The 72,089-nt window shown below is 46.3% G+C and overlaps 1 long non-coding RNA gene across 1 annotated transcript; it reads left to right on the plus strand.

Moving 5' to 3' along the window:
- Window positions 1–9,209: 9,209 nt before the first annotated feature.
- LOC147960478 (uncharacterized) lies at window positions 9,210–26,659 on the plus strand. Its single transcript, XR_015611467.1, has 3 exons — window positions 9,210–9,510; window positions 13,428–13,532; window positions 25,683–26,659. It is a non-coding gene; the product is annotated as an uncharacterized LOC147960478 (long non-coding RNA).
- The last annotated feature ends 45,430 nt before the right edge of the window (window positions 26,660–72,089 follow it).

Consider the following 72,089-nt stretch of genomic DNA (forward strand, 5'->3'; position numbering starts at 1 on the left):
TTCGAGTTCATACTCTTCGGGCGCAAGGACTTCAGTCCATCTGTCAACTAGCAAATCTTGATCAGCTCTAAGATGCTGTTGTTTTTTCTTGAGGCTGCTCGCCGTGGCCATAAGACTGCGTTTGAAACGCTCTTGTTTGACGGGATCCTCCGGCACGACAAATTCGTTGTCGTCGAGGCTTGCCTCGTCTTCGGAGGGAGGCATATAATTATTGTCCTCGACCTCTCTGTCTGCCGCTCTCTCATGAGGGGTGGCTTCTCTATCCTCCTGTGCTGAATCTTGCTGGAGGTGGTTGTCTTCGGCACTGTCCGGGGTGTTATTATCCCTGTGCCGGAATCACCGTTTTTGTTCTGGCGGGATTTAGAGCGGCGCCGCTGACGCCGGCGCTTAGGCTGCTTCTTGGAGGGGTCATACTCCGCTGTTCCATCGCCATTGCCTTCTTTTGGGGTGTCCACCATGTATATATCATACGACGAGGTGGCTTTCCAGTGCCCTATAGGCGCTGGTTCTTGATCATCTCCTGCATCGGCGTCCATACCGTCGATGTCTTCAGAGTCGAAGTCGAGCATGTCGGTTAAATCATCGATAGTGGCTACGAAGTGGGTGGTGGGTGGGCTTTGAATTTCTTCATCATCCGCATCCCAACCTTGCCGACCATAGTCCGGCCAGGGCTCTCCTGACAAAGAGAGAGACTTTAGTGAATTCAGAATATCACCGAAGGGCGAGTGCTGAAAGATGTCTACGGCGGTGAACTCCATGATCGGCGCCCAAGCGGGTTCGATCGGTCGGGGAGCGGAGGGCTTGGAGTCTGGAGAGGAGTCCGGCTCTTTGGAGTCACGGGCTTCGCAGATAATAGGGCTGGTGTTCGGCTCGATCGCCGTAGAGATTGCAGCCCCCGAGGCGGTGTCTAACCACCCATCCTCGGTTGGTGTGATCGGCTCTAAGCTAGGGGTCGGAGCGGACACAGGTGCGGCCTCCACGGCATTGTTCGACGGCAGAGCTAAATCATGCCCATCGTGACAGTGCGGCGCGCTCGGCTGTGGCTCGAATCCGTCGAAGATCAAGTCTCCGCGGATGTCGGCCGTGTAGTTCAAACTTCCAAATCTGACCTGATGGCCAGGGGCGTAGCTTTCGATCTGCTCCAGATGACCAAGTGAATTGGCCCGCAGTGCAAAGCGCCGAATACGAAGATCTGTCCGGGGAGAAAAGTCTCACCCTGGATCGCATCGCTGTTGATGATCGGAGAAGCCATCGGGCCTAAAAGTGATGACACAGAGTGTGACGCCCGGATAATTAAGCTATAGTAATCCTCCGCTAATGATGCCACATCATCACATTACTGTTGCTAATCCTCACTTGATCCAAATCATGATTCAAATTCAAATTCAAAATTTAAAGTCAAAAATCCAAGTTTGTCAAGCATGAAAACTAAAATGTTCAAAAGGTGGCAAATAATCCTTGGATATTTATCAAGTTGGAACCAACCTCATTTGAGTTCCCAAAATGCCCCTGGGATTTTATCTTGTGGTCCAACAATAATTAAATTGGCCTTTCCAATTTCTAAAAATGGTTAGCCAACTCCTTTTGACCCCAAACTTTTTATGCAACTTCACTTTGTTCCTATCTATTTTTGTGCAAAGTGCCACATTTAACAAAAATAATTCAGTAGCTCTTTTAAATAGAAAAGCAAAAGTTAAAACAAAAGCAAAAAAGGGCCAAAGCCCCTGGCCTCCCATTGGGCCTCGGCCCACTTCAGCCAGGCCAGCCCACCGCTCCACCTACTTACCCCTCCCACCAGGAACCCTAGCCCACTACCCCTGCCGCACCCACTCCCCATGATCCCCTCCTTCCTCTCGTTCCCCTCCTAAACCGGATCGGGATCGGGTGGACTGCCCAGACCCCATCATCACCGCCCGACCCTGCCGTCGCTCCAAGCCCTCCTCGCCGGACCGCCGCGGTCCTCCTTGCGGCCCCGTCCCCTCTCCCTCGTGGCCCGACGCCTGCTTGACGCCGTGGACGTTGCCGCAACCTCGTGCCGTCGCTGGTTCTCACCGCACTCCGTCCCTGTCGTCCTCCCCAACGGCTCCAACGAGCCCGCTGCCACCCCCCCTACAGCTCCGCTGTGAGCCCCTCGCCATTTCCCCCTCCCCCCTCGTATCCGTCGTCGAGCGTGGCCGCCGCTCCCCATTGCAGATGCTGCCCGGCCCGTGCTCCCGTGCATCCCTGTACCGTCCCGCGGTCACCGCGCCCTGGTCCATCATGGCTGCGCCGCCCACGCCCTCTCACACTGCACAGCCGCCTGCTGCTCCGCCCCACACACCGCGTCGCGCGCGTGCTCATCACCGGCTACGCCCTTTCACCGTTTGCCCCGCGCTGATGACCGACCTCGCTCAGCGCCGCCGCCCTCTTCCGTGGCCGCTACCGCACCCCTGGGCGTGTTCCCAAGCGAGCTGGTGCCCAAGCGCCCGCACCCGACGCCCCGTACCTGCGGCCCCCTCGTTGGTCGCCGCCCCAGCCATCGCGGCTCCGGCCGGCCGCGCCGTGGCCGCCGGCGCGCGCCCTCCTGGGCCCCCGAGTGCTCCCCGCCCCCTGGTGGCCTCGGGCACGCACGCCCGCACCCGTGCGCCCGCTAAGCCACTAAGGGCTATAACACCGGGGCCCCACGCCCCTGGAACGTTTTTTTAAGAAAAATAAATAATTAAAGTTAATAATTAATTAATTAGTAATTTATTTAATTAACTTAATTAACCTTGCTTATTAACCTAATTACATAATTAGTCTTAACTAAACTGTTAGGTTAGCTGAGGTGACAATGACAGATGGGCCCCACTGCCCCATTGACCAGTCAACCTAGTCAGAGTTGACTGTTGACTCTGCTGACATCAGAATGACGTCATGCTGGCGCAATAAGTCCTTTTTTGAGTTAAAGATAATCCCAGAAATTGTTTAAATATTTGAAAATTCATAGAAAATAATCTGTAACTCAGATGAAAATGTTTTCTACATGAAAGTTGCTCAGAACGACGAGACGAATCCGAATACACAGTCTGTTCATCTGTCACATGCCCCTAGCATGCTGAACATGGGAAATTCCCCCTCCGGTCATCTGTCTAACACAGGTCCGGAACCGGGAATACATTCCCGGTTGAATTCCCCCTTCACCTATATCGTGTAGCCTTACGTTAGGTCACACCCGGCACAGCATATTGCCACGTTATGCTTTGTGATGCTATGTTTGCTTTATATTTACTGTTTATTCCCCCTCTTCTCTCCGGTAGACCCCGAGACTGATGATGCCCCTGTGATCGACTACATCACCGACGACCCCTCCTTCTTGTCTGAGCAACCAGGCAAGCAAACCCCCCTTGAGCATTCCGATATTGCCCATTTCTTTCCCTCTCATGCTTGCATTAGACCTGCTACTGTTTTCTGTATGATCCTACTCTGATGCATAGCCTGTTGTTGTTACCTGCTTTCATACCTTACATGCTTATCCTAAACTGCTTAGTATAGGATGGTTAGTGATCCATCAGTGACCCCCACCTTGTCCCAGTTGCCCCGCTTTAGGTTCGATGACTCGATCAACGTGATCGACGCCCAGGCGCCGACACCGCACATCACCCCCCTAGTTGTACGACTCTACAGAGTTACCATCGAGTGTCGAGGGTGGAACCTCTTGCATCACTCCTGATGAGATCTCCGTAGTGTAGCTTTACGGTCGAGGTCATCGAGGATGATTTCCTCCTTAACCACTTCCGTTACGGCTCTCTCGTGCAACCCATCAAACGTGAACCTCGAGGGTGGATCCTCTTACGTTCACCTTGATGACAATATCGAGTGGAATTCACCGGGGGTGATTCCTTGGGTTTTTCCCTTGGTGTTAGACACACAGTTACTATGCTTACTATGACTTTGCACTGAACCATGTGACTAAAGACGGGTTGACCATGAGTGGTACCCGCGCGAGCTTAATTGCGAGTGATGTGGAGTCGGGTTGACCTGGAAGGTGCCCGCGAGATACTTACGAGGCGTGGCCGGGCATTCTTAGCCCTTGCCGCAAGTACTCGAGACGGGGCGACGGGGTCACATCGATCGTGAGTCTCTGCTCGTTACCGCGCGTTCCTAATCCACTACGATTTGGATATTTGATCCGAGGGGCCTCTGGCCTGATGGCACTAACCATCACGTGGGCATAGTATGGGCGTTCTGTGTCGTATACATCAGCCGAAGCTTAATAGACGTCAGCGACTGAACGGCGCGCGCCGGGTTGGACTGGAAAGCACCTACCTTGTTGAAGGAGGTAGCTAGGTCTGCTCACCGGCCGCGTTCACAACGTGCAGGAGTTCCCGGGGAGATGGCCCATGACCCCTGGGGGCATAGGTTTAGTCCGGCGTGCTGGCCTCTCTATTAAGCCTAGGTCGGGTTGCGGCGTATTGTTTGGCCGAGGTCGGGCATGACCCAGGAAAGTGTGTCCGGTCGGAGTTAATCGAGCGTGGTGGGTAAGTTGGTGCACCCCTGCAGGGAAGAAAACATCTATCGATAGCCTGTCCTACGGTAAAGGACACTTGGAGTTGTATCTCGATCGATACAACTACAACTGGATACTTGAGACGAGACATGGAGATGAGACTTGGATATGAGATGATAACTGGATAGTATGGCTCTGGGATTGCTTTCTCGCAGGGAGTCGAGAAAGGATCTCTGGCCGAGGTTGATAACACTACTACTTTACATTATGTTGATATGTACTCTTCTATGTGCTGCAAGATGCTTGAAGATGCTTGAAGATGCTAGTCTTCGATATGCTAGGCCTTTCCCCTTCTTTCTGGCACTCTGCAGTTTAGTCCACAGATACAGCCCCTTTCCTTTGATACAGATGCATACTTAGTTTAGATCTGATGTAAGTCTTGCGAGTACTTTGGATGAGTACTCACGGCTGCTTTGCTATCTCTTTTCCCCCATACCCGTTTGTTGCGACCAGATGACGGATCCCAGGAGCCATACGACACCACTGATGACTACTGCTACCCCGAGGGTGCCTACTACTACGTGACGTCCGCTGATGACTTGGAGTAGTTAGGAGGCTCCCAGGCAGGAGGCCTTGCCTTTTCGTTCAATGTTGCTTTTGTGCTAGCCTTCTTAAGGCAAAACTTGTTTAACTTATGTCTGTACTCAGATATTGTTGCTTCCGCTGACTCCTGTGTTTTCAAGCTTATGTATTCGAGCCCTCGAGGCCCTGGCTTGTAATATAAAGCTTGTATTATTTTAATTTGTGTCTAGAGTTGTGTTGTGATAGCTTCCCGTGAGTCCTTGATCTTGATCGTACACATTTATGTGTATGATTAGTGTGCGGTCAAATTGAGGGCGTCACAAGTTGGTATCAGAGCCGACTGCCTGTAGGTAGCCCCCTTCCTACTCCTTGGCCGAAGTTGAGTCTAGTCACTGAAAAACTTTTGCTAACTTTGGCTGTGTGTCTTACGGGCCCACGTCGCCATTGGGTGGTATTAGGATCTTTTATTCCTCGTCTTTACTCTGGCACTCTGATCTCTCTTCTATTCGGGTTAAATTATTTTTACTAACGCTGACTCTAGGTTCCCGTAACTACTTCCACCCGGAGGGCCCCTTACTCCAGACGATTACTTGATGCACTGAAGGATTTCGAAGATACTCTCCGATGTTCTCTCGAGACTTTGTGCCCATTTCTTTTTCAATTCCCTACCATCGAAATACCCCTATGGATAAATACATGCACTTGTCGTTCCTACTTTTATTCCCAGTTGATCTTGTTATTACTAGATACCCCGAAATACTCGCCGTTGTTCCGAGAATCCTTTGTGCCTACTGCCTTGCAGTTCCTTGTCGCCTGAATACACCTACAAATTAATCCTCACACTTATCAAGGATTTGTTTCTCCCTAGTTGTTCAGGTGTTTAACAAAATTCTTCGAAATGTTATCCGATCTTTTGAGAATCCTCTGCAGCCTATGGCTCTTGAAATTCTTGTCTCCTTGCATTATGGATACTTTCCATATGTCTGGCAATATTCAGTACTATCCTTTGTCATCTTTATTTTGAACACTTGATTCGATATGTTTGTGAATGCTTGCAATCATCAATCACAGTTATAATTCTTCCCTTCGGCTCAGACGTCACCCCGGACATGAGCTGGTTCTCGGCAAAACAAACCTTGAATGATTGTCGATCTATGTCTTTTCAACTTGCTTATCTTTTGATTAGAGCATCTGCTTTTGATCCCCCGAATTGGAAATCATAATTCCTTTGCATTTAAGCTTTGGAATTATCAGATGTTTCCAAAATGCGATGCCTTTGCATTATGTCTTCTTCTGATTGAATATCGATACTCACATCAGCTCCGTTGTGGATCGCCGGATCCATTATTGGATTATCATCCAACAGTGTCCTTCATATTCAAAGAACCTCGTGAAGTTCTTTCCCAGATACATAATACCTTTGGTAAATTGTATCCTCTCCTTTTGTCAAGCATACTCTCCTTTCGAGCTTGTGTTGTTTACTTCTGAAGTTTGTGGAATAGGTTCCTAAGATGCCCCTATGCGTTGAACCTATGCCTCACCTAATCCTTTTGAACCCAAGAGTTTTAATGAGTCTTACTCTTCTGGTGTTTTGACAGATAACATTTCAACACTACAACTTCATCGAAAGCGAGAAGTAAATGAAATGATATGCATTGAAGAAGTGGGAGTCGACCTTGAACTTTGTGTTCATGCCCATGGACACGACGTAGATCTTATCATGGAAGCTTCTCTTAAAATTAATTATCCCTTGGTATAAGATCATCTTATATCTAGGGTTTGATCCTTTGCAACCGTGGTTCTGACCATAATTGTTCCCCTTTGATTCTATTTCTCGGACAAGTTAAAGCACTTGTCTTCTGTAGAAAATGCATCTTCGCAACCTCTATTTTGATCTTCCATCGAGTATTTCCCTCCGGTATCTTAAAAAAAAGAACCATGTTGCTTCCTACGAGTCTTCTTCTGGTATTGCTTCTCATCGGTTTCAGATTTCCCTGGGTTTTGAGTTGTTAGTCACTCGAGAATGCCGATAAGTGAATCGATTCCACACTCTGATTCTATAACTCTAAGTAATTTTGTTGCTTACGAGTTTAATAATCCTTCAAGTCATTCCCACCCTGATCGGCTATATCATTATCGTGCTAAATTTTAACTGTGCTACCTGGTCCTTCTTCCCAGAGCACAATTTTCGACGATGAGCTAAGCTTATGTTGATCTTCCTCGTCATATTTTTCGCCTTGAACAACAAGCTTGATTTCGAGTTTGCGTTGTACCCATGGTTCCAATAACCTTTCGCTTCATCATTCCTTTGACTTGATGTCGTCGTCGATTGATTACATCTTCATGAAATCTCTCGACAAATGTGTCGTGATCATCATCAACATTCTTAGCTCTTCCAGGATATCGATTGAATTCATGATGAGAAATACCATCCTTGCCCCTCAATGATTTGTGTTATCATCGACAGCATTCTTGCCTCCCCCAACATGTTTTTGTTCATATAAATTTCGGAAATACATCCTTTTTGACATGTCGATGGATTTTTGCTGAAACCATCGGCCACCTCCTCATCTTTCCTGATAAAATTGCATGAGGTGTTCAAGTAATTCCCGGTGGATCCTTTGTGTTCCCAAGGTCCGGTCTTTACCTGATGACCATGTCAATGCTATCCAAAAGTATGACTGTGTTACTCCGAACATCATTAAGAACATTGGAGGCGCAGTGCTAAATGTTTCTTGATCAATTATCCAAACACCGTTGTATGGGTAAGCATCATGATTCTCCTTGCCCCATTAACTAAATGGATAAGTACTTGATGTCCTGTCTTGTATATGATGCTCTATTTGTTCTTGGGAAGTATATACTCTAATACTTTTGTATAAGCACCTTTTTCCTTTCCATTGTTTTGTTTAACCTTTCTTGCGATCTATATGATCTAAGCAGTAATAGTTCCCTGCTTATGTAACACCTTGGTGTACAAGCTCTGTCTGTAAGCCCTTGTTACTATTGTTGATGACATTCTGGTAGCCGCCGATGGACGAGAACTTTGCCTATTGGTCCACCTCGTCTTAATGAGCAGGAAATGGTTCTCTTTGTCCCTCGCCCTTGGTACCAACATTGTTACCAACATAACTGACAAACTATCCTCTGACCTACCTTGCTATCATGACCGTACATATGTTAGCGCCCTTCCTACCTTTAACCCACATGGTGGGCCCATAACCCACAGCTCCACAGGATCGAAACCTGACTCTCGTGTACATCTTTGTCCTCCAAAATTATTCCTCACGCTTGGCTTCGTATGTAATTCACGGGCCACCTTCTTGTGATCTGTTTTGCTATCAGATGCAATACTTATTTTCGATGCACTGAACCCCTTTCACACTCTGTTTCAGACATCAAACGATTGTCCATCCACTTGAAGCTTCTTATTGCTCCTCCTTACCTTGCTCTCGATGACTTTCTTGAATTTCAACTTGAGAGATGCCTCGATGCCACGTCGCGAGATAGCCCCTAGGTACCTATCTTATGTTGAGCCCCATCCTTTTCGAGTATTTCCTCCTGCTACACCCCTTAAATCTCGGAACGAGATTTCTTGTAGTGGAGGAGAATTGTGACGCCCGGATAATTAAGCTACAGTAATCCTCCGCTAATGATGCCACGTCATCACATTACTGTTGCTAATCCTCAGTTGATCCAAATCATGATTCAAATTCAAATTCAAAATTTAAAGTCAAATATCCAAGTTTGTCAAGCATGAAAACTAAAATGTTCAAAAGGTGGAAAATAATCCTTGGATATTTATCAAGTTGGAACCAACCTCATTTGAGTTCCCAAAATGCCCCTGGGATTTTATCTTGTGGTCCAACAATAATTAAATTGGCCTTTCCAATTTCTAAAAATGGTTAGCCAACTCCTTTTGACCCCAAACTTTTTATGCAACTTCACTTTGTTCCTATCTATTTTTGTGCAAAGTGCCACATTTGACAAAAATAATTCAGTAGCTCTTTTAAATAGAAAAGCAAAAGTTAAAACAAAAGCAAAAAAAGGGCCAAAGCCCCTGGCCTCCCATTGGGCTTCGGCCCACTTCAGCTAGGCCGGCCCACCCCTCGACCTACTTACCCCTCCCACCAGGAACCCTAGCCCACTACCCCTGCCGCACCCACTCTCCCCATGATCCCCTCCTTCCTCTCGTTCCCCTCCTAAACCGGATCGGGATCGGGCGGACTGCCCAGACCCCATCGTCACCGCCCGACTCTGCCGTCGCTCCAAGCCCTCCTCGCCGGACCGCCGCGGTCCTCCTTGCGGCCCCGTCCCCTCTCCCTTGTGGCCCGACGCCTGCTTGACGCCGTGGACGTTGTCGCAACCTCGCGCTGTCGCTGGTTCTCACCGGACTCCGTCCTTGTCGTCCTCCCCAACGGCACCAACGAGCCCGCTGCCACCCCCCCTACAGATCCGTTGTGAGCCCCTCGCCATTTCCCCCTCCCCTCTCGTCTCCGTCGTCGAGCGTGGCCGCCGCTCCCCGTTGCAGATGCTGCCCGGCCCGTGCTCCCGTGCATCCCCGTGCCGTCCCGTGGTCACCCCGCCCTGGTCTGCCGTGGCCGCGCCGCCCACGCCCTCTCACACTGCACAGCCGCCTGCTACTCCGCCCCACACACCGCGTCGCGTGCGTGCTCATCACCGGCTACGCCCTTTCGCCGTTTGCCCCGCACCGACGACCATCCTCGCTCAGCGCCGCCGCCCTCTACCGTGGCCGCTACCGCGCCCCTGGGCGTGTTCCCAAGCGAGCTGGCGCCCAAGCGCCCGCACCCGACGCCCCGTACCCGCGGCCCCCTCGTTGGTCGCCGCCCCAGCCCTCGCGGCTCCGGCCGGCCGCGCCGTGGCCGCCGGCGCGCGCCCTCCTGGGCGCCCGAGTGGTCCCCGCCCCCTGGTGGCCTCGGGCACGCACGCCCGCACCCGTGCGCCCGCTAAGCCACTAGGGTCTATGACACAGGGGCCCCACGCCCCTGGAACGTTTTTTTAAGAAAAATAAATAATTAAATTTAATAACTAATCAATTAGTAATTTATTTAATTAACTTAATTAACCTTGCTTATTAACCTAATTACATAATTAGTCTTAACTAAACTGTTAGGTTAGCTGAGGTGACAATGACAAATGGGCCCCACTGCCCCATTGACCAGTCAACCTAGTCAGAGTTGACTGTTGACTCTGTTGACATCAGAATGACGTCATGCTGGCGCAATAAGTCCTTTTTTGAGTTAAAGATAATCCCAGAAATTGTTTAAATATTTGAAAATTCATAGAAAATAATCCGTAACTCAGATGAAAATGTTTTCTACATGAAAGTTGCTCAGAACGACGAGACGAATTTGAATACGCGGTCCGTTCATCTGTCACATGCCCCTAGCATGCTGAACATGGGACATTCCCCCAGATCACAGGTCCGGAACCGGGAATACATTCCCGGTTGAATTCCTCCTTCACCTATATCGTGTAGCCTTACGTTAGGTCACACCCGGCATAACATATTGCCTCGTTATGCTTTGTGATGCTATGTTTGCTTTATATTTACTGTTTCTTCCCCCTCTTTTCTCCGGTAGACCCCGAGACCGATGCTGCCCCTGTGATCGACTACGTCACCGACGACCCCTCCTTCTTGTCTGAGCAACCAGGCAAGCAAACCCCCCTTGAGCATTCCGATATCGCCCATTTCTTTCCCTCTCATGCTTGCATTAGACCTGCTACTGTTTTCTGTATGATCCTACTCTGATGCATAGCCTGTTGTTGTTACCTGCTTTCATACCCTACATGCTTATCCTAAAGTGCTTAGTATAGGATGGTTAGTAATCCATCAGTGACCCCCACCTTGTCCCAGTTGCCCCGCTTTATGTTCGATGACTCGATCAACGTGATCGACGCCCAGGCCCCGACATCGCACATCACCTCCCTAGTTGTACGACTCTACAGAGTTACCATCGAGTGTCGAGGGTGGAACCTCTTGCATCACTCCTGATGAGATCTCCGTAGTGTAGCTTTACGGTCGAGGTCATCGAGGGTGATTTCCTCCTTAACCACTTCTGTTATGGCTCTGTCATGCAACCCATCAAACGTGAACCTCGAGGGTGGATCCTCTTACATTCACCTTGATGACAATATCGAGTGGAATTCACCGGGGGTGATTCCTCGGGTTTTTCCCTTGGTGTTAGACACACAGTTACTATGGTTACTATGACTTTGCACTGAACCATGTGACTAAAGACGGGTTGACCCTGAGTGGTACCCGCGCGAGCTTAATTGCGAGTGATGTGGAGTCGGGTTGACCTGGAAGGTGCCCGCGAGATACTTACGAGGCATGGCCGGGCATTCTTAGCCCTTGCCGCAAGTAATCGAGACGGGGCGACGGGGTCACATCGATCGTGAGTCTCTACTCGTTACCGCGCGTTCCTAATCCACTATGATTTGGATATTTGATCCGAGGGGCCTCTGTCCTGATAGCACTAACCATCACATGGGCATAGTATGGGCGTTCTGCATCGTATACATCAGCCGAAGCTTAATAGATGTCAGCGACTGAGCGGCGCGCGTCGGGTTGGACTGGAAAGCACCTACCTTGTTGAAGGAGGTAGCTAGGTCTGCTCACCGGCCGCGTTCGCAACGTGCAGGAGTTCCCGGGGAGATGGCCCATGACCCCTGGGGGCATAGGTTTAATCCGGCGTGCTGGCCTCTCTATTAAGCCTAGGTCGGGTTGCGGCGTATCGTTTGGTCGAGGTCGGGCATGAACCAGGAAAGTGTGTCCGGCCGGAGTTAATCAAGCGTGGTGGGTAAGTTGGTGCACCCCTGCAGGGAAGAAAACATCTATCGATAGCCTGTCCTACGGTAACGGACACTTGGAGTTGTATCCCGATCGATACAACTAGAACTAGATACTTGAGACGAGACATGGAGATGAGACTTGGATATGAGATGATAACTGGATAGTATGGCTCTGGGATTGCTTTCTCGCAGGGAGTTGAGAAAGGATCTCTGTCCGAGGTTGATAACACTACTACTTTACATTATGTTGATATGTACTCTTCTATGTGATGCAAGATGCTTGAAGATGCTAGTCTTTGATATGCTAGGCCTTTCCCCTTCTTTCTGGCATTCTGCAGTTTAGTCCACAGATACAGCCCCTTTCCTTTGATACAGATGCATACTTAGTTTAGATCTGATGTAAGTCTTGCGAGTACTTTGGATGAGTACTCACGGCTGCTTTGCTATCTCTTTTCCCCCATACCCGTTTGTTGCGACCAGATGACGGATCCCAGGAGCCAGACGACACCACTGATGACTACTGCTACCCCGAGGGTGCCTACTACTACGTGACGACCGCATATCAAGCATAAGAGATCCTCCAATTTGCGGACAATGCCCTTGAGTGTGATGATATGCTCCTTCAACAAAATATTTTTCACTTGTGAGATACTTGTTTTGAATACGAGCTAACTCAATCATCTTGAAAGCCTCAATCTCTGTTGGGGTGAAGAGATTGTGGTGAGGTTGAAGGATGTCTTCTTCTACTACTGCCAGAACTTGATCCCCCATGGCCTTGTTGATCCCACCATCCTTGTTGATCTCTCCGGGTTCTTCTCTCTTCAGCTCTATCTTCATTAGAGAAGCATCGTTGCCCTCATTATTGGAGGAGTAGGGAGACGACATGATGCTTGGACTTTACAATCCCGGCAGAAAACAGCTCGAAACAAGAACATGAGATTTTTGCGTGATACGGTGGTCAAAACCTTCGGGAGATTATATAATGAATTTTAACCGACCAAAAGAAGTATTGTACAAGAAAACGGAGTCCGGAGAGCACATGAGGTGCCCACGAGGCAGGGGGCGCGCCCAGGGGTAGGGCGCGCCCTCCACCCTCATGGAAGCCCCGTGTCCTTTCCGGTCTGCTTCTTATTTTCCTAATTTTTTTATATTCCAAAACGGAGAAATATTGCCATTAGAACTGTTTTGGAGTCGGTTTACTTACCGTACCACATACCTATTACCTTTCGGAGTCTGAAACTTTCCGGAAAGTGTCCCTTATGTATTCCTCCGGGGTTACGGTTTCAATAACATTAGTTTCAACATTTATGGGATTACCTAAGATATAATGTTTGATTCTTTGACCGTTTACTAGCCTCGGATTTGTGCCTTCGAAGTTGTTGATTTTTATGGCACCGGAACGATAGACCTCCTCGATAACATAAGGACCTTCCCATTTAGAGAGAAGTTTGCCTGCAAAAAATCTTAAATGAGAGTTGTATAGCAATACATAATCACCTACATTAAACTCACGCTTTTGTATCCTTTTGTCATGTCATCTTTTAACTTTTTCTTTGAACAGTTTGGCATTCTCATAGGCCTGGGTTCTCCATTCATCAACTGAGCTAATGTCAAATAACCTCTTCTCACCGGCAAGTTTGAAGTCATAATTGAGCTCTTTAAAGAGGTAATGTTCTAGCTCAAGAGGTAAGTGACATGCTTTGCCATAAACCATTTTATACGGAGACATACCCATAGGATTTTTATATGCAGTTCTATAAGCCCATAATGCATCATCAAGTTTCTTGGACCAATTCTTTCTAGATCTATTAACAGTCTTTTGCAAAACTAATTTGAGCTCTCTATTACTTAATTCTACTTGACCACTAGACTGTGGGTGATATGGAGAAGCAATTCTTTTATTAACATCATACTTAGCAAGCATTTTACGAAAGGCACCATGAATAAAATGTGAACCACCATCAGTCATTAAATATCTAGGTACTCCAAACCTCGGGAAAATAACTTTTTTAAGCATCTTAATAGAGGTGTTATGATCAGCACTACTAGTTTGAATAGCCTCTACCCACATAGTAACGTAATCAACAACAACTAAAATATGTGTATACCCATTAGAGGAAGGAAAAGGTCCCATATAATCAAAGCCCCAAACATCGAATGGTTCAATAACAAGTGAATAATTCATAGGCATTTCTTGACGTCTGCTAATATTACCAATTCTTTGACATTCATCACAAGACAAGACAAACTTACGGGCATCCTTGAAGAGAGTAGGCCAATAAAAATTGGATTGCAATACCTTGTGTGCAGTTCTATCTCCAGCATGGTGTCCTCCATAAGCTTTGGAGTGACACTTGCGTAGGATCTATTCCTGTTCATGCTCAGGTACACAAAGTCTAATAACATCATCTACTCCTTCTTTATAAATATGTGGATCATCCCAAAAGTAATGTCTTAAATCATAGAAGAACTTTTTCTTTTGCTAGTATGTGAAACTAGGTGGTATATATTTAGCAACAATATAATTAGCATAATCAGCATACGTACCATGGAGTAGTACGAGAAGCATTTATGACATTTAATTGTTCATTAGGAAAGCTATCATCTATAGGTAGTGGGTCATCAAGAACATTCTCTAACCTCGACAAGTTGTCTGCAACGGGGTTCTCAGCTCCCTTTCTATCAATAATATGCAAGTCAAATTCTTGTAGCAAGAGAACCCATCTAATAAGTCTAGGTTTAGCATCTTTCTTTTCCATAAGGTATTTCATAGCAGCATGATCAGTGTGAATAGTTACTTTAGAATCAACAATATAAGGTCTAAACTTATCACATGCAAATACAACTGCTAAAAATTCTTTTTCAGTAGTTGCATAATTTCTCTGGGCATTGTCTAGAGTTTTACTAGCATATTGAATAACATTTAATTTCTTATCAACTCTTTGTCGTAGAACAACCCGTACAGCATAATCACTAGCATCACACATAATTTTAAAGGGTAAATTCCAATCAGGTGGCTGAACAATAGGTGCAGAAATCAAAGCTTTCTTAAGTATTTCAAATGCTTCTACACAATCATCATCAAAGACAAAAGGAATATCTTTTTGTAATAGGTTAGTCAGAGGCCAAGAAATTTTTGAGAAGTCCTTAATGAACCTTCTATACAAACCAGCATGACCCAGAAAACTTCTTATACCTTTGATGTCCTTGGGACACGGCATCTTTTCAATAACATCAACTTTAGCTTTATCAACTTCAATACCTCTTTTAGAAATTTTATGCCCCAAGACAATACCTTCATTAACCATAAAGTGGCACTTCTCCCAATTCAAGACAAGGTTATTTTCTTCACATCTCTGCAAAACCCGATCAAGGTTGCTCAAGCAATCATCAAAAGAGGATCCATAAACGGAGAAATCATCCATGAAAACCTCACAAATCTTTTCACAAAAGTCAGAGAATATAGCCATCATGCATTTTTGAAAGGTAGTAGGTGCATTACATAAACCAAAAGGCATACGTCTATAAGCAAAGGTACCGAAAGGGCAGGTAAAAGTGGTCTTAGCTTGATCATCAGCTGACACAGGTATTCGAGAGAAACCAGAGAAACCATCTGGAAAGCAAAAATGTGTATGTTTGGATCATCTTTCTAGCATTTGATCAATAAAAGGCAAAGGGTAATGATCTTTTTAGTAGCTTTACTTAATTTGCGGAAATCAATTACCATCCTATAACCTGTAATAATTCTTTGCGGGATCAATTCATCTTTATCATTAGGAACAACGGTAATACCTCCCTTCTTAGGGACACAATGGACAGGACTTACCCACTGACTATCAGCAACGGGATAAATTATACCTGCCTCAAGGAGCTTTAATATTTCCTTTCTTACCACTTCCTTCATCTTAGGATTTAGCCGTCATTGGTGATCAATAACTGGTTTGGCATCCTTATCCAAATTTATTTTGTGTTGACATAGAGTGGGACTAATGCCCTTAAGATCATCAAGAGTATATCCAATAGCAGCACGGTGCTTCTTCAGAGTTTTCAATAATTTCTTTTCTTCATGCTCTGAAAGGTTAGCACTAATAATAATAGGATATATCTTCTTTTCATCCAGATAAGCATATTTAAGAGTATCATGTAACGGTTTAAGCTCAAACACGGGATCACCCTTGGGTGGAGGAGGATCCCCTAGGATTTCAATAGGCAAGTTATGTTTCAGAATAGGTCCTTGTTTAAAGAATACTTCATCTATTTCCCTTCTTTCATTAATGAACATATCATTTTCATGGTCGAGCAAATATTGTTCTAAAGGATCATTAGGAGGCACAACAATAGAAGCAAGACCAATAATTTCATCCTTACTAGGTAATTCCTCATCACGGGGTTGTGAACGAAATTTAGAGAAGTTAAACTCATGAGACATATCACCCAAACCAATAGTAACAACATCCTTTTCGCGGTCTATCCTAGCATTAACAGTATTTAAGAAGGGTCTACCAAATATAATGGGACAAAAGCTATCTTGTGGGGAATCAAGAACAAGAAAATCAGCAGGATATTTAACCTTCCCACACAAGACTTCAACATCTCTAACAATCCCAATCGGTGAAATAGTATCTCTATTGGCAAGCTTCATTGTAACATCGATATCTTCTATCTCAGAAGGTGCAATATTGTGCATAATTTCTTTGTATAAGGTATGAGGTATTGCACTAGCACTAGCACCCATATCACATAAGCCATGATAATAATGATCTCCTATTTTAACAGAAATAACATGCATGCCTATAACAGGTCTATGTTTATCCTTAGCACCAGGCTTAGCAATTCTAGCAGTTTCTTCACAGAAATAAATAACATGCCCATCAATATTATCGGCCAAGAGATCTTTAACTATAGCAATATTAGGTTCAACTTTCATTTGCTCAGGGGGTTTGTGTGTCCTAATATTACTCTTGTTGACTACAGTTGAAGCTTTAGCATGATCCTTAATTCTAACAGGGAAAGGTGGTTTCTCAACATAAGCAGTGGGAACAACAGGATCATCATAAGTGATAGTTTTTTATTCAACTTTAATAGGTGCAACTACTTTTGTTTCAATGGGAGGATTATATTTAAACCACTTCTCCTTAGGGAGATCAACATGAGTAGAAAAAGATTCACAGAAAGAAGCTACTATCTCAGAGTCAAGTCCATATTTAGTGCTAAACTTACGGAAAACATCAGTATCTATAAAAGATTTAACACAATCAAACTCAGGTGTCATACCTGACTCCTCACCTTCGTAGAGATCCCAATCTTCAGAGTTGTGTTTAATCATCTCCAATAAATCACATACGAATTCAATAGTCTTCATCATAAAAGAACTAGTACAAGAAGTATCAAGCATGGAGCGATTGTTGTCAGAAAATCGAGCATAAATTTTTTGAATAATTATTTCCCTTAAGAGCTCATGATTGGGGCACGAATATAACATCGAATTAAGCCTCCCCCAAGCTTGAACGATGCTTTCTCCTTCGCGAGGCCAAAAATTATATATATAATTACGATCATGATGAACAAGATGCATAGGATAAAACTTATGGTGAAATTCCAGTTTCAATCGCTTATAGTCCCATGATCCCATATCATCACATAGCCTATACCATGTCAATGCATCTCCGTTCAAAGATAAAGGGAAGACCTTCTTCTTGATAACATCATCAGGCATACCTGCAAGCTTAAATAATCCACAAACTTAATCCACATAGATTAAGTGCAAATCGGGATGCAATGTTCCATCTCCTGCAAAAGGATTGGCTAGCAGTTTCTCTATCATACCCGAAGAAATTTCAAAGTAAACATTTTCAGTAGGTTCAGTAGGTTGAGGGGTAACTAATTGTGGTTCTGGACGAGGTGAAGATACCCCGAACAAACCCCTCAAAGGATTATGTTCCATAGTAACAAGTGACAGTAAATTTCAGCACACTATATAAGTTTTTCCTTACCAAATTCCACCTACCAAAGGCACTTCACTCCTTGACAACGGCTCCAGAAAAGAGTCTTGATGACCCACAAGTGTAGGGGATCTATCGTAGCCTTTTTGATAAGTAAGAGTGTCAAAACCAACAAGGAGTAGAAGGAAATTATAAGCAGTTTTCAGTAAGGTATTCTCTGCAAGCACTGAAATTGTCGGTAACAGATAGTTTTGTGATAAGATAATTTGTAACGAGTAGCAAGCAATAAAAGTAAATAAGGTGCAGCAAGATGGCCCAATCCTTTATGTAGCAAAGGATAAGCCTGGACAAACTCTTATATGAAGGAAAGCGCTCCCGAGGACACATGGAAATAATCGTCAAGCTAGTTTTCATCACGTTCATATGATTCGCGTTCGGTACTTTGATAATTTGATATGTCGGTGGACCGGTGCTTGGGTACTGTCCTTACTTGGACAAGCATCCCACTTATGATTAACCCCCATTGCAACCATCCGCAACTACAACAGAAGTATTAAGGTAAACCTAACCATAGCATGAAACATATGGATCCAAATCAACCCCTTACGAAGCAACGCATAAACTAGGGTTTAAGCTTCTGTCACTCTACCAACCCATCATCTACTTATTACTTCCCAATGCCTCCCTCTAGGCCCAAACAATGGTGAAGTGTCATGTAGTCGACGTTCACATGACACCACTAGAGGGATGACAACATACATCTCATCAAAATATCAAACGAATACCAAATTCATGTGACTACTAATAGCAAGACTTCTCCCACGTCCTCAGGAACAAACATAACTACTCACAAGGCAGATTCATGTTCATAATCAGAGGGGTATTAATATGCATAATGGATCTGAACATATGATCTTCCACCAAGTAAACCAACTAGCATCAACTACAAGGAGTAATCAACACTACTAGCAACCCACAGGTACCAATCTGAGGTTTGGATACAAAGATTGGATACAAGAGATGAACTAGGGTTTGAGATGACACTAGTGCAGAACCGGGCAATAGCACCGGTTCGTAAGGCCCTTTAGTGCCGGTTTGGTAACCGGCGCTAAAATGTAGGCACTAAAGGCCCCCCCCCTTTAGTACCGGTTCAGCACGAACCGGTGCTAAAGGGCAACCACGTGGCACGAGCCAGCTTTGGGGGCACGGAGCCCTTTAGTACCGGTTGGTGTCACCAACCGGTATTAAAATGTTGGGGGGTTTTGGGTTTATGATTTCTTTTTCATTTAATTTTGTGTTTTCCATTTAATTATTTTTCGTTTGCTGGTATTTTACGATACTACATATTGTACACGTTATGCATATATATAAATAGAATTTCTAGTAGAACCGATCATAATATATATATATCATCGAATGTCTCACAACCACCATTAATTAATTCACACATATATACACACATGTATATATATATACAATTTCTCCTAATTGGTGCCTTCGGAGCCAGTGACATTAGCCTAGCTAATTGGTGCCTTCGGAGCACGATAACAATTGGAAGTGCTTCATGGGGGCGGTAGCGGGTAATAGTATTCTCCTTTGGGATCTATGACCTGGTCGAGCAAAAATCCCGCTATTTCCTCTTGAATTGCTTCTATGCGGTCCTGTGCTAGGAGCTTGTCCCACACCTCTTTGAACTGTTAAGAAGGAGATCAATATGCATGTGTATTAGTTGTGTGACTAGATATCGATAATGGTGTAAAAAATGTGAATAGTGTTCTGACAATCGATATCGTACCCACTCCTGTCTTTGAGATTTGCTCCTTTCGGACGCCATCATGCGAATGTTCTCGCAAACGTAGTATGCACATAGATCATTCCCCGACGCCTGCTTCAGGGCCTTTACGAGAATGGAATTTGATCAGATAATAATTAATCAAGCATGATAATTAAAGAGATGGCAGCTAGCTAGTACTACTTAATTACTTACCTTGGGTCGATACCATTTCAGACTTTGTTTCCATGGGCCTGGAGTGACCCTGATGAACTTTGCCCAAGCCCTGCCCGCCGACAAAGAAAATGAATAAATGGGTTATTAAATAGTTGTTATCAGGAAATGACGAACTAATTAAATAGGCCGAGATATAGTTAATAATGATTGAAATTACCTGTTGACTATCCCCTTCACGATGGTGTAGTCACTTGCTTTCTTAAGTAGTGAGTCTAGTACTTCAACTGTTCGTTCATCAACTTTAATGATTAACAAGATCCAGTGAAATCTGCATGCACACACGTTTGCATGTCTTAATTAAGCGGGCATATGTAAGCAAAAACATGTAGTTATAGCTAGTTGGGAAAAACAGAATTTGTAGTACAAGACAGTGTGACTCACTAGAAGTTGTAAGGAAGTAGTATATCTTCATTGTATTTGAGTTCCTTGAAGAACTGTAGCATGCTTTCCTCTACACTTTTTTCATGATATGGATCTATTTTCCATGTGTATTCATTAATGGTATTTGGGTCAACGAACCCAATGCCATAGCGTCCACCTTTTTTCATTTCATAAATCTTCATCCTGCATAATACCACAAAAAAGAATATAGTGAGGATAATTACAGGTAATGATTGATCAAAATGATCACTACAGCTAGCTTGAGACTTAAATTACAGAAAGAAATCACTTACAGACAATAGCAACTGACGATAGATTTGTCGAGTGCGTCTTTATTGTATAGCTGAAATAGTTCTGAATACTCAACGGTCACAGCTTTCTCATGGTAGTAATGCTCCTTGTTGACATTCACCATGAGGGACTCTCGATTGGAAATCTTGGTAATGTCCATGTACCATTGATGCAATTCATACATTCTCGTTGGGAGCTTATTGACCTCCTCTAGCTCGACAAAAGGTTGGCCCCGGGCATATTTCCGTTTTATTTCCTCCTCTACTCGGAGACGTGGGCTCGATATCGAGGAGTTGTCCAACAGTGATCCCGATCGATTCAGCATGCGCAATATGCTCCTCGGTTATTACCACATCACCCACCCCGGGAACGTTAATGGTTTGCCCACAATAATATTGGGCGCGCCTACTCTCATGTGTTGTTGGCACAACAAGCGGGGGGATTGATTGCGCCGCCTGTTCTCCCAGCTGGGGAACGGTTTTACCGCTCCTTTTGCCAGCTGATTTGCTCGAGCTCGAGCTCGCCTCTTTCTGTAGACGTGCTTGATTTAACTTCCTGAGGTGGCGCTCATAGTCTGTGTGAACAGGCTTGGGATCTGGTGGTCTAGCCATACGAATGAAGTGGTCAATCTTTTCCACAGGCACTTTCTCCCTTGGCGGCGGTGGCGGTTTCGGTGCAAAATGGGCTTCCAGCTCGGCCTTCGATATGGCTACGTTTTCCTCCTCGGACTTGTCGTAAGGCCTCTGCGGAAGAGGCGCGAGGCTTGGACCATATTGAAATCGCTTGCCTCCGCCTGTACCTGCAGTACTACCTCGACTTGTACCGCTACGCACCATAGCTGAGGCGGCTCTCTTCCGTGATTGCTGAGGCGGCGAAGACGGCTGACGTGGCTGAGTTGGAGGAGGAGGAGTGGCCTGAAGTTGTGCCGGACTTGGAGGAGGAGTGGCCTGAAGCTGTGCCGGACTTGGAGGAGGAGTGGCCTGACGCTTTGCCGGACTTGGAGGAGGAGTGGCCTGAAGCTGTGCCGGACTTGGAGGAGGAGTGGCCTGACGCGTTGGTGGACTTGGAGGAGCGGGAGTCTGCTGACTTGATGGCGGACTGCGACGAGGAGTCGGATGACGCGGTGTCGGTGGCCTTCGAAAGATGATGCAATCCTTTCTCCATAGGATGATACGATGGTTGGCCTCTCCTAGTGTGTGCTCATCGTCACCTCCAGGAGTGTCAAGCTCTAGCCTCGAATATTGGTCCACCACCTCATCAACCAAGACACGAGCATAGCCCGCTAGAATCGGGTTGCAATGGAAGGTTGCCTCGGGGGGATTTGTAAAAGCAAGGGCGTCCGCCACCTTCATGGATATGTTCTTCATTTTGAAGTGTAGCTCGCAGTTAGTGTTCTCCATGATGTCATCCACTGGGTAGCTATCCAGCAATGTGTCGCCCGGGGAGGAACCCACGCTGCTTCTCGGCATGGATGGGACGGTGCTATCCATTGGTGGATCATCCGCTAGCTGCTGAGACCCCCTTTGCTGGCTAAGTGAGTCGATCTACTCCTGCTGCCGCTGGAATTTGATTGCCAAGTCCGTGTGCGCTGATTCTAGGCCTTGAAGGCGTTCATAGTCTAGCTTCCTCTGCTCCTCCTCCATCTTCCTCTTCTTCTCCTCCGCAATCTTTTTTCTCGCACGGGTTCTATAGTCGGCATTCCAGTCCGAAAACCCCTCATACCATGGAATAGCGCCCATGCCTCGTGTTCTTCCCGGGTGTTCAGGATTTCCCAGGGCACGTGTAAGCTCGTCGTTCTCTCTGTTGGGCTCGAACAACCCGGATCGAGCCTCTTCTATTGCAACAAGTAGCTTATCTTCGGCTCCGTCCAGACATGCCTTCTTCGAAACTTTGCCTGTCTTCGGGTCCAACTCCCCCCATGCGCATAGAACCAAGTCCTGCACCTGGGGGGCCAGCTCAATGTTTCTAGAGTGACACCCGCATCCAGCATCTCTTTCTCAGACTTATCCCACTTAGGCATTCCCACCGCATAGCCACCTAGCCCCAGCTTATGGAACTTATCCTTTTTTGTGGCATTGGCCTTGTTTATTCTCGACCGTTCCTTAGATAATTCCGAATCCTTGAATTTCACGAAATCGTCCCAATGAGCACTTTGGTTCTCTAGTGTTCCCTCGAATACTGGAGTCTTCCTTCCTCCGTTGACGTACTTGGCCCATTCACGAATCTTGTGGTTCTTGAATGCAACCGCCATCTTCCTAAGAGCAGCGTCCTTGACTTTCTCCACATCTGCATTTGTGAAATGATCTGGTAGGGTGAAATGTTCCATGAGCGTTTCCCAAAGCAAATGTTTTTGTCTGTCGTTGACAAAAGTAACTCCTGGACGTGGCTTTGCTGGCTCTCTCCATTCTTGAAGGGAGATCGGGAGTTGGTCCTTCACAAGAACTCCGCACTGACGAACGAACTTGTCCGCAATCTTCTTAGGCGCGAATGGTTCACCATTAGGTCTGATTGCCTCGATATTGTACTTTACGCCCTCCTTCAACTTTTTGTTCGGGCCTCGTTTCGTCCAGTTGCCTGAAGATTTGCTCGATCCGGATGGCTGAAAGAAGAAAGATCGATTTGTTAATATATCTTCAAGTCATTTAAAACATGTGATGATCACCAGATGCCTGCTTATATAAATATATATACCTCTCCGGTTTTTGTTGTTTCAAGATCAACATTTTCTTCGTCATGTTCATAGTTCATGACTTCATCAATTCGGTCGTCGCGATCGAATATCATATCACCCTCCTCGGTGTTGTTTAGATATTCGGAGCCGTCATAATCTTCTTCATTCTGATCATCATCTGGCCCGCGAGGATTGCGTATGATATTGAACAGGGCCTCTTCTCCCTCTCTGCCGGTATTGTCCGCCATAGGTTTTGTTTAACTAATCCAAAGGAAATATATTCAAATTATAATGCATGGATGCAATCAATTAATAAGGAAAAACTGAATCAATCATAGTACATAATAAGCATCATCGAATATAATCTCGAATACGTCGTCTCGAATAATAGATATAATCTCGAATACATTGTCTCGAATAATAGATATAATCTCGAATACATCGTCTCGAATAATAGATATAATCTCGAATACATCGTCGGATCATGCGGCGCGGGCGGTGGACACCCAAAGAGAAGGAACCCTCACAGGATCATAGCTGAAGCGAGATCCTTGAAGAAACTGCTAGGTATTGGAGAACCTTCCGCCCTCTAACGCAACCATGTAGCGATGGACGTGCTCGTCCTCCTTCCTGACACGGCGACGTACCACCTCTGGCGGGGTCAGCTCCCTCCGCAACGAAACTGGCCCACGTGAACGCCACCAAACGAGATCAGGGTCGACGACCGGGGCCGGGTTCCTCATCAAGCGGCGCGCCCCTCCAGGCAGCACCTCCCAGTGCCAGCCCGGCGGAGCCCAGTCCTGAACATGGGTCAGTCGGACATCGTCGCAGACGGGTCGATGGCGAGGATGCGGGTCGGGCATCGTCGAGAACAAATACTAGCTATATACCCGCAAAAAGTAACATTTTTTTAATGATTGGATTTTGATAACTAAAATTTCTAACATTTCTATATAACTAACATTCCTATAACATTTCTAACAATGCTATATAACTAACATTTCTATAACATTTCTATAACTAAAAAACAGAAAAAATTATAACATTTCTATATATATAACTAACATTTGTATAACATTTCTAATATTTCTATAACTAAAAAAAATAAAAATTTCTAACCTTTTTTATAACTATTTCAATAACTAAAAAACAGAAAAATTTCTAACAATTCTAACTTTTTTATAAATATTTCTATAACTAAAAAACAGAATTTTTTTTAACAATTCTAACATTTCTATAACATTTCTATAACACCCCAAATTTTTCAATTTGGAATGTTATACATTAGATCATCATTGCATATCATATTTTATTTGCTTTTGGTTTTGATCCTATAAATTCAACGCAACTCAAGGACCCACAGAGAGAGTTGGGATTTCGTTATTTTCATATTTGAGTTTTCTCAGAAATTGAGAATAGGATCATTTGATTTTAATTATTTATCATCAATTATTTCTATTACAAAAATATGAGAGAGGGAATAAAATGACTTTCCCAAAATAAAGAAATATTGAGGATTTAATAATAAAATCAAGTAAGATTTTATTTCGGAGTTTTTCGGTATTTTATTTGAATTTAGGAAAAATGTGCGTTTTTCAAAATTGCATTTAGGCCCCAAATAAATGTTCACCTCGTGCGGCTTGATTTCAGAAGCCCGGGAAAATTTATTTCGGGATTTTTGGAGTCCATTTAGTATTTCTTTTTATTTTTCTTCTGCACGTAATTATTTAAAAAAAACGCGCACCGACCTAACCGGGCCGTGTCCGACTAGGACTCCTGGCTCGGCAGGCTTTATAAGCCGCAGCCCAGCCCCGGGCCAAACCCTAGCCGCCAGCCCCGCCCGCCCTCGAGCCCCGCGCCGCCGCCGCTCGCGCCGCCGCCCGCACCGCCCGCCGCCGCCGCCGACGCCTCGCCGGACCCCGCCGCCGCCGACCCGCCGCCCGAGGTGCCTCGATTTTTGCGCCGCCGTTTTTCTCGAAAAACCGTTCGGTTTTTCGAGCGGTTTGTTGTTGGTTTTTTTAGTTTCCTTTTTTTATTTAGATCGGTTTTTTCGGTTTAGGTTAAATAGCGAGCGTTCGTTCGCTCGTTCGTTCGTTTTAAAGAACGTATTCGTCGTTTAGATCCGGTTAAGAACGTACGTTCGTTAATCCGTTTGTCATTTTTCTTTTTCTCGGATTTTCCGCGATTATTTTCTGATCGCGATTTCTGATCCGATTTTCGTTGTAGTATAACTTTTCGCTCGTTTATCGGAATCAGGCGATTCAAGCGCTTGGAGTTTCGTCTCGAAACCCTCTATCCGTCTAACCAACTTAAACAAGTTTTTGCCACTTTAAAAATTGCGTTAGATCCAGATTAGTAGAACGAAGTTGTTTTCTTTCGCCGTTTGACTTTCGTTGCTTCGTTCGATTTGATTCTTTTTGCAAACCGGAGTTCTTAAGTTGAACTTTCTGGTTATCTCTTACTTGAGTTTTACCTGTGCATTAGATGAGTCCTTATTGTATGCTTGTTGTTTGTCTGCGATAGAATACCCGGAGTGCGCCGCCTGTTACTTCGAATCTCTAGGTTTCACGGATCATCAGCAAGGCAAGTAACACTTGATCATACCTTTCCTACTACCCAGTTTTATTGCATTAGATCAAATCCTCAAACATTGCATGATTAGGATCTAATTAAATTGTGGGATGGGAAGTAGTTGAGGTAGTACCTATTACCTGTTTATTAACAAACCTTTGGGAGTTACTTCTACGTTTGCTTATTATTGCTATGCTATGCTAGTAGACGTGGATTTTGTGAGTGATATCCATGACAGATGTGAGTTTTTTAATTAATGGTTTATCTAAGGTGGCAACTTAAACACACATCTGGGTGGATTGAGGCACCTGGGTAATCCAGGATTTGCCTGTTTTCTTTTTGACCGCCACCCAGGCTCAAAGGGATCATGAGATTTTTCATGCTAGAAACTTCCGTGTGCAGCCACAAGCTATTATGGTCTCTAGCATAGTTGACTAAGTCGTGCGAACTCTTACAGTGGTAGACTAGAAGATGTAGGTGGTACGGTCTACCCGATCGTAAGGTGCTAGCGCTTCTGAAAGACTATGTCTCAGTCATCCGTCTTCTCAAACACCATGTAGTGCGAGAAACCAAACGGAGGCGATCGAGTCTTGTGGGGAAAAGTGCGCAAACCTCTGCAGAGTGTATAAACTAATCATGGTTAGCCGTGTCCCCGGTTATGGACATCTTGAGTATCTAGTACCTGGATTATCATGTGAATCTCAACATGTTACCCTAAATTAATTTGGTTGGGTTTTGTTTAATGATGTTTAATTGGGATTGAGAATGCTGTCAACCATTCTCAATGTTTAACAACCACCATGATAGTTAAATAAATTTATTCCTTTGCAGTAGGGAAAAATTGGCTTTTCGCAAAAACTGTAACCATAGAGCTCTCCACCAGCCAAATATGCATATAGAATAGCTGTTTCATTCCATTACTCTCTATGTGTTACATTGCCAGCATATTCCATGTGCTGACCCGTTTTCGGGCTGCAACGTTAATGTTGCAGACTTTTCAGACGACGATTAAGGAGTTTTTAGGTCGTGGTTCTATACTCAGTGATGCCGTTGGAGTTGATGGACTCGCTTATCTTCCAAGCCTTTCGCTGTTATCGTTATTAGATGGCCTTAAGCCATGTTTATTGTAATAAGTTCTCTATTGAGACACTCGATGTAATAAGTGCGTGATTGCTACTCTGTTATAAATCCTCCGAGTACTGTGTGGTGTCAGCATTACTGATCCAGGGATGACACCGAAGCACAGAGATTGGACCGTTTGAGGTCTAGTCGCTACAAAGATGGTATCAGAGCACATGCTGACTGTAGGACACGACCACTAAGCAAAAGACCTAGATCACTACCTACTCTCTTCTCTTCCGACTCCTCATCTTTTCTACTCTTTTAGGATGGCGGATGCAAGGAACAAGTTCACGCAACCGGATGAAGATACACCCTTTGGACGTCACTTGAAGGAAGTCACTAGATACCTGAACATAGGAGTACCAAGCTTCACCGGAACCTACAACGCCACTTTACCTGAAGAAGAGCGCTGGATGATTCAAGTTCAAGTTCCAGGAAGGACGTTCATGCCAGTCACTGAGCCCATAGAGTTTTGTTTTAATGCACCAACTTGGAGTCTAGGAAAGAGCATGGCAGCTCACATCGCCATAGGACGCATTGGAGAAGTCTACTGCAATGATCTCAAGGATACTATCTACCAGATTTGTGGACGCCGAGAGGAGCACTGGGAGATGATCAACACCAGGAAGGATAGATCAATTGCAGCTTTTATCTAGGAGTTAAACCAGCACATTCGACGTCAGGAGAACCAGATGTGCGCCGACATGATAGACCTGAAGAAGGCAAGGACAAGAATCAAGTAACTGGAGGAAGAACTCAAGGCTACACGTGAAGATTATGAAGAAGAAATTGAAGTATTAGTGGACAAGAATGTCGACCTAACAATGAAGATCGGGATATTTATGGGAGGCCCTACACTAGTAGATGAAGACGAAGAACCCAAGGAGATACGCCCGGAAGACTACATCATCATCGACGACATCGATTCGGATCCAGATGATAGCGATGATGACTATGTTGATGAGGCCGGAGCAGATATCATAGAGTCTGCAACCGAAGAATATTTCTAGTAGACCACCTCATCAGTAGTAGTAGTCCACCATGTAAATATTATAGTCTGAGCACTTTTGTGATAGTTAGATCGATTGTATGCCCTTGTTTGATTGAATGAATGAAGTGAATTGTTTGATTTTGCCTCATGTGCATATGGGTAGTGTTTTCCCTTTAGACCCCCTCTATTCTTAAATCTCATCTTTTCTAAACCCTCAGATGCCTCCGAGACGTGACCCTGGATTTACCTTTCCACCGGAGCTCACTCAGTTGATCCAGCAGCAGAACACATTGATGCAGTTGCTAGTCCAGAATCAGAATCAGGGGAACAACAACAACAATCCACCACCACCACCTGTTGATCATTTAGCCCGTTTTCTTAGGTTGAACCCGCCGGTGTTTTCCAGTAGCACTGAGCCAATAGTAGCAGATGATTGGCTCCGCAAGACAGCTAGAGAGTTGACCACAGCAGGATGCACGGATGCGGAGAAGGTGAAGTTTGCCGCACATCAGCTTGAAGGACCTGCAGCATCATGGTGGGAGAATTTCACAGCTACTTTCCTTGTCGACACTATCACATGGGACCAGTTTCAGCAGGCTTTTCATACTGCCCATGTTTCAGCAGGAGCTATGGCCATGAAGAAGCGTGAGTTTCGCAACTTGCGCCAAGGAGGACGGACAGTTGGCCAGTACGTGGAGGACTTTAGTAAATTAGCACGTTATGCCCCAGATGACGTTGCTACAGATGCAGCTAAGCAGGAGAAGTTTCTGGAAGGACTGAACAATGAGTTGAGCATGCAGTTGATGGTAGCAACCTTCAACAACTACCAGGAGTTGGTAGATCGTGCTCTTATGATTGAAGGGAAGCAGCAGCAAATTGAAAGTCGCAAGAGGAAGTATGCACAAGGAAAGTACAATTCAGGAACTCAGCAGAAGCCACGTTTTACCCCTAGACCGGGAGGACATTTTCAGCATACCCATGGAGGAGGTAGATCGCACAATCACAATGGCCCTAGGAATGGAAATGATAATGGAGGAAGCAACGGCCAGAACCGTACCAACCCATCAACCCCAGCCAAGAAAGACCTGAGCCAAGTCACTTGCTTTAAGTGTTCGAAGACCGGACATTATGCCAATGAATGTCTTGAATTACAAAATGGAAATAGCAATGGAAGCTCTGGGAAGAAGCCGAACCCTTTCAACAGGGGACAGGTGAACCACGTTAGCGTGGAGGAGGTTGAAGCTCAGCCTGATGCAGTAATAGGTAAGTTTTTGGTTAAGTCATTTACTGCACTCGTTCTTTTTGATACTGGTGCATCGCATTCATACATCTCAAGGGGATTTGTGGATAAGTATAACCTGTCAACCCAAGCCCTTAGGTCACCCATGTTAGTAACCTCGCCTGGAGCAGAATATATGGCTAGTCGATGGTGTGATCGGTTACCATTAAGGATTGGTAACTATGTTTTTCCCTCAGACCTAATAGTATTGGAATCCCAAGGATTGGATGTGATATTAGGCATGGATTGGTTATCAAAGTATGAAGGTAATATTGAATGTGCTAGTAAGTCAATTTTGCTTACCACCCAGAAGGGAGAAGGATCAAGTATGTATCCTGACATGTGCCAAAGAGGACTCAAGTAAATTGCTTAACAGGAGTTGTGCAGGAGGAAGTACCAGTGGTAAAGGAATTCCCTGATGTATTTCCAGAGGAGTTGCCAGGCATGCCACCAGATAGGGACATTGAGTTTTTGATTGAGCTATTGCCAGGCACAGGGCCAATATCGAAGAGACCACACAGGATGCCTGCAAAGGATTTGGTGGAGATTAAGAAGCAAATTAAGGAGTTACTGGATAAAGGTTATATTCGCCCAAGTTCTTCACCTTGGGAATCACCAGTACTTCTCGTGGAAAAGAAGGATGGATCGTTAAGGATGATTGTTGATTATCGAGGATTGAATGAAGTAACAATCAAGAACAAGTACCCACTACCGATGATCAATGATCTGTTTGATCGATTGCAAGGAGCTAAGGTATTTTCCAAGATCGATCTGCGATCAGGATACCACCAGTTGAAGATTCAGGAACAGGATATACCCAAGACGGCTTTTACCACCAGGTATGGGCTGTATGAGTATACCGTTATGTCATTTGGTCTGACTAACGCACCTGCATATTTTATGAACATGATGAACAAAGTGTTTATGGAGTTTTTGGATAAGTTCGTCGTAGTGTTCATTGATGATATCCTGGTTTACTCAAAGAATGAAGAGGAGCATAAGGAACATTTGCATTTGGTTCTTGGAAAGCTCAGGGAACATCAATTATATGCCAAGTTTAGCAAATGTGAGTTTTGGTTGAAGGAAGTAGGATTCCTTGGACACGTTATATCCGGAGAAGGAATAGCAGTTGACCCCACAAAGGTTATCACTGTGACCAATTGGGAAGCACCAACAACAGTTGGAGAGATCCGAAGTTTTCTTGGACTCGCAGGATACTACCGGAGATTTATTGAGAATTTCTCAAAGATTGCGAAGCCTATGACGGAGTTGTTGAAGAAAGATACCAAGTTCATATGGACGGAGGAATGTGAGGCTAGTTTCCAGGAGTTGAAGAAACGTTTGGTAACTTCACCAGTGTTGATTTTGCCAGACCAGACCAAGGATTATGAGGTGTATTGCGACGCTTCACGTCGAGGACTTGGAGCAGTGCTTATGCAGGAAGGGAGAGTTGTTTCATATGCCTCACGACAGCTTAAGCCTCATGAGTTGAATTATGCTACGCATGATTTGGAGTTAGCAGCCGTAGTGCATGCACTGAAGACTTGGAGGCATTTTCTGATTGGAAAGCATTGCGAGGTGTATATGGATCATAAGAGTTTGAAGTATATTTTCACACAGAAGGAGTTGAATCTCAGACAAAAGAGATGGTTGGAGCTCATCAAGGATTATGATATGAAATTGCATTATCACCCCGGAAAGGCTAATGTAGTAGCCGACGCATTAAGCCGTAAGAGTCATGTCAACACCCTAATGACGGGAGAATTACCAAGGGAGTTAGTCGAAAATATTCGAGAGTTATGTTTAGAAATAGTCCCGAGAGGCTATGTAGCAGCATTGGAGATTCAATCTACATTGATGGATAAAATCAGAGAAGCCCAAAGGACTGACAAGGAGATTGCTTCTATTAAGGAGAAACTTAGCAAAGAAAAGGCTAAGGGATTTCGTGAGGATGAGCACGATACCCTATGGTTTGAAGACCGTGTTTACGTGCCCAATGACCTAGAGATCAGGAAGTTGATACTGCAAGAAGCACATGATTCACCATATTCGATTCACCCAGGAAATACCAAGATGTATTTGGATTTGAAGGATATTTTCTGGTGGACCGGAATGAAAAAGGATATTGCGGAGTACGTAGCAGTTTGTGATGTATGTCAGAGAGTGAAGGCAGAGCATGATAAGACAGCAGGATTGCTACAACCATTGCCGATACCCGAATGGAAGTGGGATAAGCAAGGCATGGATTTTATTACAGGATTTCCCAGAACACGTTCAGGCTATGACTCGATTTGGGTTGTAGTCGATCGTTTGACAAAGGTAGCTCATTTCATCCCGGTAAAGACCACTTACACCAGTGCTAAGTTGGCAAAGATATACATGACCAGGATAGTATGTCTGCATGGAGTTCCGAGGAGTATCGTATCAGATAGAGGAACCCAGTTTACCTCAAAGTTCTGGAAGCAGTTCCACGAAACTTTGGGAACTAGGCGACCGAGAGAGTCAATCAGATTTTGGAGGATATGCTGAGAGCTTCTGCGCTAGATTATGGATCTAGTTGGGACGACAATTTGCCATATGCAGAGTTCTCTTATAACAGTAGCTACCAAACCAGTTTGAAGATGGCCCCTTTCGAAGCCTTGTACGGAAGGAGGTGCAGGACACCATTGTCATGGGACGAAGTTGGAGACCGCCAGTTGTTTGGACCTGACTTGATTATAGAGTCTGAATAGAAGGTGAAGTTGATTCGCGATAGACTCAAGATAGCCCAGTCCAGACAGAAGAGTTATGCAGATTCTAATCGCAATGAGACAGTTTACGAAGTTGGAGATAGAGCTTATCTTCGAGTATCACCACTTCGGGGAACAAAGCATTTTGGAGTTAAGGGAAAGTTAGCACCACGATTTGTAGGACCATATCGAGTTTTGGAGCGTATGGGAGAAGTGGCCTACAAGTTGGAATTGCCCGAAGGATTGTCAGGAGTTCATGATGTGTTCCACGTTTCTCAGTTGAAGAAGTGCCACACGGAGATGGCTGACATACCGTTGAGGGATACAGTGCCATTGGAAGCAATCCAGTTGGATAACAATTTGACCTATGAGGAGAAACCAGTTAAGATTCTCGAGTTTGCCAGTCGAGTCACTCGCAGCAAGGTTATCAAGTTTTGTAAGGTTCAGTGGAGCCACCACACGGAGGACGAAGCCACCTGGGAGCAAGAGGAAGATTTTCTCAAGGACCACCCTCACCTATTTTCTAGCCAACCCGAATCTCGAGGGCGAGATTCATCTTAAGGGGGGTAGGTTTGTAACATCCCAAAATTTTCAATTTGGAATGTTATACATTAGATCATCATTGCATATTATATTTTATTTGCTTTCGGTTTTGATCCTAGAAATACTACGCAACTCAAGGACCCACGGAGAGAGTTGGGGATTTCGTTATTTTCATATTTGAGTTTTCTCAAAAATTGAGAATAGGATCATTTGATTTTAATTATTTATCATCAATTATTTCTATTACAAAAATATGAGAGAGGGAATAAAATGACTTTCCCAAAATAAAGAAATATTGAGGATTTAATAATAAAATCAAGTAAGATTTTATTTCGGAGTTTTTCGGTATTTTATTTGAATTTAGGAAAAATGTGCGTTTTTCAAAATTGCATTTAGGCCCCAAATAAATGTTCACCTTGTGCAGCTTGATTTTAGAAGCCCGGGAAAATTTATTTCGGGATTTTTGGAGTCCGTTTAGTATTTCTTTTTATTTTTCTTCTGCGCGTCATTAATTTTTTTTTTAAAAAAACATGCACCGACCTAACCGGGCCGTGTCCGACTAGGACTCTTGGCCCGGCAGGCTTTATAAGCCGCAGCCCAGCCCCGGGCCAAACCCTAGCCGCCAGCCCCGCCCGCCCTCGAGCCCCGCAACGCCCGCCGCCGCCGCCGCCCGCCGCCGCTGCCGCCTCGCCGGACCCCGCCGCCGCCGATCCGCCGCCCGAGGTGCCTCGATTTCTGTGCCACCATTTTTCTCGAAAAACCGTTTGGTTTTTCGATCGGTTTTTCGTCGGGTTTTTTAGTTTCCGTTTTTTTATTTAGATCGGTTTTTTTTCGGTTTAGGTTAAATAGCGAGCGTTCGCTCGTTCGTTCGTTTTAACGAACGTATTCGTCGTTTAGATCCGGTTAACGAACGTTCGTTCGTTAATCTGTTCGTCGTTTTTCTTTTCTCGGATTTTCCGCGAATATTTTCTGATCGCGATTTCTGATCCGATTTTCGTTTTAGTATAACTTTTCGCTCGTTTATCGGAATCAGGCGATTCAAGCGCCTAGAGTTTCATCTCGAAACCCTCTATCCGTCTAACCAACTTAAACAAGTTTTTGCCACTGTAAAAATTGCCTTAAATCCATATTAGTAGAACGAAGTTGTTTTCTTTCGCCATTTGACTTTCGTTGCTTCGTTCGATTTGATTCTTTTTGCAAACCGGAGTTCTTAAGTTGAACTTTCTGGTTAGATCTCTTACTTGAGTTTTACCTATGCATTAGATGAGTACTTATTGTATGCTTGTTGTTTGTCTGCGATAGAATACCCGGAGTGCGCCGCCTGTTACTTCGAATCTCTAGGTTTCACGGATCATCAGCAAGGCAAGTAACACTTGATCATACCTTTCCTACTACCCAGTTTTATTGCAATAGATCAAATCCTCAAACATTGCATGATTAGGATCTAATTAAATTGTGGGATGGGAAGTAGTTGAGGTAGTACCTATTACCTGTTTATTATCAAACCTTTGGGAGTTACTTCTACGTTTGCTTATTATTGCTATGCTATGCTAGTAGACGTGGATTGGGTTAGTGATATCCATGACAGATGTGAGTTTGTTAATTAATGGTTTATCTAAGGTGGCAACTTAAACACACATCTGGGTGGATTGAGGCACCTGGGTAATCTAGGATTTGCCTGTTTTCTTTTGGACCGCCACCCAGGCTCAAAGGGATCATGAGATTTTTCATGCTAGAAACTTCCGTGTGCAGCCACAAGCTATTATGGGCTCTAGCATAGTTGACTAAGTCGTGCGAACTCTTATAGTGGTAGACGAGCAGATGTAGGGGATGTAGGTGGTACGGTCTACCCGATCGTAAGGTGCTAGCGCTTCTGAAAGACTATGTCTCGGTCATCCGTCTTCTCAAACACCATGTAGTGCGAGAAACCAAACGGAGGCGATCGAGTCTTGTGGGGAAAAGTGCGCAAACCTCTGCAGAGTGTATAAACTAATCATGGTTAGCCGTGTCCCCGGTTATGGACATCTTGAGTATCTAGTACCTGGATTATCATGTGAATCTCAACATGTTACCCTAAATTAATTTGGTTGGGTTTTGTTTAATGATATTTAATTGGGATTGAGAATGCTATCAACCATTCTCAATGTTTAACAACCACCATGATAGTTAAATAAATTTATTCCTTTGCAGTAGGGAAAAATTGGCTTTTCGCAAAAACTGTAACCATAGAGCTCTCCACCAGCCAAATATGCATATAGAATAGCTGTTTCATTCCATTACTCTCTATGTGTTACATTGCCAACATATTCCATGTGCTGACCCGTTTTCGGGCTGCAACGTTAATGTTGCAGACTTTTCAAATGACGATTAAGGAGATTTTAGGTCGTGGTTCTATACTCAGTGATGCCGTTGGAGTTGATGGACTCGCTTATCTTCCAAGCCTTCCGCTGTTATCGTTATTAGATGGCCTTAAGCCATGTTTATTGTAATAAGTTCTCTATTGAGACACTCGACGTAATAAGTGTGTGATTGCTACTCTGTTATAAATCCTCCGAGTACTGTGTGGTGTCAGCATTACTGATCCAGGGATGACACCGGAGCACAGAGATTGGACCGTTTGAGGTCTGGTCGCTACAATTTCTAACAATGCTATATAACTAACTATTTCTATAACTAAAAAAAGAAAAATTTCTAACATTTTTATAACTATTTCTATAACTAAAAAACTAAAAAAATGTATGTGTGTGTGTGTGTGCTCACCTGCGAGGCGAGAGGCGACGGGGGGCGGCGACGGGGACGGCGACGGGCGCGGTGACAACGGGGATGGCGACGACGGGGACAGGGACGGGGCGGCGACGACGGGGACGGGCCGGTGCGGCGACGACGGGGACAGGGCGACGATGATGGGGACGGGGACGACGCGGGACGGGCCGAGACGGCGCGGCGGTGACGATGGGGACGACGGGGCGGCGACGGGGGCGGCGACGAGGGATATGGAGACGGGGGCGGCGGGCGACGGGGCAGAGGAGAAGAAGCAGATGAGAAACTGAAATTTTTGAAGTGTTTAGTTATATAGGATGGACCTTTAGTACCGGTTGGAGCCACCAACCGGTACTAAAGGCCTGTTTTGGTCAGGCCAAGCGGCGGGAACCGCACACCCTTTAGTACCGGGTGGTGGCTCCAACCGGTACTAAAGGGGGGCCTTTAGTACCGGTTGGAGCCACCACCCGGTACTAAAGGGGGTGCGCTGGCAAGGTGCGGTGCGGCAAGTTTAGTCCCACCTCGCTAGCCGAGGGGCGTCCGCACTGGTTTATAACCCCCCATGCGGTAGCTCTCTCGAGCTCCTCTCCAAAGCAGGCCTACTGGGCCTACATGTTCTGTGCTGCCCTGTGGGCCTACTGGGCCTTTGCGGGCCTGCATCCTGGCCCAACAACAGGTTGGGTTTCTAGTCGTATGTAGGCCGCTCTGGCCCAGTAGGCGGGCTTTTTTATTTTTTTGGCTTTATTTATTTTTGAGTTGTTTTTTTGTGTATTTAGAGTTTCTTTGTGAATATTTTTGCTTTAGGTACAAAAAATTACAAACTTTCTGTTAGTGCCCATAGTTTTCAAATTTGAATAGTTTAAATTTTGAATTATTTGAAATTAGTGTGAATCACTAGTTTGTGAATAACTTAACTTTAAAAATCAGTAAAGGCATGAAAGAATTTGTTTGCACATAAAATTTCTTCGTGTTTCAAATGCCAAAACACATAACTACCCTAACTATTACAGAGATTCCCTCCTGGGTGTGAAACACAGAAGAAAGTGATGATAGTGAAGCCGATCACATCCCAGATCTTTGGGTGTGAAACTTTTTCTTCGCGTGTGTCCCTTTGCGCCGTAACCATGGAAAATCTTCATCATTTAACGGGATGCTCGGGTCAATATTCACTGTGAATGGAGCAATTTCATCAAACTTTTCATAATCTTCTGACATGTCTGTCTTGTCATCCACTCCCACGATGTTTCTCTTCCCAGAAAGAACTATGTGCCGCTTTGGCTCATCGTACGATGCATTCACTTCCTTATCTTTTCTTTTTCTTGGCTTGGTAGACATGTCCTTCACATAGAAAACCTGTGCCACATCATTGGCTAGGACGAATGGTTCATCTGCATACGCAAGATTGTTGAGATCCACTGTTGTCATTCCGTACGGCGGGTCTTCCGTTACCCCGCCTCGTGTCATATTGACCCATTTGCACCGAAACAAAGGGACCTTCAAACCACGTCGATAGTCAAGTCCATATGTCCTGTATATAACCATAATATGTTTCCTTTCCTGTCTTGGTTTCTGCATCAAAGCGGACAACACTGTTTTGGTTGGTGCTCTTCTTTTCTTGGGCGATCATGTAAAATGTATTACCATTTATCTCGTACCCTTTGAAAGTCATTATATTCGAAGATGGTAACTGGGACACCAAGTACAGGTCATCTTCAATAGAGGTGTCATGCATGGTACGTGTCTGCAACCAGCTGGCGAAACTCCTGGTTTGTTCACGTGTAATCCAGTCATCAGACCGCTCCGGGTGTTTGGAGCATAGCAAATTCTTGTGTTCATCCATATACGGAGCCACCAAGGCGGAATTCTATAGAACTGTGTAGTGTGCTTCAGTGAGAGAATGTCCGTCCATACATATTATTTGTTCCCCTCCTAGCGTGCCTTTTCCATCCAGTCTGCCCTTATGCCGCGATTCAGGAACACCAATCGGCTTAAGGTCAGGAATAAAGTCAATACAAAACTCAATGACCTCCTCATTTTTATGGCCCTTGGAGATGCTTCCTTCTGGCCTAGCACGGTTATGAACATATTTCTTTAAGACTCCCACGAACCTCTCAAAGGGGAACATATTGTGTAGAAATACAGGACCCAAAACATTAATCTCTTCGCATAGATGAACTAGGACGTGCGTCATGATGTTGAAGAAGGATGGTGGGAACACCAACTCGAAACTGACAAGACATTGCACCAAATCATTCTCTAACCTTGGTATGATTTCTGGATCGATTACCTTCTGAGAGATTGCATTGAGAAATGCACATAGCTTCACAATGGCTAATCGAACATTTTCCGGTAGAAGCCCCCTCAATGCAACCGGAAGCAGTTGCGTCATAATCACGTGGCAGTCATGAGACTTTAGGTTCTGGAACTTTTTCTCTGCCATGTTTATTATTCCCTTTATATTCGACGAGAAGCCAGACGGTACCTTAATACTAAGCAGGCACTCAAAGAAGATTTCCTTCTCTTCTTTGGTAAGAGCGTAGCTTGCATGACCCTGATGTATGCCGTCTTTTCCGTGCATACATTGCTGGTCCTCCCGTGCCTCAGGTGTATCTTTTGTCTTCCCATACACGCCCAAGAAGCCAAGCAGGGTCACACAAAGATTCTTCGTCACGTGCATCACGTCGATTGCGGAGCGGACCTCTAGGTCTTTCCAATAGGGCAGGTCCCAAAATATAGATTTCTTCTTCCACATGGGTGCGCGTCCGTCAGCGTCATTCAGAACAGGTTGTCCACCAGGACCCTTTCCAAAGACCACCTTCAAATCCTTGACCATATCATGTACATCAGCACCAGTACGGTGGCGAGGCTTCGTCCGGTGATCCGCCTCACCTTTGAAATGCTTGCCTTTCTTTCTTATGGGATGCCTGCTCGGAAGAAATCGACGATGTCCCAGGTACACATTCTTCTTACAATTAGCCAAATATATACTGTCGGTATTGTCCAAATAGTGCGTGCATGCGCGGTATCCCTTGTTTGTCTGTCCTGAAAGGTTACTGAGAGCAGGCCAATCATTGATGGTCATGAACAACAATGCCTTTAGGTCAAATTCTTCCCCCATGTGCTCATCCCATGCACGTACACCTGTTCCATTCCACAGTTGTAAGAGTTCTTCAACTAATGGCATTAGGTACACATCAATGTCGTTGCCGGGTTGCTTAGGGCCTTGGATGAGCACTGGCATCATAATGAACTTCCGCTTCATGCACAACCAAGGAGGAAGGTTATACAAACATAGAGTCACAGGCCAGGTGCTATGGTTGCTTCTCTACTCCCCAAAAGGATTAATGCCATCTGCGCTTAGACCAAACCATATGTTCCTTGCGTCATCTGCAAACTCCTTCCCGTACTTTCTTTCGATTTTTCTCCACTGCGACCCGTCAGCGGGTACTCTCAACTTTCCGTCTTTCTTACGGTCTTCTCTGTGCCATCGCATCGCCTTGGCATGCTCTTTGTTTTGGAACAAACGTTTCAACCGTGGTATTATAGGAGCATACCACATCACCTTGGAAGGAATCTTCTTCCTGGGGCGCTCACCCTCGACATCACCAGGGTCATCGCGGCTGATCTTATAGCACAATGCACCGCATACCGGGCATGCGTTCAATTCCTCGTACTCACCGCGGTAGAGGATGCAATCATTAGGGCATGCATGTATCTTCTGCACCTCTAACCCTAGAGGGCAGACATCCTTCTTTGCTTGGTACGTACTATCGGGCAATTCGTTGTCCTTTGGAAGCATATCCTTTATCATTACCAGCAACTTTCCAAATCCCTTGTCAGATACACCATTCTCTGCCTTCCATTGCAGCAATTCTAGTGTGGTGCCCAACTTTTTCTTGTCACCTACGCAATTCGGGTACAACAATTTTTTGTGATCCTCTAACATGCGCTGCAACTTCTTCTTCTCCAAATCACTTGCGCAGTTTCTCTTTGCATCGGCAATGGCCCGGCCTAGATCATCAACGGGCTCATCCGATGCCTCTTCTTCAGCTTCTTCCCGCATTGCCGGCTCAGCTTCTTCCCGCATTACCGGGATAGCTGTCGTCGTCCTCTTCTTCTTCATTGTCTTCTATCATAACCCCTCTTTCTCCATGCTTGGTCCAAACATTATAGTGGGGCATGAAACCGGACTCAAACAGGTGGACGTGAATGGTTCTCGACATAGAGTAATTGCGACCACTCTTACAGCCAGCACATGGACAATGCATAAAACCATCCGCTCGCTTGTTTGCCTCAGCCGCAAGCAGAAAAGTACGCACGCCATTAATGAACTCGGGAGAGCATTGGTCATCGTACATCCATTGTCGGCTCATCTTCAATACACAGCACCGAAAACATCAAATTAATACAATACATAAAGTTCATACATAAAGATCATACAACACTTAAATGCAACAAACAAATAACTCTCTAGCTAAAGAATTTAAATGCAACAACAAATGCGATCAAGATCGCAACTAAGGTAACAATTGATCCAACAGCATAATGATACCAAGCCTCACTATGAATGGCATATTTTCTAATCTTTCTAATCTTCAAGCGCATTTTCTCCATCTTAATCTTGTGATCATCGACGACATCGACAACATGCAACTCCAATTCCATCTTCTCCCCCTCAATTCTTTTCAATTTTTCCTTCAAATCCTCGTTTTCTCTTTCAACTAAATTTAACCTCTCGACAATAGGGTCGGTTGGAATTTCGGGTTCAACTACCTCCTACATACAAATATCTATGTCAACTTGATGGGCATAATTTGTCATAAACACGAAATGCAATGAATAGTTTTAAAAGAGAATATACCACATCCGAATCATAACCCGGATGAGGGCCGACGGGGACGGATATCAAAACCATGGCACTATGCATAACAAACAATGTATGGGTAAGATAATTATACGAGTAACTATATATCCAAATCACACAAACATCATTTTTTATATAAAACTTCATGAACAAGAGGCTCACCACAAGGTGGTGTCGGCGACGGGACGTTGCGAGCGATCGACGGTGGTTACGACGGAGATTTAGAAGGTACTAAGTAAACCACACCTACATATGCAAAACTAAGTGTTATTTTTAACCTCAAATTGCATATAAATCAAATACTAGAACATATATATAATTCCTCCCAAATTACTAAACTCAAAAATCAATCACTATATAAAGCATTGCACAAGCTAATCTAGCAATGAGAGATGAAAGGAAAAAGTTGCTAACCTTTGTGATCATTTGAATGGATGGGGGCCTTCAAATCTTGGGCAAAATGTGTGATGAGCTTGAGAGGAAGAGGGAAAAGAACAGAGAAGAGAGGGGAAAGGGGAAGAACAGAGCGAGCTAGGGTGGACGAAGGGTCTATGTAGGACGACCTTTAGTACCGGTTCGTGATACGACCTGGTACTAAAGGTGCTGGAGGGGCCTCGGACTGACAGCATCCTGCCACCACTCACTTTAGTACCGGTTCGTGGCACGAACCGGTGCTAAAGGTTCGCCATGAACCGGTACTAATGAGAGCGGCCTGGCTAGCCGTTGGAACCGGCACTAATGTACACATTAGTGCCGGCTCAAATTCAAACCGGCACTAATGTGCTTCACGTTTGACCCTTTTTCTACTAGTGTGAGATGGTGCTGGTGAAGATGTTGATGGAGATTGACCCCCTCCCGATGAGAGGATCGTTGGTGATGACGATGGTGATGATTTCCCCCTCCCGGAGGGAAGTTTCCCCGGCAGAACAGCTACGCCGGAGCCCTAGATTGGTTCCGCCTCGTGGCGGCGGGGTTTCATCCCGTAAGCTTGCTTATGATTTTTTCTCGGACGAAAGACCTCATATAGCAGAAGATGGGCATCGGAGCGCCACCAGGGGGCCCACGAGGCAGGGGGCATCCCTAGGGGGGTAGGGCGCGCCCCCACCCTTGTGGCTGGTGGGTGGCCCCCCTCTGGTACTTCTTGCGCTCAATATTTTTTATATAATCTGGAAATAACTTCCGTGAAGTTTTAGGACTTTTGGAGCTGTGCAGAATAGGTCTCTAATATTTGCTCCTTTTCCAGCCCAGAATCCCAGCTGCCGGCATTCTCCCTCTTCATGTAAACCTTGTAAAATAAGAGAGAATAGGCATAAGTATTGTGACATAATGTGTAATAACATCCCATAATGCAATAAATATCGATGTAAAAGCATGATGCAAAATGGACGTATCAGTTGTTATCTTAGTTTTTTTAAATGTACTCATCATGCCTACCGAGATGTCTGTACAGGGCATTGGCAGTCTTGCAAGAGGGAAGGCTTTAGAGAGAATGTTTAAACCTTTGGGACCAACACGCGAAGGGAGTTGGGAAATTGATCCGATAATAATCGGTATGCTGCACGATAAGACATTCACAGGTGATGATACAGAGGAAAACATTTACAGAAATTTCAAGAGCTATGCACAGTGTTTAAATTAAAAGCTTTTACTCTAGATGGAATGAAACTTAAGCTTTTCACTTTTTCATTATCTACCAGAGCAAAAGATTGGCTATTAAATCATCATGCTGGTACTTTTGACACATGGGAAAAATTGTCTAGTGCATTCTTAGATCGCTTCTACACGCAATGGTAGACTTATGGAGCGAGACACATGATTGTGAACTTCAACCAAAAACTAGGTGAAAGTCTTGTTAAGGGTCATCGAAGGTACACCTCTCTAATACGTACTTGTCCTCATCATGATTTTTCTTCATCACTACTTATACATTTCTTTTATGGAGGACTAGAGAATGAATGTAAAAAGAGATTATATCTTACCAGCAATGGAGCTTTTATGGATCAAACTGTTGAACAATATTGGAAATTATTAGATGAACCCGATAAGAATGCTGAGCAATGAAGCTAGATATAGGAGGTGATGGGGGACTAGAGCTTGAATATGATTGTATTAAAAGTTACTATAAGTCTGAAAATGTCAAAAACTTGAGTGAAAAATTTCATCTTGATCTTGACACAATCTTCCTATTTCCGAAAGGGTCCCGCTGTTGAATGGTGGGACAGTCACAAGCGTTCATTACCTGTTGGAACAGTCATTACCTGACTGGAGTTCCAAGCTGCTTTCCGTGCCCGCTATGTTCCTCGGGAATTATCACAACCAACAAAAGACACATCCGTGACATTGTGGGCAGAACGGAATTTTTTTCTATCATACTTATGACACTTCTATGACGATAATTGTGACAAAACCCGGTACCATCATAGATGTGGTGGGATCCTACTTCTATGACAAAAAATCATGACATAAAATGGGCTTTTTGTCCTGGGTGGGCCGGAGACGCAGCTGCATGACATTCTTTGGGCCGTCCATGACGGAAAAAACCGTGGTAGAAGCGAGGGCGAGGAAAATATCGGGGAGTTCCCGATTACGGTGGGTGGTCGGGGGCCGAGCGATGCACTTTTCTCTCGTATGTACATGCGTGTGTGCGAGACATTGGGCTCTAACTAAACCCGAGCGAGGCGTTGGGCTCTAACTGAACCCGAGTGATTGCACTGCAGGCTACGCGTTACTGAACCCAAGCGATCGATCGATCCCTTGCTGTTAACTAAACCCGAGTGATTCCTTCGCTACTGCTGCTAACTGAAGCCAATCGATGCTGCCTCTGGATGAACAGTGAGCGTTATTGGGGGGTTTGGATGAACAGTTCCCGGTGGGGGGTTGTATGAACTGGACCCCGTGGTGGTAGAGGCTGTTGCCGCTGGATGAACAGTACCCTGATCGATCGAGCCGGTGGATGAACAGGACCCCATGGAGGGCTGGATGAACAGTAGCCCGTGGAGGGGTGGTTGAACAGGACCCCATGGAGAGGGCTGGTTGAACAGTAGCCGGTGGAGGAGCGCGCGGTGGAGGCTGGATGAACAGGAGCTCATGGATGAACAGTCGCAGGTGGAGGCTGGAGGAGGTCGACGGTGGATGAACAGTAGCCCGTGGAGGCTGGAGAAGGTCGATAGTTGAGATGAACAGTATCCCGTGGAGTCCCGTTTTGAGGTACGCCACACCCCTCCCGATGAATAGGACCCCCGTTTCGACCGTAGCGCTTCAACACAAGTCCGTTTCCTCCGTTTTCTGGTACGCCACACCCCTCCCGATCAACAGGACCCTGTTTCGACCGTAGGAGGTCCGTTTCGTCCATTTTGCGGTACGCCAGACCCCTCCCGATGAAAAGGATCCTGTTTCGACCATGGCCGGTCAAACACAAGGTTGTTTCCTTCGTTCTGCGGTACGCCAGGCCTCGTTTCCATCGGCTGTTCCGTCCAAGCCGGTTGGCTCCCGATGAACAGCACGCGTTCCGTTGCCTCGCGATGAACACGACACATTCTGTTGCCTCCCCATGAACATGACGCCGACGCGGTTTCTCCGTTCCTACCCAGCCATGTACAAGAGCCCTGGCCATACGTATGCGTGAGTAGGCGTTCGACACCCCGCCCATATGTACGTACGTGGCCATATTTACTTTCTTGCACCCTGGCTGTTGTACGTACGTGTACATCCTACGTGCGCGCCTCTACTACGACACATGTGTGCCTCTACATCGACCAGTATGTACATACACGTTCGCGACCAGAATGACAACGCTACGTACGCTTCGACCAAGTGGGTCCCGACTATCAGGTACTTCCTTGCGTGCGATGGGGGCGAATCAATTTTTTGCACGTAATATGGACGCACTTCCTTGCATGCGAAGATGTAGCTGGTGGGTCCTAGCAGTTAGGGGAAAAATGTTTTTTTCGTGAAATACGGTGGCCCATCCGGTGAGTCCCTGCTGTTAGGTGGAGGAATCATTATGTTCCGCGTAATAAGGAGGCACTTCCTTGCTGCGGATGTGGACCCAGCTGTCAGCCTCTCCATGTACAGTACTCTTCCGATGGAAGTCGGTCGTTGACCACATTGACCACGTCGTGCCGAGAGCACCAAGGCGGTGGACGACGGCGAGGCCTAGGAAGGGGACGACGCGGAGCCGGGGAAGATGCGGCAGTGGAAGCCCACGCAGACAGGAGTACGATGGTTGGCTGGTTCGGCTGCGGTGTGAGCCTGCCATCGCCGCAGGGCCTTGCCAGCGGTGGCAGTAGTAGGAGGGCGGTGAGGCCTCTGCGGCAACACAGCCGGCCATGGGAGGCAGGAGCAGGCGGCACGACCGGCGCTGCTTTGGGCGGCTGGAGCAAGAAGACCAGAGGTTGAAGAAGCACTACGGTCGTTGGATGGATATCGTACGGTCACTAGAGCTAGAATCGTTCATATTGACTAAGTTGACAAAGCCCTCTGTCCCCGTCAACTTAGTAGGCCCACAAGTCAGCCTCCCATTATGTTAGGTCCTAGCTAGCAGGGGGAGTATTCATTTTTTTGTGCGTAATAAGGAGGCACTTCCTTACGTGGGCAGATATAGCTGGTGGGTCCGAGCTGTCAGCGGCGGGAACATTTTTTTCATGAAATACAGAGGTCCTTTCGGTGGGTCCCAGATGTCAGGTGGAGGAATCATTATTTTGCGTGTAATAAGAAGACATTTCCTTGCGTGCGGCCATGGACCCAGCTGTCAGCCTCTCCACATACAGTCCACTCAGATGCATGTCGGTCGTTACCCACGTTGACCACGCTGCACTGAGAGCACTAGGGCGATGGACGACGGCGAGGCCTAGGAAGGGAACGACACGGAGCCAGGGAAGACTCGGCAGTTGTTTCCCATGCGGAGGGAGTACGAGGGTTTACCGGTTCGTCTGCCGTCGCCGGAGAATAACAATAGGTGTGGGTGAGTAGACGGAAGGCTAGGTCAGCGATGGGAGTACGGTGGGGCGGTGAGGCCTGCGCGGCAGCATAGCCGGCCGCGGGAGGAGGGGCAGGCAGTCCCGCCGGCGCTTGTTTGAGCGGCTGGAGCAGGAAGAGTAGATATTGAAGAAGCACGATGGCCGTTGGATGGATATCCAAAGTCACTGCTTGTGCGTCAACCTTCTTTTAGGAAAGCCTCAAATATGTGGAAAACAACATACATCCCATCTGCCATTATTTCTAATAATTTACAGCCCATTTGCTAATTCTTAAGGGTTTTTTGGAGCCCATATTCTTTTTGTTAGCATTACAGCCCATATTGTGGCCAAGGTTAAAATATTATATGAAATTCTGCATATTTCGGTGCGGTCTGAACTGTTTTTAATCCCGAAATTTCGAGTCACATTCAAAATGATTTAAAAATAAATGTATATCAATATAAAATCCAACAAATTGTCCACACATAAAAATTAATGCAATTTAAAATCTCGAAATGAAAAAAAAGAAATTTGAAACTAATTGCCGGTTTGATGTGTTTTAAAAATGTACAGCCCATTTCTCATTGCAGATAGGCCATTTTCTCGGCCAGCCAATTGAAGCTCTCCTCGTCTTGAAAGATTTGCAGCCCAAAAGGCCTGACAAAGCGACTTACTTGACAAATCACAAAAAAACTAGGCTAGCCATTTTCAGAAAGAAAGAAAAAAAACTACTGGCTGGTCTGTGGTGAACATAAAAGAAAAGGCTGTCAAGACAGGCCAGAGTGCCCCGCACAGCTCAGTTGACACTTTGCTTCTGTCTCAAAAACAAATTAGATAAATGCCACTCCAATTATGGTGATTTATAAAAATGCCACTGCAATTTCCAAACTTTGAAAAATGCCACTGTAATTTTTGCACACTTTGAAAAACGCCATTGCAATTTTTGCAAGCTTTGAAAAACGCCACTCCAGACTTCGAAAAATGCAGTGGCATTTCTCGGAATCACTAGATTTGGAGTGGCATTTATCAAATTAACCCAAAACAAAAATAACTGGGCGAGCTGCTAGGTCCCTGGTGTCAGCCGCTCGTTGTGCAATTCTCTCGTTTATTGACTACGTTGACAATGGCATGGGACCCAGATGTGAGAAATGCATTAGGAGGAGCCATTTTTATTGGCTTGAAATATGGAGGCACTTACTTGCGTACTGCCATGACCTTGGTGGGTCCCTGCTGTCATCCTCTCCACGTACAATCATCTCCTGATTGTGTGCGCGTCAACCTGGTAGGCCCACAAGTCAGCATCTAAACCCGTGGTGGACAAATACAACCCATTTAAAAAAATAACAGCCCATTCCATACGTTCAAACGGAAAGTTCAACATTCAGAGCAAAGTAACAGCTCTGATCCAGATATAGAGTACTGAACTTCCACGTTGACAACCATATAGCCAAATTAACGATCTACTCCCACTAATACTCTAGTAGTGTACAAGTGCTAACTTACTCTTAGCTAACTAGACGATGCCGGCCGCCATCTGCGGTACACGCTAAACGCCGGCACCGGCGTCCTCCGCCTCTCCTCGCACTTGCCAGAGGTGCGATAGGGCGCGTTGCTCACATGCATTGGCCCTTTCCATGCCGGCGTGGTCCACCGAAGCTTTGGCTTCTAAGAGGGAAACCCACTTGACGAGCTTGTAGTAAAATTTGGCGCCGCGAACGCGTGCGTGCCTGACAGCCTCCAGGGCTATTTGCCGGGCGCCGGCCTCCATGTAGTCGGCCCAGTTGCGGGTGCTCTGCTCCGACTCAGAGTGTCGGTGCACTCCTGCTCCATGTCCCGTGGCGCAAATCGGTGATACGCTGCTCCTCTGCCAGGCGGTCGTGCTCCAACAGCTCCTCATACTCCGCATTGCCATCTAAAGACCGATAGAATGCCTCCTCCCTCCGTCTTCCTTCCGGTGAAAAACCGAACACTAGTTCCGGCGGTGACCGCCTCTGGCGTCACCTATCGCGGACGAGCAGGGGCATGGCGGACGTGGCGAGAGCGAGGATAAGTGGCGAGCGACGTCGGGCCGGTGGGGGATTATGAGGATAGGGCGAGTTGGGTGATGGTGCCACCGGAGAAGTCCAGGAAATAGTAATTATAGGAGGAAGGTAGGCGAACCAGCGCGTCATGGGAGACGCGAGTTCATCGCGGTCATCGTAATTCAATGCATAAGCAGGCATGCCTTAGCGCGCCAGCTTGCCATGGAATACTTGAAAAACTGAAATTATGATTGTGACGTCCCGTCCCGTCCTGTCCCGTCAGTGGTGTGTCCCGTCCGTGCTGGGTCGCACGCCGGCATGACGGTCGAACAAGTGCGCTCCAATCATCCAGATGAGGTACTCCCTCCTTGTCAAACATGATTCCACCACTCATCATCTACCTTGGTTTGTGAGATTTTTGAATTAAGCCCTGCAAACCAGAAAGGAGGTAGTACGTGCGTGATCCGCTATTTATTCGTGTAGGACCGAGTAGGTCATTTTTTGAATTGAGCCCTGCAAACCGGAAAGGAGGTAGTATGTGCGTGATCCGCTATTTATCCGTGTAGGATCGAGTAGGTTGGATAGTGTACATGTAGGATCGAGTAGGTCGGATGGTGTACGTGTACGATCGCATTTGCTAATGAACGTTCGCTGGGAGATAGGGCATTTGTGAACGTTTTTGCTGGCAGTTTCTTCAGATTCGCATGTCATTTTCTTCAGAGCAGCTTGTCAGTTTCTTTAGAGGTAGGCATTTTTATTCAAAAAACTGCCACTTCGGATCTTGCGTCACAACTAAAACTGCCAGGAGCGCATTAGTATGCTAGCTAGTGATCGATCAGTAACTTGTAAACACTGAGCGAACAGAAATAAGGAACTGTTAGTAACTTGTAAACACTGAGAACACAAAAATAAGGATCATGCTGTTCACAACAGTAAGAGCCAATCCGTTCGAAATGTTCACACGAGACTCACAGGCCCGACATTGTAATATGTTCACATTAGTAGCCCAAATTCAAAACCAACTAGTATGATTCCCATACATAAGATCAACATGTTAATGCATCTTAATGATTCACAGATGATATACAAATATGTAGCTCCAAAAGCAAAGATCTAGAAAAAACATATGTTCTTCCTACTAACATGGATGCTTCTCTTGGCCAACATTCAGTACAGAGTGAAAGACAAATTTTTTTGTGAAGTCTACAATTCCTCTTGCAAACGTAACTAGTTTCACCAACAGCTGGAACCATGAGAATGAACCGCACATGATGGAGGAACATCCACTGCAATATGATTTGGTCTTCTCTTGATCACACGGCGAGACTATTTTCGGAATACAAACTTTAACTTAGGCAAAATGATGCCCATTGTATAATCAGACCAAAGCAATGAAGCACCTAGTGTTGGCTATCCAATCTTTTCTGCAGTCCATGAAGTGACTATCCAATCTTTCCGTGTCTATTTTCAAATGGCACTGCATGCAGTGACTATACTATTCTCTTGTGCAGTTCAACCAAAATTGCGGTCACTTTGTTTGTTTGCCAAATAGCAATGGGCAGACATCTCTGTCTGCACAAATATCAAGCAGCTAGTAAACATATACCCCACCTTGTATTTTCGGTTTAAACACGTCTCTTCTTCTTAGCATCTGTCATGTTTTCCACTGAACAATTTGATACAGTCATGTTTTGCCCTGGACAATTTCATACTGAATTGATTTTCTGGTTAAGAGCAGAAATATAGCGCATATTCTTCATCAGACCAAGGATATCCATGTTCGTAGTGCTGGAAGAGCTGAAATCGATACAACCGAAATTGAGAATCCAATCATTGAATCATGTCCTGCACCTCCAATGTAGGTCCACCCTGCCAATAAATTCACATGCAAACCACTAGTATGACTATCTAATGACAGTACAAAAAGAATAGCAAGATAGTAGCAAACCATGTACCTTCGTAATGAACAGCTCATAGTGCCACCAATTGGATATAAAGGTTTGGAACAAAACATGCTCCTAATGTTGAACCACTTGGACTTTTTGTGCAGTTCCACTAAAATCGAGCATCCCTGTTTGCATAGATATTGAAAATGTGATTACTATAAAAGTGGCACTAGTTGAAGCATAGACTCACAAATATAAGCAATCCAATTTCTTAATGGGAAAAGGTAGCAAGACTGTTTCTAACCACCTGTTTAAAGGAATAAATAAGGCAACATCGGCTGATGTCAGGAAGGCATACATAGTTTTTTCTTAAAAATTGAGCCATTCCTGACCTTTCCTCTTCTTTTAAGCATATTTCGTGCAGTTCAACTAAAATAAAATGCCATCATCGCCTTTACAATTCAGTGACACTGTACAAAAGGAAATGACTTAACATTACATCATGATGTCAGGTATGTAGTTGACAGCATTAGAGACAAACATACAGACCTCCTCCGATAACATAATGAACATTAATTTTAACAAAGGTGTGACTAGCTTTACCGGGATAATTTGAGTGAACTCTACACACTCTGTTCCTTAATATAAGACATTTTCGCAGTTCAATTTAAAGTACCCAAACGTCTAGTATTTAGAAAAACAGGTAGTAGTTTCCTTGAGCACATATCTGGGAAAGCTTGCCACACATTATATATGTCCATACGCTAATGCAACACCATTCGAATAGTACAAATATACACTAATCCAGTGGCTAGTGCAACAGTAGAGTAGTTATTTTATTACAGGGTACAATACAATGGTTTTACTGAATAGATTTACATAAGCTCTAGCACTGGAAGGTTTCTATAAGAATCAACAATACAAAATGTAAAGGTAACAAGTTTCAGCATTGGTATACTAGCTGTGCAAGAGCATTAAACCAAATACAAAAGTCTGAAGGTAACTAGCATTATTAACTAATGACAGTATAAAAAATTGCAAACCATGTACCTTCAAGGTAAATATCATTTTGAACTCGGTGGGACCTAAAAATTGCTATCCCAATCTTGATAATCGATCAAATATAAAACCTTGATTGAACGAATCAAGAGAACAGCCGGAGGAGGAGGAGCCCACTCTTGACCTTTCCTCTTGACACTGTACAAAAAAATTGAGTTATCTCATGAAAGTGAGGTATGTAATCTATAAGCATTAACAGTGCAAAAATCTGAAGGTAGTAACAAGATTCATCGTTGGTATATTGGCTGTGCAACAACATTAGAATGCCTCAGCTGAAAAATCTTTAATACATCCACTATCAATAGCTAACCCTGAAACAATCAAGTGACATTAAATGGCATTGCTCAAATTTACCGGTGGCATTAGACTAAATGCGGCATTAGTTAAATGTGGCGTCACTTTAGCAGTAGCATTGCTTGACTTGACCACTGGCGTTATACTAACAACAAAAAAGTGGCAATAAGAGCATGGGAGGCCCATTCGGACAGTGGGCGCACCAGTATGATGTACCTCCACGGACGCATAGAGTGGTGAGGGAGGTATGGTTGCCCAGAGCAACAAATATCCAGGTAGCATATGTGGATTATGTTTCATTTTTGTTCTCTTTAGCTACTGATTTTCCCCTTTTCAACCTAGATGCGGGTTCGATGCCTAGTCTCTTGGACAGTACGGTCTCCCTTCCTTTCCTTATTCAACACAGATATGGATTAGTCTGCATGAAGTAGGGGTTCCTTTAATAGTGAAAGTTAAGGTTTTCATCTGCATGACCAGCAGAGCAGAGGATAGCAAATTCGGAAGATGGTGGAGTGGAAAAAGATCCACATGCAGCGACGTGGTAGATGGGGCAATAGAACAAGGGTATGGTTCGAAAAGAGGTAGCATACCTGAGGGTCGGCGGGAAGTGGCTTCGCTCGTGGTCGTCATCCTTCGCACACACTACAGCAGCGAGCTTGGGGACGGAGGCCATCCCGCGCGGGCGCTAGGTCTGAGAGGACGGCCTTGTTGTCAGTGCTTGACCTAGCTTGCCGACGACGAGTGCGTCAATGATGCACGTCCTTTTCTTCCCCGGCGGATCTGTGACCACCGGTGAGGATGGAGAGAGAGGTCGTGTTTTTTTATATCTGGAGAGAGGGTGATAGTGTGAGAAGCAAGTGGGCAGCCCTGAGAAAGAAAGCCCTGAAGCTCTAGCCTATATATCTTTTTTATACTACTAGTACTAGAGGTGGAGTAGTGGTAGAGTACTTTATATTTTTTCTGCATACAGTACCAGTTAGTCGTGCTTCAAAACTGAACGACACGCCATTAAAAAAATAAAGGTCGATAACTAATGCGGCACCTCGGGCCAACGCGGCCAGATCGCATTTTGCATGAGAAATTACACACCATGTTTCATTGACATGTGGTCCCGTTTCCACACGTCAGTGAGACGATGACAAGTCCTTTTGTACAATTTCCGAACGGACGTCTATGTAGGCCGGGGCACCTCTTCATGTACCGTGGCAACCGTCCACTGAATCTTCGCCTTTCCCTCTCAATTTGGAACTGTTGTCGCATGCTCTTCCTCCCTCCTCCATTTGCCTTCACCCTTCCTTCTACCATTGTTCGATTGTCTTCTCCATGGAGGGAACAGGCCGGAAATGACCCCATTATTCTTGCCCTGATCTGAATGATGACGTGGTGGAGGAACTCATTGATCGGTCCGACGTCATTACCTCGGCTAGCATGGTAGGTTCGTTCAAGACCATTCTCGACTCAACTAATAACATCATTACAAGGAACCCAAGGGTCCAGGAGCGGTTTGATCTCCCCTATCTTGTTCGCCGTGACCCTGCTGACTGGCGCGGGGACGACAGAAGCCTCGCCTTGTGCAAGTTGATGCCGCTTGATAATGATACGTGTGATGTTAAGATGCCATCTCTTGAGGGTAAGGCTTGGGCAGGCGCAAATGAAAATTGGGTTGTTTATATTGGGTACAACTGTGAGTGGGAACTTGTGAATGTGTACACTCGTCACCGGGTTCCACTACCAAAAATCTCAGACTGCCCAGAGGTTGAGCACACAAATGATCTATGTGAGTTCAAATACGATCATGGTAACTGTCGTCTACGGAAGATAGCAATTTGTCGAGTTCCCAACCGCTCTTGGGATTACACGAACTATGAAGTTGTTGCTATCTTCAACAAGCTTGTTGCCTTCGTTACTTCCACGCCTCGATGGATATTGCTGAAAAATCAATTTCTGTACACGGATGAGTATTGTGATGCAATTCAATATGAGGGTCTTGTATTTGCTGCCACCACTCGTGGCACTATTTTTGCATGGAATCATCATGCTTTTGGTACGTTTGTCTTCCACCGTAATTATAATTGTTTCATCCACATGCATGCGGGCTAGCTAGTTTCCCTTTACTAATTAACCTTCTTGTGTTTCCAAGGTCCTGTGAACATTCCACCACCTATACGTGAAAATGTTTATAACCAAGGGGGAGATGATGATGATGATGATGATCACGAGCATGAGGACCCATATAGGAGTACTCAGTGGTGCCTGGCAACTTATTTCGATGGACCACCTCTTCTTATGTGTATACAAGGCACCGCTGATGTGACTAAGGAGGCGGGTGTTGTCTCCCATGGTCGCACTCTCCAGACCTATTCCAGCATCTGTTGCAGGGTATTTGAGATGGATACTACTGTGCTAGCACCAACACCTTCTCCCTGGTTTATTATTGATACTCTTGGAGGAAACTCGCTCTTGAAAGGCAATCTAGCTGCTGTTGACACAACGTTACTACCATTTATTAGAAGCAATTGTATCTATACCTCGGACATTGCTATGCTTCCCTACTGTGGCTATCACAATATGGGTCATGAAATAGGCCGCTTCAGCTTGGATGGTTAGTGTTGCGTTGGTCTCGAGATTGACAGTAGCTGGCCCTTCCCAGAGAAACTCTTCTGGTTCAAAGCAAGTGTTTCCAACGCCGAGGAGTGGATGAGCTGAAGTTCATTTCATTGCTTGTTATTTGTTGTGTGATGAAAACTTTAGTATTTACTAGAATGTTTTGTTGGAACTAATATATAATCCAACATGTAGCCTCGTTGTCGTTGTGTGTTGATGACTTGTTGTATGTAATGAATGGTAAATTTGCATATGCATGTCATAAACTCAATTTATAAATGGTTTTCGACTCACTTCTTGGAGTGTTAGTGTCGTAGTAGTATAGCCAGCATTCGTAGTAGTGCGAAGTTGCCACATCACATAGAGCCAACCAATAGTTATTTCTAGTTAGATCAACTAGAGCTAGGTGTCACACGGAGGCCAAGAAATATGGTGATAGCGTGACTGCGTGAGGTGGGCTTGTACGTAGTATGATGTAGGCACAGGGCTTGCCGTGTTTCCTACTCCTTCGGTCTAAATGTGGAGAAGATTTTGTCAAGTTCTTCCTCCTTTTTCCGACACATGGGACATCCATCATCTAGGTCGTGGCATGCAAGAAAATGGAGTGGTAGTTGGAGCCACATGATGTGCATCTTGGGTTAAACTGTAAATAGAATCTTACTACTCTGGATTCTATTTACAGTAGTACTACTCTTGGGTAGTTGGAGCCCTATGCTCCAAAAGTAGCCACCGAAGATATTTATTGGATTTGTTTGTCATCACCAGCATGTCGAGCTGAAAGATGTGCAGGTTCAGTGGGTCCTCTTGCATTTTCACTGATATGTGGGACCGCATGTGAGCATACAGATGATGGGCTCCGCGCGTCTGCTGGCTGGCTGAGAAGAGAGATAGAGGAGGGCTGAGCACAGACTCCAGGAAATTTGTTCTACATAACCAGCACCTCGATATAGGCTCGATATAGTGGGGTGGCATGCGCCATAACTAGCATTCACGTCTACCAGTACGGCACACGCCACCCACACGAGTCCCATCCTACACCAATTTTCTTGGAGTCTGTGCTACAACCATCTCTTCTCCCTCCTGTTTTCTCAGCCATCGCACGGTGGGAGGGGTGGGGGTCTGCCGATAGTCGGTTTGCTCAACTGTGGTCCCACTTGTAAGTGAAAATGCAACACAACACGCATTCCCCCTTGAGCGGCGTGCCGGACCAACCGTGTGGGGGTGCGACGCGAACACGTCATGCTTTTCCTTTTGAACTTGTAACTTGTAAAATTTGGTTCTGCTCCATGGCGCGACCGATAGATAGAAATAACGATTTCCCTAGAGTAATGAGAAGTTTGGTTCTGGCGCAGTTCATGCATGGAGTACGTACGAAACTTATGAAGTTAATGCGGAAGGTAACATAATTACTAGTAGTACCATATACTACTACATGGATTTGATGGAAAGATAAAGATACATACGGATCCATCAACGACATCCTCACACCCTAGTGTGCCGGGTCACCAACCGACGTGTGACGAGCAGTGGCGTTGGCGGCGAGCTCAACGTGCTTCTAAACAATGCCGTCCAAGGTTGCCCTGCAGGTCCAGAAGGCCAGCGACCCATCGTCCTCCTCTAGCACGTAGTAGTCCTTGTGGACGATTTGCGCGTAGACGTGGGTGATTATGTCGACGATGTCTTGCTGCACCAAGTGCTGCGCGGCGAGCGCGGCCTCGAGGTTGACATTCTCCAGCGCGACGGCGGGCAGTCGCAGGGCCACCAGTGCATCGAAGAGGTTGTCACCATAGAGGCCGTTGAGGGTGTTAGGCATTGCAGAGCCTGGGCGCGTGGGCTGGAGGCGTATGTCAAGGTCGTCCGCGAGCTTCTTGACGATGGTGAACTTGTCGAGGAAGCGGACGAGGACCTTGTCGAACAAGGAGACGAAGTTGTCGTCCAAGCGGCCTCTCGCCCTGGCGGCCTCAAGCACGACCTAGAGACGTTCCTCGGTGCGGGGCCGCAAGCCGGCGTCGTGGACCATCTGTCACATCCGGCTGATGCTCGCGCTCATCGCCTCCATGGGTCTAGCTTCTAGTCAACTGATCTTGCGATTGGAGTGATCACTCTTGCCCTTGGTTAGGGTGTGTAGGTGCGTAGGATTTCGTAGATTGGACTGGCAGGGAGCCTTTATATGAGAGGTGTAGATTGTGTTACATTCACGTGTGTGTTGGCCATCTACTCCTCGGCCCCCTACTGCACCTACCTTTGGCTGTATGACAGGTGGGCCAGTCACCTGTTGGGCCCACGAGTCATGCACCCAAATGCATGTGCATTAAGTCAATGAAGTTGCGTCCCCCTCTGTCCCAAAACACTTAGGTACGGTACATTAACTCCCTCCTCCTTTCTTATTTCATGACATATCAACCAATGAGAGATGTGGGCTGTGCATGCTTTGAATGACTTGAGACTACCAAACATGACATGCCGTGGTTATTTCATTGCATGTAATCCTATTAATTAGCAAAAAAGACATTAAGTTCTCTCTCTTTCCCCTTCGTCTTGGTCACGGTGCACAAGAGCATGGTTAATAGTATAGCCAGCTGCTGGCTATATGATGTTGCCATGTCATATAGAGCCATCACTTGTAACCACTCATACAATAAGGTTAGCTATAAGGCTGGCTATAAGAGTACTACTTTTTCTCATCTTCTCTCTCTCTCTCTCTCTCTTTCTTCATATGTATTGTATATCGGCCTAGGAATCCGCATATAGCGGCTCTTGCATGAGAGCCCACTCCTCTTTTTCACTTGCTCTAAGATGACTTAGACTAGCCACAGTAGGAGTAACTTCAGCAGTAACATCGATTCCAACTCAACAAATTTTCTTATGTGGCAATGAGTTAATGAGGATAGAGGTAGTTTGAGTAACTTAGCTAGTTACTATAACATCACATGTCCCAATGCAATATGAGTCTATAACCTAATAAATGAGGCTTTGCATGTTACCATACTTATGTTACTACCCACTATGAAAGGTAGTAACATAGTTTAGGGATATGTGTGTTTTACTAGTGTGTGTTACTCTTCATTGTGGCTAGTCATACACCTAGACGGAGGGAGTAGTCTCAAGTCATTGGATGCATACGCACACCACATCTCGTATTGGGTGATTTCTTTTTTCATGGCAAAAAACAGGGAACGGGGTGGGTAGTTAATGCACCATGCCTAAAAGTTTTGGGATTACTATTTGGTTTTCATAACGGACTAATGCACCGGTACAGAGGGAGTACAATTGTAGTCCTTGATTGCAATTTTTTGTTGGTAGCTTACAAAGTTGAGCGCTTGGTGAGTACAATAGTAGTCTGATTGATGAGACTTCAGATTTGAGCCATCTACCGGAAAGAATAAAACAATACACCATGTATTTATTACAGGGGGTAGTACATTTTATCTGCAGTTTGTCTAATTCACATCTAGATGTTTTCCAAGGATGTCACATCTAATCTCCCACAAATAACGTAGCAACAAGGAACAAAAAAAGTTGAGACAAGAAAAAAATAGGCCACAAACATAGTGGACATCAGGTTAGATGTGACATAACTATGTCACATCTAGATGTGTCCTAGACAGATGTGATGGCCTGGCTTATTAGGGATGATAGACTACTCATATCAATAAGAAATTCCTTCTTTTCCGGGAGCCCCTTCGGACAGAACTCGAAAGTTAAGCGTGCTCAGCTTGGAGTAGTGTCAGGATGGGTGACCGACCGGGAAGTTGCTCCCAGGTGCGCACGAGTGAGGACAAAGTGCATAGAAAAGGCTAGTATTGATCTGTGGGGCCAGTCTAGATCCCGCTAGGAGTAACGACCCCCGGCGGGTGTGTCTGGGGCGTTACAAGTTGGTATCAGCGCCGACCCTCGCGGTTACACAGACGTTTGCGGACAGGTGCGTGGTCATGTTGTTCATGATGTTTGTGACCCGTCGTGGCACACGGCATGGTACATGTACCGGACTGGATGCACATACGTATGTGCCAAGAGGAACGTTCATGTGGCCCGACGAGGACGTCGATTCCTCTGAGTGGGGGTGTATGTGATGGCCTTGCTTAGGGATGATAGAATACTCATATTAAAAAGGAATTCCTTCTTTTCTAGGAGCCCCTTCGGACAAGACTCCAAAGTTAAGCATGCTCAGCTTGGAGTAGTGTCGGGATGGGTGACCGACCGGGAAGTTGCTCCCGGGTGCGCACGAGTGAGGACAAAGTGCGCAGAAAAGACTAGTATTGATCTGTGGGGGCAGTCTAGATCCCGCCAGGAGTAACGACCACCAGCGGGTGTGTCCGGGGCGTTACAACAGTCCTTTTTTTGTGACATGCATTACTAGATATTGCTAGTCAAAGTACTAAATCTAGATGGACGTGGTAGTACTACTAAATCTAGACGGTGGTGCTAGTACTAGTAGTAGTACTACCAATGTAGTAGCACTATACTACCCGTTGGTCAAATTATTACGTGCTGCTCCTCGCAGTGAAGTGACAAGACCTTGCGCCGAAGATGACACCTGAGTATAGGCGCCGTGTTTGGCATAACATAGTCAGCCTCACCGTCTGCAGTCACTATCATCATGGTTGTAGAGCTAGCCTGCTTACAACTAGTCGTGTTCGTCATAATTTCCCGTGCGTAGATGCCCGTGCATTGCACGGAACACCAAGATTGGGGGTGGACGGTGCCAGCAGCGGCCATCACGCCAGATTTTTCCATGGCCCTCTAGATGTGGTGGGGAGGAGATAAGGCTGATTGTGACAGACAAGGAGTTGTTTGTAAATAGGGAACAAGTGCGGGCATCTTTTTGCAAAACTGGAGAAGTTTGGTTTGTATGCGTCAGATCTAGATCCGACGGCTATTGGTGAAAGATGGCAGGGACAACATCATCACCAACTCAGGACCACTTTGATTCGCAGGATTTGAAAACGCAGGAATAGGACACGGCAATATTACAAGTTTCAAACTGATATTACAAATGTTAGGAGTAATGCTGCACCTACGAAGAGGGAATCTAGGAAGTTTACGTAAGAACTTTCGTTACTTTAGGTGGATGCAGCATTATCGTACAAACTAAAATCCACCGCCCTGACAAGTCAATAGTGGGAAAATAAATTTTCAAGTCTCTGGCCACTTGATGTTTCAAAAACAAATTCAGCTTGTGCGGAGACTTTGTCATTTAGGCTTAGACGCTTGCGGTGATCAGCACACCATTCATTGTTGCGCCAAAGCATGCCAAACACCTTGAGCGCACTTGCCTCCAGAACAAACAACCTGTCCAATTTAATCTCAAATGTGCTGCCTCGGTAGTTGATCAAATCAATTTCTGTAAGATGGAGATCAAGGCATCCAATGAGATTGTTATAGTGCATCACATTTTTCACTTTCGGGTCTTTCTTTATCTACAAAAGAAGAGAACATATTAGAGCAGCTGGCTGTATAAGATTGCCGTGTCATCAAGATGTACCAATATCATTCGCTCATATGATAGGGTTGGCTGGCTAGTGATATTCTCTCTCTCTCTCCTCTCATTTACCTAGGAGCACATGAAGAACTTGGGCATTTGTTGCCTTCCACTATGTGGCCGATGCCATATTTCTCAAAAGTATGCCACATAATATGCATTGATGTCAAATCAAAAGATTTTGGCACCGCTCTCGCGATGTGAGAGAGTTGGCACCGCTGTGCACACAGACCCACATATATAAACAAATCAATTAAACCAACTACACCAGTCTCTCATAATCCCAAACAAGTGTTTTTCTATTGCCTCAGTCCTCTCTCTCTCCCACACAAGTGTTTTTTCATTGCGTGAGTTAATTTGGCACCAAAGCAAAGTAGGTGATCCAGATTGGGGCACTAGGTGAGCAATGCAGGGGCATCGATGCCAAATGCATCACAAGTGAATTTGGCACGTGTTTTGGCCTACATAGTGGAGGGCCGTTATAGCCCACTTTTGTACTACCTCGTATTTAGTGTAAAATTTTGACCATAGATTTACCTAAGAAAATGCCAATGCATGTCACAAAAAATTATACCATTTCAAATTATGTTCAAATACGAATCCAACGATATAATTTTTAGTGACATGCATTAACATTTTGTCAGTTAAATCTATGGTCAAATTTTGATACTACAAAATAGGAAGAGTAAACCAGGATGGAGGTAGTACTTGCTCTTAGGGTAACCATAGAGTTACTAGTCTAAGTTACTTTCCACTATGACTACCCTAGGCTACTATAGTAGTACAACAACAAAAGATGCAGGTGGTCACGTGAGAAATAATACTAAAAACATTTCTTTCGGTGCAGTGCGTAGATGCAGTTTTGAACACTACACTTGTCATCGTAATTTGGAAAAATTATGAAAAAATTGAGCTACGTTGTGATTACTGTTTACTAATAGGAAAAAGTTTCACCTGGGTGAGTAGCTTCTCCGTGCATGGAAAGCATGTAAGGAATCAAACAACTTGATCCAGATTGGGGCCGATAGATTTTATTGCCAAGACCTTCACTGTGCGCATAGACTGGGTCAAGCTTGTGTGAATCATTTTCTGGAAGATGGTCGTAAATACATCAAGAAGAAATTTAAAAATGTGAATTTCAAGAAGACGGAGAAGAAGATGAGTGATGTACCTGAACGATTACGGATCCAATAAAGAGTTCAAAGAATTTGGCAGACGAGTACACCAACGCTATCAATTTCGACGCGTCAATGACCCTAATTTTTCTTGGACCTTCTAGATCAGATACAAGCAATCTCTCAAGGAAAGGCGCATTCTCAATGACCATAACGTGGAACAGCTGGAGTGATCTCTTCCCAATTGATGTCTTGTTGCGGGGCCAGCAAGACACATAAATCCATCAGTGATTCGTCGAGGTGATGTGGAGGCTAATGAACCAGTGGATCTACTCAAGACAAAGGTACTCAAGCACAATACAGCTGCGGAGCAGGTGCTCCATAGCCTGCTTCGAGATGCCAATGTCGAAGAGGATGAGCTGCTGGAGTTGAGGGAGAAGAAGGGCGGGTGTGACATTAATCTGGGGAAGATAGCAGGAGCTGAAGCTGGCACAACGCAGCGTTGGCGTGAGGCGGAGCGCGAACGGCGGCAGAGAGCGACATCATCCAGCTTCAAAGCTGAGATCCTCGAGCTGATCTAGGGCGGGGGATAAGAACCACTCGTCGAACTTGGCTTGGACCTTGCAGTTGGTACTGAACATGCGGATGTCAAGGCATCTGGCTGGCCCAAGGTGCGATGAAAGGATCTTAGAGACTGCGGCCATGCGTTTGCAATCCCCGTCGAAGAGGCAGCTATCGACGGTGAGATTGAGGGGGACGCGGTGCCAGAGGGGGCGCTACCGCAGGGAGAGCAGGGCAGTCCGCACGGCAGATTTGGTGGGGAGGAGGCTGATGATGATGAGCGGCATGTCATCAGGGAGGCTGATGATGAAGTCCAGGCTCACCGGATGTGGTTTTGGCTCGAGCCGCCTCCGCTTGTTGGCTGCCTCGCCGTCCATCTCAACCGGCGGCGACGCAGGTGTGTGTTGTGTGGTGGCCTGCTGGCTGTGCGCGAGTGCGTCCTTCTGTGCATGCCGCCGCGCAGTGGTGAATTGTGCGTGAGTGCGTCCTTCACGCGGAAGAAGTGTGTCCTCAATGCGCCCTCAATTTACTAGCGTGCGGGGTGCTACCCCGAGTGGTTTCAACTTTGTTTACTTCACCGCGTGTTAGATGGGCCTCTAGTTTACTTATTTTCACCCACTGTCACATGGGCCAGCACACGAAGATAGAGAACATGAGCTGACAAGGCAGCATGTGGACTGGTTGACCGGTCAACTAAACAATATACAGAGCTATACGCTGACACAGTGAGCATATAATCCGTTGGTATAGAGAGTTCGAGTGAGAGGGGAGGCCTGTGAGAGATAGCAGAGAGAGAGAGAAAGAGCTACTCCCTTCGTTCGATAATGTAGTGCAAACATTTTTCCAAAGTCAAACTTTTGAAACTTTGACCAAGTTTATAAAGAAATTAGTTATATCTACAATACCAAAGATAAATGATAGTATGAAGTAAGTACATGTTGTGATGAACCTAATGATCGTTCCAGATGTAAATGTTTTTCTCCACATGCATATACCTGGTCAAACTTTTCTAAGGTTTGACTTTTCAAAACATCCATATGCTTATGGACGTGAGAGAGTCCCTAACTAGAGAGAGAGTGTGTGTGTCTGTGAAATGGAAAGAGTGAGTGAAAAAAGTGTGTGTGCATGCGTGAGAGAGACATGGACAACACACGATAAAAGTAGAGAAAAGGCGTGTGTGTCTTATGCAAACATATCACACATGCATCTTCGACAACGGAAGCAAGGTGAGGAGATAGTGTGTGGTTGTTTGCAACCGAGAGAGAAATACCCCTAGCACGTGGCCAAGAGGGGTCTAACAAACAAGGGAGAGAGGTCGAGAGAGCCGTACGGAGAATATGCACACATGGGGAGGAGAGAGTGTATGTTTGTCATCGAGAGATCCCCTGGAGATCGTGATGGGACTACATGGGTGGGAGATCGAGTGACAAGGTGTGTGCGCGATAGAAGATACCCCGAGAGATATCAAGATAGACGTATGTATGGAAGGAGACAATATGTGTGTTCCTGATGGCTAGTGAGAGATAATCATACTTAGGGGGGAGTACGTGCGCCTATGATGGAGTGAGGGATTATGGTACTTAGGGGGGGGTGTGTCACATAGAGAGAGAACAAGGGCGGAGAGTGTTGGATGGGTCTATATGTAGCGCGAGCGAGACATGTGTATGTGTGAACTAGGGAGATATAAAGTTTGAAAGAGATAGAGGAGCCCCGATAAGGCTGAGTGGTGCGTCAGATAGCTGAGAGGGGGAAAGAGATATTCCGTCCGCTCGATAATGCAGGTGCATGTAAATTTTTTAGAAGTCAGACTTTGGAAACTTTGATCAGGTTTAAGAAAATGGTATCTATATCTACGATACCAAAGATACATCATACAAAACTACATCTCATGATGAATCTAATGGTATATGTTTGCTGTTCTAGATGTAAATGTTTTTCTCCACGTACATGATCAAACTTTGTGATGTTTGACTTTTCAATAAATCTATATGCTATGGACCAAAGAGAGTGCCTAAGTCGAGAGAGATCAAGTGCGTGTGAAGGAGAATGAGTGAGTGTGAAAAAAGAGTATGTGTGTGAAAGAGAAAGGGACAACAAACGATAAATTAGAGAGATAGTGTGTGTTTTGGTTTCTTATGCAAACATATCACGCATGCATCTCCGAGATAGAAAAGCGAGGTGAGGAGATACATGAAGATAGCTAGTGCGTGATTGTTTGCAACGGAGAGAGACACCCCTATAGCACATGTCCAATAGAGGTCTGGCCAACAAGGAACAAAGGTCGAGAGGGACACATGGAGAACATGGACGCATGGGGAGGCCGAGAGGGTGTGTTTGTGATAGAGAGATCCCCTCGAAATCGCGAGGGGACTATATGGGTGGGAGATCAAGGGAGGTGCGTGTGTGATAGAAAGATGTCCTGAGAGAAATCGAGATAGACCATGCACATGTTTGTGATGCAGACTAAGATTAGCTAGTCATATACATATAGGGGGGGACTATGTGTGCCTACATTTGAGTGAGAGACCATCATACTTGGCTAGGCATGAGATTGTGTGTGTGTGCATGTGAGATGGAGAGAGAACGAGGGAGAGAGATAGAGTTTTAGATGGGTCTATCGAGTGCGAGTGAGATATGCATGTGTATGTGTGACCCAGGTAGATGGAGAGTTTGAGAGAGAGAGGGAAGAGCTCCGAGATGACAGAATGGTGCGTGAGAGAGTTACGGGCAACGAGCCAAGGAATTTGCGTGCGTACGATGAGTGCACCCAAGATATTTAGCTTGGACTAGAGAACCATACATAGTGTGCGAGAGAGGCCTATAGATGGAGTATATATGCATGCGAACTAGAAAGACCCCCCCACACACACACAAAGAGAGAGAGAGACGGAGAGAGAGGGAGAGGGACCAACAAGGTTTGTGTGTTGGATGCGTGCGACAGAATTGAAGATTGTCGGCGAGAGAGAGAGAGAGAGGGAGGGAGAGAGAGAGCAGGAGTCCGGGAGAGGGGGAGGTCGCATTTTATGCATCAAAGACTGATATAAACCATGTTTCGATATAAACTTGCATTGAAATATTTAAATTGGAGAACATGTTGTCTGCAATCCACACATGAACGGAGATATGCGTATATGAAACAAGTTCATTAATTTGACTTTCAACATGTTCATGGAGTACTATAATACTGTACAGCATGCTACTCGATTGAGGTGTTCAATCTTGGATTTAGTTCACTATTTTGACCTGGTGAACGAGCAATTTCATTGAATCGAGATATTTTATTTTGGGTTTGATTCCCGTTTTTGAGTGGGTCAACTATTTGTTATATAGTAATTCACTAGCAATGAGCATGTAAAAACACATTACTCCCGAGCATCATCTCTCCATCTAAAAAAGAAGGGGCAAGCTAATATTTCAAAATTTGATTCGAATCGACTTGGTAAGGTAGACGTGGATTCTCGTTCTCCCAAAATTTGAACGAACCGTTGAACACCCTCTGCTTGGTGGAATTCACCCGAGCAAATAAATGGGAGACACACATCAATTGGCCCGTTGTACATCGAGGGTAGGTTCGTAACTTCATCCAAGCGCGCTGAGGGAGTCCTGGATTAGGGGGTCTCCGGACAGCCGGATTATCTCCATTGGCTGGACTATTAGACTATGAAGATACAAGATTGAAGACTTCGTCTCGTGTCCGGATGGGACTCTACTTGGCGTGGAAGGCAAGCTAGGCAATACGTATATGGATATCTCCTCCTTTGTAACCGACCTTGTGTAACCCTAACCCTCTTCGGTGTCTATATAAACCAAAGGGTTTTAGTCCATAGGACAAGAATCACAACATACAATCATACCGTAGGCTAGCTTCTAGGGTTTAGCCACTCTGATCTCGTGGTAGATCTACTCTTGCAACACCCATATCTTCAATATTAATCAAGCAGGACATAGGGTTTTACCTCCATCAAGAGGGCCCGAACCTGGGTAAAACTTCATGTCCCTTGCCTCCTGTTACCATCCGGCCTAGACGCACAGTTCGGATCCCCTACCCGAGATCCGCCAGTTTTGACACCGACATTGGTGCTTTCATTGAGAGTTCCTCTGTGTCATCACCGTTAGGCTTGATGGCTCCTACTATCATCGATAGCGATGCGGTCCAGGGTGAGACTTTTCTCCCCGGACAGATCTTCGTATTCGGCGGCTTTGCACTAAAGGTTAATTCGCTTGGCCATCTGGAGCATATTGAAAGCTACGCCCCTGGCCATCAGGTCAGATTTGGAAGTTTGAATTACACGGCCAACATCCGTGGGGACTTGATCTTCGACGGATTTGAGCCCCAGCCGGGCGCGCCGCACTGTCGCGATGGGTATGACCTAGCTCTGCCATCAGACGGTACCCCAGAGGCCGCGCCCGCATCAGCTCCGACCCTTAGCTCGGAGCCAGCTGCGCCAATCGAGGACGGGTGGCTAGACACCGCCTCAGGGGCTGCAGTCTCGATGGGGATCGAGCCAAGCACCAGCATAATCCTCTGCGCAGCCCGTGACTCCAAGGTGCCAGACTCTCCTCCGGACCCCGAACCATCCGCGCCCCTGCCAATTGAATCCGATTGGGCGCCGATCATGGAATTCATTGATGCGGATATCTTTCAGCACTCGCCCTTCGGCGACATTCTGAATTCACTAAGGTCTCTCTCTTTGTCAGGAGAGCCCTGGCCGGATTATGGCCAACAGGACTGGGATGCGGACAACGAAGAAATTCGACGCCCACCCACCACCCACTTTGTAGCCACTGTCGATGATTTAACCGACATGCTTGACTTCGACTCCGAAGACATCGACGGTATGGACGACGATGTAGGAGACAAACATGAACCAGCACCCATAGGGCACTGGAAAGCCACCTCGTCGTATGACATATACATGGTGGATACACCCAATGAAGGCAACGGCGACGAGATAGCGGAGGATGACCCCTCCAAGAAGCAACCCAAGCACCGACGTCAGCGGCGCCACTCTAAGTCCCGCCAAAGCAAAAGTGGTGATACCGGCACAGGAGATAATAACACTCCGGATAGCGCCGAAGACAACAAAAATCCCCTCCAGCAAGAGTTAGATCAGGAGGATGAAGGAGCCAGCTCTCCTAAGAGAGCGGCTGGCGGAGAGGAGGAGGATGACTATTACATGCCCCCCTCCGAAGACGAGGCAAGCCTCGGCGATGATGAATTCGCCGTACCAGAGGATCCCGTCGAACAAGAGCGCTTCAAGCGCAGGCTTATGGCCACGGCAAATAGCCTGAAGAAAAAGCAGCAGCAGCTTCAAGCTGATCAAGATCTGCTAGCTGACAAATGGACTGAAGTCCTCGCAGCCGAGGAATATAAACTCGAGCGTCCCTCCAAGAGTTACCCAAGGCGCAGGTTACTACCCCGACTGGAGGAAGAAGCGTATGATACGGTTGATCGGCCACCTCGTGGCCACGATAGAGAGGCATTCCAGCCAAAAGCTCAGCCTCCACCCCAACGCCATCCAAATAAAAAGGCATGGGGAGATACGCCAGACCTGCAAGACATATTGGAGGACAAAGCAAAGCATTCAAGATCGATCTATGGATCATGAGGGTGCACCACTCTACGAGGCAGTAAACGTCACGCCGGATACAGTAAAAGCAAATCCGGTCGGGCCGAACACAGCGGGCAGGACCGATACGAGCTGCGTCGCGATATAGCCCAATACAGAGGCGCCGCACACCCCTTATGCTTCACAGATGAAGTAATGGAACATCAATTCCCAGAAGGTTCAAACCTGTAAACATTGAATCATACGACGGCACAACAGATCCCGCAGTATGGATTGAGGACTTCCTCCTCCACATCCACATGGCCCGCGGTGATGACTTACATGCCATCAAATACCTCCCACTAAAACTCGAAGGACCAGCGCGGCATTGGCTTAATAGCTTGCCAGCGGACTCGATTAGCTGTTGGGAAGATCTGGAAGCCGCATTCCTCGACAACTTTCAGGGCACTTATGTGTGACCACCAGATGCCGATGACTTGAGCCACATAATTCAGCAGCCAGAAGAGTCGGCCAGGCAATTCTGGACTCGGTTCCTTACAAAGAAAAATCAAATCATGGACTGTCCGAATGCGGAGGCCTTAGAGGCTTTCAAGCACAACATCCGAGATGAGTGGCTAGCCCGGCACCTTGGTCAGGAAAAGCCGAAATCTATGGCAGCCCTCACGACTCTCATGATCCGCTTTTGTGCGGGAGAAGACAGCTGGTTGGCTCGCAGTAACAACATATCAAAGAACCATGGTACCTCAGATACCAATGACGGCAACAGCAGGTCACGTCGCAACAAGCATAAGCGCCGCATTAACGGCAAAAGTACTGAGGATACGATAGTCAATGCCGGATTCAAAGGCTCTAAACCCGGTCAGCGGAAAAAGCTATTCAAACAAAGTATGCCTGGTCCGTCCAGCTTTGACCGTATACTCGATCGCTCGTGTCAAATACACGGCACCCTAGACAAGCAAGCCAATCACACCAACAGGGATTGTTGGGTGTTCAAGCAGGCCGACAAGTTAATCGCTGAAAACAAGGACAAGGGGCCGCATAGCGATGACGAGGAAGAACCCCGGCAGCCGCACACTGGAGGACAGAAGAGGTTTCCCCCGCAAGTGCGGACGGTGAACATGATATACGCAACCCACATCCCCAAGAGGGAGCGGAAGCGTGCGCTCAGGGACGTATATGCGTTGGAGCCAGTCGCCCCAAAGTTCAACCCTTGGTCCTCCTGTCCGATCACCTTCAATCGTAGGGACCACCCCACTAGTATCCATCACGGCGGATTCGTTGCACTAGTCCTAGACCCAATCATCGACGGATTTCACCTCACTCGAGTCCTTATGGACGGCGGCAGCAGCCTGAACCAGCTTTATCAGGACACAGTGCGCAAAATGGGTATAGACCCCTCAAGGATCAAACCCACAAAGATGACCTTTAAAGGCGTCATTCCAGGCGTAGAGGCCCACTGCACAGGCTCAATTACACTGGAAGTGGTCTTCGGATCCCCGGATAACTTCCGAAGCGAAGAGTTAATCTTCGATATAGTCCCGTTCTGCAGTGGTTATCACGTGCTGCTCGGACGAACCGCATTCACTAGATTCAATGCGGTGCCACATTATGCATACCTCAAGCTCAAGATGCCAGGACCTCGCGGAGTTATTACAGTCAACGGAAACACAGAGCGCTCTCTCCAAACAGAGGAGCACACCGCGGCCCTTGCAGCAGAAGCACAAAGCAGCCTCTCAAGGCAATCTACCAGTTCGGCGTTTCAAAGCCCGGACACCTTCAAGCGCGCTCGTGGCAATCGGCAAACAGACCGCCTGGCACGATCTGAGCTCGCGTAGCAATATGGCGGCCACCCCAATCCCAGCCCAACGGCGTTGTTCGTGTCGCGCGTACATAATTACGCATTAAAAATACCATGGGCATAGGTGGGGAGGGGGGCACAACTACGGCACGCCCCAAAACGCGGCCTAAACCGCACCAGGGGCTTCCCGTTTGGTTATTTTTCTTTTTCTTTCAGGACTTCAATCTCTGGAAACACTGTCCGGCAGCTCTATTGCCGAACACATGATACAGCAACCAAGGAGGCTGACAACTACGGAATTCCCAGGTGGATTACAGATTTCATATAATTCCTCAGCTCGCCCTTGGAAGGGACATAGTCCTACTCTTTTGCCTATTACACTATCTGTATCACTCTGCTTTAATTCAATTTTTTACTATACAATGCATGACATTACGACTATTATCGCATTTTTGTTATATGTATACATATCTATGTGTTCATTAATGACGCCTAGAAACCGTACACTCTGGTACGGCCAATGCACCAGGGGCTTACGTACCCACAATATGGTGTGAAAAGTCCGAACACTTTCACAAGTGCGGCACCCCGAACTTATAGCATTATATGCATCAGCTCCAAATCATGTCTTTGGTCAAATGTTGGGTTTGCTCGGCTCCTATGTTTTGGTACCTTACGTTCCGCTCTATCGGCTAAGGTAGAGCTAGGAGAACTACTGCGATTGTGCCCCGGTTCTGCCAGGCCGAGCACCTCAGTAGAGAAAGCTAAAACTGACTGTCATGATAAGGCGAGAGATTGGTCGCTGTTCGGCGAGGTTTTTCGAGTCCCTAAAGACTTATGCCGCTTAGGGCGAGGGGCCGGCTCCGTCCGGCTTACAGACGTGTATCGCGCCCCGAATTCGGCCTTCCGAACACCAGGGGCTTCGCCGAAATTTAAAATTATAGAATTCTATGGCTAAGTGAGAGTGATAAAGCATTATTAGTCCGATTGCCTTGTTCTTTGTGCTGAGCACCTCCCTCGAAGGACCCAAACATGGGAACAAGAGTGCTCAGGTTTATCCCGAACACCCCAGCACTTGTGGTATGGGGGCAGAAGCCGAGGACTAGCCATCTCTCAGATTGGATAAACAGCCAAACAGAAGGTAATATTTTAAATTCACACATGTGTTGCATAGCGCATATGAAACAAGTTTTCATCACACATGATAAAAAACGAGCAAGTCTCATTCAAATATTACATTTTGTGAACACTCATCCGCGATAAGACGGGCGCCCGGCAGAACACCCTCGTAGTACATCTCGGGGTGGCGGTGCTCCTTGCCCTCCGACGGCCCCTCCTTGATCAGCTTCACGGCGTCTAGCTTGACCCACTGCATTTTTACACGGGCGAAGGCCCGGCGTGCACCTTCAATGCAAACGGATCTCTTGACGACCTCCAGCCATGGGCAGGCATCCACAAGCTGCCTCACCAGGCCAAAGAAGCTGTTTGGAAGGGCATCACCAGGCCACAACCGGACTATGAAGCCCTTCATGGCCTGATCGGCCGCCTTATGTAGCTCGGCCATCTGCTTCAGCTGGTCACTCATCGGCACCGGATGTTCGGCCTCAGCATACTGAGACCAGAACAGCTTCTTTGTCGAGCTACCGTCCTCGGCCTGGTAAAATTGTGCGGCATCAGACACACTGCGGGGCAAATATGCGAATGCTCCTGAAGAGCTCTGGATCCGGGTAAGTAATCGATAATTTACTTTTACATGCTTGCTTTGCATATAGAAAGCCTTACCCGCCGCTATCTTCTTTATCGCGTCGATCTCCTGAAGGGCCTTCTGGGCCTATGCCTTGGCACTCTTCGTGCTCTCACGGGCCGGGGCAAGCTCAGACTCTCGCATCTTCAAGTCAAGATCCAACGCCTCGTGCTTCATCACGAGAGCCTGGAGCTCTTGCTGCACCTCGCCCACCCGAGCCTCGTGCCTCTCTCGCTTGGTGCGCTCCTGGGCCGCCTTCTCTTCGGCCTGGGACAGCGCTTGCTTTAGTGTCGCCACCTCGGTCATCGCCCCTGGCAAACATACAATGATCCTGTCATTTAGCAATCGCGTCCTTTTTCTCATCTATAGATGGGGTATTACTTACCCTTGTTCTCCTCGAGCTGCCTCTTAGCAAGGCCGAGCTCTTTCTGGGACCCCTCGAGGGCCTCCTTCAGTACGGCGACCTCCGCAGTTAGTGCGGCGGACGCCAGCAGCGAAGCCTGCATATGCATATTGACATACTTATATTAGACTCCTGCGATATTATTTGATCCTCTGTTCGGCTTTTCTTTGTGAACACCGAACAAAGCATCAGAGTCTACTGTCTATGCGGTAATATTTCTACTACATTTTAAAACACTTACCTCGAAGCCTATTAGAAGGCTAGTACAGGCTTCAGTCAATCCGCTCTTGGCGGACTGAACCTTCTGGATCACCGCACTCATGATAGTGCAGTGCTCCTCCTCGATGGAAGCGCTGCGAAGCGCTTCCAACATAGTGTCTGGCGCCTCTGGATGGACAGAGGTCACCGACACAGGCATCTCACCCCCCTTAGAAGGGGACCACCTGCCCCCGAGCTCGGAGCCGTTGGAGGATCCGGCGCGGTGTTCGGCTGAGGGCCGAACTCGGAGCTCTCGGGGACCCCATCCCCTCGGCTCCCGGAGTCCGGAAGGTCGCCTTGAGGCGCCTCCGGGACTGTCCCCCCCGATTAGGTGCCTCTTGAGACAGCACCTCAGCGTCGTCGGATGGATGAGGGGAGGTGGCGGTCGGGACTGGATCGCTATCCATGTCCGACGAGCCCAGGGAGCGGTCCGAGGATACCTCGATATTGGCTCGGGGCGGCCTGCACAATTGAGTTCGGCGTTAGGGAAAGCAATGCGACAAAGGAATCCTATGGGTTACTTTGGTATCCGAATACTTACGATCTCCCCTGGGGCTTGGCTGTAACGCCCCGAGACCGATGTGCCAGGTGTCTTCCAGTTATTCGCTGTTGTTGCCTTGTCATTTGCTGGCGTGTCTTGCATTTCATACCATGTCATCATGTGCTTTGTCATATTCATGCATGTTGTGTTGTTGCATGCTCCATGTGTGGCCCTTGCACCATCACTCCTCCTTCCTTCCCTTTCTTCCATTTTTGCAAGTGCCATTTTTCCGTTCTCTTTTGATGTTGATCTCTTCTCCAATATTCTAACACCATGTACCTAGCCTCTCTGTCAAATTTCATCATATTTGGAATTGTTTTGGTTAGGGTTTAAAATGGTTCAAGTTTGAATTGAATTCAAACTTGAATTATTTTTACTTCCTTTAAAAATCTCCAAACAAATTTTGTTAAATAGAGCACATTTTCAGGATCATGAGTACATTTTTATATTTCTCTAGCTCCTCTCCTTTTTCCCCTGCTCTTTCTTTTTGTATTTCTGTCTGAAGAAATAGAAAAGAAAAGAAAGCAGCAGTGAGGAGTCCAGCAAAGCCCACTCGATCTAGCCCTTTTGACCATCCTTCCCCGCAGCTAGGCCGGCCTCCCAGGCCCACCAAAGCCCCTCTCCAAACCCTAGCAATCCATCCGATCGATCCACTCCCCATCTCCCTCCCGCAGTGCCGCCTCCCTGCTGTCGTTCTTTTCCCCTCACGTATGATCCACTTCTCTCTCCCTCTCCTCACTCGTGCACACGGCCGCAGCTCCCCGCGCCCATGCTCCAGTGCTACCGTCGCCATGGCCTCTCTGAGCCCTGCCTGCGTCAACGCCTCAAGCCGCCTTCGTCCCCGCGCCGCGAGACCTCCCCGTCGCCAGCACCACTGCCTTGCCGCCTCTGCTTCTCCTCGCCAAGGAGGCCCTGCGCCCGATCCATGTCCTCTTCCTTCCTCCCTGCCGCCTGCCTTCTCTTCCGACAACACCGCCATGCCTGCACCCACCGTTGCACCGCCTCCGTTCGGCTCCCTCGCCGGAGGCCGCCACCGCGGCCCTACCATGGGCACCACTTCTGTCTTCCCACCGCCCAGCATCACCCCGCGCCCTCCTCCTCGCCTTCAAGCCCCGCGCCCGGTTCCTTCAAGGTCCCATGCCGCCGGACCTTTCCTGCACCTCCGCCGCACGCAGGGGCCCCCGTGCCTTTCCCTGCCGTGCTCGCCGGCCATATCCGGAGGTCTGCCACCCCTTGCTGCCCGTTCACTCGTCCCACTGCCTTCGTCGATCATCTCCTGGAGGAAGTGACGAGGAAGCAGGCAGCGCCTGTGTTTGCCCGCGATCCCCTGCTCGCATGCCTTCCTCCTGCATCACGCCCGTCCTCAAGCCCTGCCGCGAGACCCCTGGTTCAAACCGCAAGCATCAAAGTTCCACTATGGTCATCGTGTTTTTTTTCCGCCAAGTGCAACGACTCTATGTACCACAACCTCGCCAAGACCAAGATGGCGCCAAAAGTACCAAGACAAATAGGAACGACTACCGAGGTCCCTCCAAGTTCGACCAAGATTGCCGTGTACAACTATCGTCGACTCGGATTACGCCAAGTACACCGTCGGCCTTGGTTTCGCCAAGACCACCTCGAGTACGACTACGACGACATGAACATCTGCGGAACGTTTACGATTACACGATGAACCGTCAAGGCTGGTTACAACCCTTGTAACACTACTATCGCCAAGTACCACGACGACTGAAGCATAGTACCTCTACATTTTGCCATGTACATCGACCGTCAT

The sequence above is a fragment of the Triticum urartu genome, chromosome 7A, assembly GCF_056163025.1.
Source record: "Triticum urartu cultivar PI428250 chromosome 7A, HENAU_Tu73, whole genome shotgun sequence".
Taxonomy (NCBI): domain Eukaryota; kingdom Viridiplantae; phylum Streptophyta; class Magnoliopsida; order Poales; family Poaceae; genus Triticum; species Triticum urartu.